The 72,089-nt window shown below is 39.4% G+C and overlaps 1 protein-coding gene and 1 pseudogene across 2 annotated transcripts; both read left to right on the forward strand.

Moving 5' to 3' along the window:
• The first annotated feature begins 3,129 nt into the window (after positions 1 to 3,129).
• On the forward strand, positions 3,130 to 3,880 carry LOC148013791 (tubulin alpha-1 chain pseudogene; annotated as a pseudogene).
• A 9,661-nt stretch (positions 3,881 to 13,541) lies between these two features.
• Positions 13,542 to 53,504, forward strand: LOC148013792 (Haloacid dehalogenase-like hydrolase (HAD) superfamily protein). Of its 2 annotated transcripts, none has more exons than XM_087667834.1 (4): positions 13,542 to 13,766; positions 13,850 to 14,042; positions 52,115 to 52,231; positions 52,896 to 53,504. In XM_087667834.1, exons 1-4 carry the CDS (start codon positions 13,633 to 13,635, stop codon positions 53,001 to 53,003), a joined length of 552 nt encoding a protein of 183 aa, XP_087523960.1. In that variant the 5' UTR covers positions 13,542 to 13,632; the 3' UTR covers positions 53,004 to 53,504. The 2 variants fall into 2 exon arrangements, with proteins under 2 accessions (XP_087523960.1, XP_087523962.1); XM_087667836.1 differs by having other exon boundaries at positions 13,871 to 14,042; positions 52,896 to 53,495.
• The last annotated feature ends 18,585 nt before the right edge of the window (positions 53,505 to 72,089 follow it).

Consider the following 72,089-nt stretch of genomic DNA (forward strand, 5'->3'; position numbering starts at 1 on the left):
TCCATCTCAATTGTAGCTTTAGGTCTATACCAAAACTCATATTCATTAAACGTCATATCCTTGCTTATGTAGACCTCTCTAGAGACATGATCATAGCATTTTATAACCCTTCTTCTCATCTGACAGCCAACAAAAATACATGAAATATAGCATACACAACCAAACACCATGAAATATGCAACTATAGGTGTTCTTCCATACATATTCTCATACAATGACATGTGATGAGTTGATGATGTAGGTGCCCTATTCATAATATGAATTGTAGTACATACTATCTCAGCCCAATAAGTCAATGGCATGTGCATTTGATTCATCATAGCTCTTGCAACTTTCGCAATGATCCTTATTTTTTCTCTCTACAACACCATTCTGTTGTGATGCATATGTACATGTAACTTGCCTCTTAATCCTATGATCTCTCAAGTAGTCAGAGATTTCATTTAACATATATTCACCTCCATTATCTGATCTCGAGCACTTTATGTAACTCTTAAACTATTTTTCTACCATAGCCTTGAACTCCAAAAACATCTCAAAAGCCTCACTTTTATGTTGCACAAAATAACCTGTGTCATCACATTGAAATCATCAATTAGAGTAAAGTAAAGCTTGCATCTCTCACTCAAAGAAACATTCTAGCATGGTCCCCATATATCCTAATATGCCATTTCCAATGAATAAGTGCTAATTCTCTCCCTCTTTAGAAATGGGAGTCTAGATTGCTTGCCAAACTAGCATGCCTCACATACATGATCATAGTTGATATAGCTAACCTGCAGAAGCCCACGAACAACCTATCTAGAATACATATGTTTTAGCCTTTGCAAGTTACCACACCCAATTCTCCTATGCCATAACTCAACATCCTTATATTGTCCATGTCCAATCTCAACTTTTTATGATAGGAGTACCTGCATCCAAGCAATCAATTTGTATTTCTTTTGATCGTGAGCAATCAACCTACTAGTTTTTCCAATTCTAAACTCCTCAATGAGGAAACCATATCTATTGAACCTTAATTGCAACCCTTGATCCCAATTTAAGTCAAAAGCTTGGTGATAGTAAGCACATACACAACATCACTAAGCTTATTCTCTATCCCATATTTAGTCACCAAATGAATGCTGCCAATGTGAGTTCTCTTATGTAATCTACCATCTCCTGTAGCCACATGCTCTTCAATTTGCATTTATTGCTTCCTATCAAATCATTCTAAATGATGTGTCATATGGTTTATAGCTCCTAAATTCAAAAGTGAGTCATCCTCTCTAGGGGGATGTGTGATACTACCAAGAGCATGCTCCATAGCAAGAGATGACCTCTAGGTGATGAACCACCTTTAAAACCATAGCCAACACCACTATATCCACCTACATACTGCCCAAATTGGGACCTTCCTTGACCCCCAAACATAGCATTTTTCTTATGATAGCATTCCCTCTCAAAGTGACCAAACTACCCACAACAATGACATGCACCATCTATTTGTGGACTAGAACATCCTCTAACTCTAGAGTAGGATATCCCCCTACCTCTAGGCATAAAGTTGTCACAACCAAAAGAGCTATGATCACATGCAAATCAATCTCCATGACCATATAAAGATCGTCTAGCTCTGGATGATCTACCACAACCTCTTTGATGGTAGAACACACTATCTTGTTTAGCATTTTTCCCACTGCTAGATGCATTAATGCCCAACTTAATTTCTTCCATAAGCAACAAAGTAACCAACTCCTCAAAGTTAGGCATAGAATTGCCTCTCATAGAGATTGAAGTGTCAAGGTACTTGTATGCACGTCCAAGTCCATTTTAAGTAGTAGAAACTAAATCATCATCATCCATAGGTGCATTTATCCAAGCAAGATCCTCCACAATCTGCTTTATCTATGCAGCATAATCACTAATGCTTTGATTCCCATGCCATCCACCATGCAATCTCTGCTCTAGTTGTATCTTCCTTGCCTCTGTGCTTTATCTATGCAGCATAATCACTAATGCTTTGATTCCCATGCCATCCACCATGCAATCTCTGCTCTAGTTGTATCTTCCTTGCCTCTGTGCTTTATCTATGCAGCATAATCACTAATGCTTTGATTCCCATGCCATCCACCATGCAATCTCTGCTCTAGTTGTATCTTCCTTGCCTCTGTGCAAGTGTGTCATGAAGGAAAAATACAACATTAATATTTGCACCTTGGATTAATTCCAGCCTTTGTAAATTTAGCTTTAGCCTATATGTACATGTGTGAACAGCCCTTAAGTTTGAAAGAGGGTTAGAATAAAAGGGACTAGAGGCCAAAGGCAAGACATCTTTTGATCATTCAATAATCTTGGCTTTACCATTTTCTTGGAGTTAGCTTCTTTCTAGCCTATGAAGCACTCAGCCATGGCCGTCATGTATTCTTGAATCCCCAACCATTAATACATGATGAGGATGTCTTGGTGCAATAGATTTGTTAATTCTTTGTTGTAGTTTAGTTAATTTTTTCAATTTCAGTTAGATTTCATTCCATGGTTGATTGCTTCCATTACATTGGTATCAGAGCAGTAGCTTAGATCCTTGCAGAAGTCATTTTCAAGTACTAGATTCAGTTTCCTACGCTAGAGAGAGCAAACCATAGTTAGGAATTTGAGTGACAGGACTTGACAGGACATGAAGATTTCAAACCGGAGTTATATGTGAAGGTCTGCTACAAACAAGGATGAAGATGGTGATTCTTGGCATTACCAAGGGAAGAAATGGAAGGCTCCAGCCAAAATAGCAGGACGTGATCAAGATTGAGCCAAAATTTGGGGTAAGTGTACAAACAAATGGTTGCAGGACATTTTAACCGTGGTTACTTTTGAGAAGAAAGGGTTTCTTCTTCCCTTTCCTCATTTCTTCAAGCTTTCCACAAGAATCCATGGCCAAGACCACATCAGATCTTCTTCTTCTCACTTCTATCATGAGAATGGGTTGGATGACCTCTTTCCCTGCCTCAAGAGCTTCAAGAGGAGTAGCTTATGTAGCTACTTGGCACCATTGCTGATTTCCAGGACGTGAGTATGCACTCACACTGTTTGCACCATCTGAACATACTCCTATACTGTGGGAGAAATTCAGGGTGATGATCCTCTTGATGCATTGCTATTGATTCCGGCCTTGGCTCCTTGCTCCTGGAACGCTTGTCTGTAGACTACGGCAAGAAATCAAAGCTAAGGTTTACTGTGTACCTTTCCCCTCAAGTGTCTACTTCCGTTGTGGAGCCCTGCAACAGCGTCTTGTCCACTCACTCTCTTCTCGAGCATACTGATGTGTCTGTGTTGCTTGACAATGAAGCCATATACGACATTGCAGACGCTCCTTGGACATTGAGCGTCCTATCTACACTAATTTGAATCGACTCGTATCTCAGGTTATTTCCTTCCTTACGGCCTCGCTTCGCTTTGACGGTGCCTTGAACGTAGACGTTACCGAGTTTCAGTCGAACTTGGTTCCTTATCTGAGAATTCATTTCATGCTTTCGTCTTATGTGCCCGTCATTTCGGCTGAGGAAGCCTATCATGAGCAGCTCTTTGTTGCGGAGATCACCAACAGTGCCTTTGAGCCCGCGTCTATGATGGCCAAGTGTGACCCGAGGCATGGAAAGTATATGGCCTGCTGTCTCATAGAGGCGATGTTGTGCCCAGGGATGTAAATGCAGCTGTGGCCACTATCAAGACCAAGAGGACCATTCAGTTTGTGGACTGGTGCCCTACCGGGTTCAAGTGCGGCATCAACTATCAGCCTCCCACTGTCGTGCCTGGAGGTGACCTTGCCAAGGTACAGAGAGCCGTGTGCATGAGCACAAAGATCATCATCCGTGCCACCAGGACTCGAATTTGCAGATCGTAATCCCTGAAATTGTCTGTCATTCCTGCCAAGCACAAGGCTGCCCCAACTTGAACTCCTCTATTTTGCATTAAATAAGGGTTATAGGCTCAGTCTGCATTGAAGAGGACAAGCTCTATGTTAATGGCCACCATCACTTCTCCTATTCTGGTGGATGATGGACTGAAGGTATATGCAGTCACAGATCAGTAACAAACTGCTAGTTCAAATCAGATTTGAAGGCTTATGGCGTATGTCGCGTCTCTGAAGGTATATGCAGTCACAGATCAGTGACAAACTGCTAGTCCAAATCAGATTTGAAGGCTCCACTCTCCTCTTGCACCTCAGCCCAACAACTCCCTTCAAGTTCCTCTACCCCCCGAGCGCTTCTGATTTGATCACCTCATCACTGCGAGCTGCTGTGTTAGAGGCTTCACTATTTCTCTCTTTAGCAAGGAGACGTGTGGTGAACCAGTGCTGGCTCGAACTGTAGAGAGTGCCAATTTGTGAGACTCCTTGCGAAGCTCATTGAGGGAAGGAAGATTTCACATGATGGAATCAAGATGAAATTCTGAATCCTATAGGAATGAAGATTTCACATGACCAAATTAGGATGGAATCCTGAATCCTACAGGATGGAAGATTTCACAGAATGGAATCCTAAACGAGATAGGGAAAATTTCTGATCTAATAACACATTAGTTGGTTTAATATCTCCATGGATGACAGGAGGGTCGCATTCTAGATGCAGCACTTCTTGCAAACTTCTGTTCTGCACATGCAGTCATAGACGTCAGGATTGCAGAAGCAACAACCTCTCAGATGTCATGATGGCGAGCCTCAGACTTTGAGGTCTTAACAGTGCTCCAACAACAAGCTCTGAGTAGTCAACTGGTCTTCCATCCACATACACCAGTAGATATATTGGGCGAGATTTACAAGCATCCTTCCGATACAAAGTTAATCAAAGCCTTTGCAACAACATCTCTGTTGGAGATGAATATCAGATTGGATGGGTTGGAATTAGAAGCAAGAGTTAGGTTCCCAGTAATGTCATCAAGAAGTTGAGCTTGATGAAGCACTGCCAAAAGTGATGAGGCTAGTACAGTGGCAATCAAGATGAGGAATTCTATGTTGCAGAAATTTCAAGAGTGCTCCTGTACCATGAGTTTCTTGAATTGAGCCAAGGAAGAATGCAGACACTGTGATAAAGATGCAGGCATGATAGTTGCTTGGCAGGCTCACCAAGTGCAACCACTTCTTTGCAGATGACACACAATGCTGAGCCATCCTCAAGATTGAGTTGTTGTATAAGAATGGAGGGAAGGCACTCCACAGCTGACTTAACTGCTGGGGGAGCTCACCTCCGAGAGTTTTCAATATCAATCTGTTGAAGCAGCTCTTCAAAACCTTGAGCATCCACATAATCCCCTGGATTTCCCACATGATTGTCCACATCAGAACCTTCCATGTGAAATTCTGAGTCATAGTTCTCTAAATCTCTTCGAATCACTTGCAGGCGCCGCTGGAGAGTCTGATGGAGAAAATTTCTGGCACGGGACCTATTGTTCTCAAAGCTGAGCCAATCCTGATTGTTGTTGCTGACCAGAGCACTTAGCTTGACTGATTGACTGATGGCAACCTACTGAAGGCCAGAGAAATTTGAGACTGCAGCTGTTGGTGCTGCTGGTGCTGCTTAATCAGCTGTGGTTGCAACTATTGTAACACAGTTTCTGTTACCTACTGCTGCACCATTTGATAATGATGATGTTGCTGCTGCTGAAGAAAAGCCAATGAGTTTGGGTGGTATTGCTAAGCCACTTGCTTGTGAAGATGTTGAGGTACAGGCATAGAAAGATCCAAATGTCCATCAGATGGCTCCTGCACTATGCTTTGCAATCTCCTGCAGCACTTCATGGCAGTGTCTATGTCTACATTCAGCTATGACTCCAGCTTGCTGGCCAGGGATATCACTCTCCAGTTTGCTGAAAGTATCTTGATGATCGTGGTCACGCGGTTGCCAATTTCAAAAGATCTGGCATACCACTGAATGTATTGGTATGCAATGCTATAGGATGTTAAAGCATTTTATTACAAGATTGGGTTTGAGTAGTTCATCAAGGAAGCTCGAGTAATTGGGTATCTTCTTACCTTTGATTCTACTTGGCATGATTCAGTTCATTGGGTACTTTGAAGCTTGCAACCAACTCAAGCTATATTGGAGTTTGTTTCTTGGTTAGCTCCATTTTGAAGCAACTATTGGAGTTCTCAATGCTTATGGGTTTTGCTTGATCAAGTGGTTGAGAGTATGTAGTAAGGATCAGTTGGGCTATTTGTAGAGAAATTCTTGGATGTATCAAGGATGTATTTGCAGGGTTTGTGCATGTCTAATCAGTGTTCTTACTGATCTTAAGTGCCTTACAACTTTCCCTAGATGAAAGGTAATGATTACGAGGCAAAATAGGGTCATTACAGTGCCAAAACAGGGTGCAGTCCAAACAGGGACAGATTTGGAAAAGTTGCTACAAAAATTAGTAGCATCATTCTAACGACAAAGGAACAACTGGAATGATACTAGACATCATAAGCTTCGAGTGGAGCCATTAAACGTCTCATTTGGATACATATTTCTCAAGTTAGAGCCTATTTTGTTCCAATAGTTCACTAGCAGTTTACTATGGACAGACCTAGAGAATCATTTCCAGAATGGGGTGTAGGTACAAAATAATGCAAACCAGGATTCCTAATTGAAGGTAGACATCGTGGGCTTCGAGTGAAGCTATCAAACACCTCATTCCGATCAGAATTTCTCAAGTTATGGTTAAAACAATGCAACTAGGTACTTGAGACAGGGTGCTGTCTATTGTGGACAGACATAACAAATCATTTCCAGAATGGGGTATTGGAATATTTTAATGTGAACCAAGATTTTTAAATAGTACTAGACATCGTGGGTTTCGAGCAGAGCCATCAAGCACCTCATTTGGATCAGTATTCTTCAAGATATGGCCAAAACAGTGTATAGGGATAATCACAACAACATGGTTACAGTGAACAGTTTGGTCAGAAATGTAAGGGAAATGAAGTTGAAAGTTAAAGAGCTTGTATCCATCATTGATAGGAGCATTGCAGAAGTGTCAAATGTTCAACATGATGCTTATACATATGGTATATCTCATGAAAGAGACAATGGCACTAATGCTTATGGATGTGTTTCCCATGATGCTCCAGTTCATGGATATAGTGACTATGGATCTTATGTTTTTTTTTCTTCAAATGGGCAAAGTCTTAGAAGTTCTTTAGGGCAATATGGATGCCATACCTCATGCCAAGATGATCAAGGTGATCCTTATCCAAATGGTTTTGGTCAAAAACAAGGTGGTTTTGTCTATGGCAGATTTGATCATGAGAGTAATCTTACAAATGCTCATGGCCAGCAGCTTGATGCATTTGGGCAGCAGCAAGGATATTTTGGAGGGACGTATGCATATGAAGATCATGCTTCATCTTTGGAACCTACTCCAAAATACTTTGGACAGCATGCTGATGATCATTCCTATGGGGATGCCTATGTTTATGGGCAGCATTGCAGTGTTAAATGTAGTTGTCCTGAATGCTTCCAGGAGCAATCTTATAGGAATGAATATCATGTATCTTGTTTCCAACAACATCTAGTTGATGATGGGCAGCATGAACCATGTAATGCAGGAATTCATTATGGTCAGTCTATGGATACTAATGCAAGAATATATACAATGCAAACCGAAGAGGTTAACATCATAGAGAAAAATGAAGAAGCTGATGAAGAAGACAACACTCAAGATGAAGATGACAATGAAGAAGATATACAAGAGAATGATCAAATAGAAGACCAAGAGCAGGAATTTCAGAATGCAGATAGTGAAGAAGATGAAGATCAAAATGAAGAAGAGAGTTTAATCGATAATGAAGAACATGAGGATGCAAAGATATGTGATGAGGGTTCACAAGGAGAGTTAGTTGCAGAAATGGATGAGAATGCATATCCATATGATGATGAGCTACCTTGGGATAATCATGTTGATGAGATACATAAAACCACCCTTGGTCATGATTCTTATGATTCCATGGTTGATCTACATCAGCCCATAGTTGATCAAGGACTACAACTACCTGATGGCGTTTCTTCGGATTCTCATGTAGATGATTTTGAATATGGTGCTGATATGTCATATGATTTGAATGCATCATTTCCCTATGATCCAGGCATTCATGATGGCAATCATGAGTTCTTGGGTGGTTTCCCATTTGACCCGGGAGGTATAGATTATCATGCATGATTCTTGGATAGGTACCCATGATTATGACTATTATTTTGAGGGATTTCCTTTTGATCCCGGGGGTACTTGATATCTTTATTTGGAGTATTGCCTACAAGGTAGTAACTCATAAATGCGTGCTACAAATTTAATGATTTTCCTATGGTTACTACATATGGAAAAGTGCATTCCAAAGACAAGGTAGCTTACAGTCCAAAATTTCTGTCATAAAATAAATTGACTTATCTCAGTCAATTTGCAAGATTTATGATTGGGGAAGGTACTATATGATGTCTACTTCATTATGACATCTCATATGCTAAAACCGACATGTACTTCAAAAGTTATGGCCATTCTCCTACAACAGCCCTGTTTGGACAGCAGCCAGTTTTCTCACAGTTTGGCATGCAAAAGGTTTTCTTTTCATGGACAGTGCTTTCTTATCACTTGGAAGATGAATGGGCATGATTACTATCATCGTTAACTTGGATTTAGTCCATTACTTTTTGGTTTTGAGGACAAAACCATCTTCAGGAAGGGATGGTTTGTCATGAAGGAAAAATACAACATTAATATTTGCACCTTGGATTAATTCCAGCCTTTGTAAATTTAGCTTTAGCCTATATGTACATGTGTGAATAGCCCTTAAGTTTGAAAGAGGGTTAGAATAAAAGGGACTAGAGGCCAAAGGCAAGACATCTTTTGATCATTCAATAATCTTGGCTTTACCATTTTCTTGGAGTTAGCTTCTTTCTAGCCTATGAAGCACTCAGCCATGGCCGTCATGTATTCTTGAATCCCCAACCATTAATACATGATGAGGATGTCTTGGTGCAATAGATTTGTTAATTCTTTGTTGTAGTTTAGTTAATTTTTTCAATTTCAGTTAGATTTCATTCCATGGTTGATTGCTTCCATTACATAGTGCCATACATTTCTCAATGTTATCTTAAGCATCTTTACATGTACTAGCCTTCAAGATGTGGGAGATCAATGTCTTTGAAATGCATATAGATTTCCAATGTAAAAACTTACTATTTTTACATATCCAATCTTTGTGGGCCTTCTTTTATTCCTTTGTGGGCTCTTTAGGAAGTTTAGGTCCTACATCTTCACCTATAATGAGGTCCCATAGACATCTCCCCATAAATTTCTTTTTCCATGCGATACAACCACACATTGTAGGTGTCCTTAGTCAACTTATCACCAAGAATTTGAGTAATTTATGTTATTTCTATTATAAAAACAGGTACAATTTCAAAAAAACCAATAACGTGTAATGCCTCAAACTATTATTTAACCATGTGAATAAGTTTGAGCACAACTGCTTAAATTAGAGATAAAAGATACCTTTAAAAATATATATGAACCGAGTTCTAATGATATGGTTATCATACGTGTGTCCAGCTTTTGTCACATACATCCATACATCATGCCCATATATCATACATCAACTATCTAGCAAGAAATATTGAAAACGGGGCACTCAAAACGATGCCCATAGGGCTAAGAAAGCATCAAAGTATGGGTCTAAAAGTGATCATTTTTTCCTAAATTTATGTAATTTTTAATTCAAAAAAAGGTCCAGACAACCTCAATCCATAGTAATTTTTATGATATTTTTTGCCCTTCAAGTTGTCACCCAAAAGTTGCATAGAAACAGTCTTATTGTCCTTGAAAAAGCTAGTTCTGTCCATCACAATATCAATACATATGTGAACCAATTCACAAAAATAACTAGTTACATGAGCTCTAATGTGAAAGAAACTTTCAAAAATAAATAGTTCGATAGGACTCTTGTGTGAACACCCAAGAGAGTAAACCGGTTCAATGCTTTTTCTCAATGTAAAAGTGGATTTTTCTTAGGGGGGAGGGGAGGGGAGGGGGGGACTTAATTAGCATTTAGTCTAAGGCTTTAATTAAAAGCTTAAAGCCAATATTATCAGCATGTAGCCATCAATGATAGGGTGCAAATTCGATATGCCTCATGCATGAATTTATGGGGCAATTAATTCTGCACCGATCATCCTAATCGATTGAGTAGAGAGCTTCAAGCTCTATCATCATAATGAGCAATGATCTTCATAAAAAAAAGTCCTCTCTTTCTCTTATTTGTCATAGACTTCAAGCCCCCCCTACTTCACAAACAAGCATGTTTTTTACAAGCAAGCCCCAAGCTTCAACTACCCCTGAGCTTTCGGCATCCAATCACGAATCGAATTTGTAACCCAAAATTATCAAAGCCTTGCTATCATACATTAATTTGCAACCTTCCATGGCTTCCAAAATGCATTCAATCTAGCAACAATACCCCAAAATCCAAGCTCCAATGGCTCTTCAAATTCATGTATCTGCTTTGGGTGGATTAGACGAGGATTGTACCTGATTTAATGACGAGCCTCAAGCTTTGAATCCAATGTAGATGTTGATTTGTTGTACTTCTCACTCTAATATTTCGTTCCTACACTTTGATACCACTTGAATAGATTCGATTTAGTTGTGCAATGGAAGGGAGATGGCACAAGATATGGAGGCTCAATCCATCTTCTTCATCTTCATTCTTCTCTTTCTTTCATCGTCAATAGCTTACACACCAAGTATCTTACTAAAGTGATAAAATGACCTCAGAATATGCTAGTGTCCATGCAAGAAAACAACTTCGACAGTATTGTGAGTTTCATTGAATGGCTTCTCTCTCCGAGTCGCTCTCTTGGCAATGGTCGAAATTGCTTGGATGATAGCAGGTGTGTTGCAATTCCCTCACACATGATTTTTTCACGGTGTTTCAATGGATGATTTTGCAATTTCCCATTTGAGTGGCTTTTGTAATGACAACTTGGTGCCAATCCACAAGGTGCATTAGTTTTTACATGTTTCACACATTATTTTAACAATTTGGTTGTTCATCCTTTCAATTGTTTTGTTGAAGTTATGTTCACAGCTTTTGCCTATTTCTTTTGTTTTGGTAGTTACTATTTCTGGAGGTATTCTTAAGAGATACCATTTCTATGATTTTGCTCTTGTAGTGTAAGTGCCTTTATAGTGCTAGAAAAAGGGTCCATAGCTGCAAAACAAAGCAAAGTGGGAGGACAACAAGCACATCCTTTTAACTTGAAGTGTCCAAGACTTGTCAATGCAATTACAAGTTATCCTACTACTTGCAATATTTATAAGATTGATGCAAATTGGAATGATTGTTTCTTTGTGTTAGAAATGCCCATAAGTACTTGGCCAATAATATTACATGGCTACATAATATTGCACAAGAAATGAAGAGTACACATCTTGCCATTCATAGTGTCATTAATGAGTCACATGTGGAGCTAAAAGAGGTGCAATGGAGGCTATGTATGGAACATGGCACTTGGTGGATAGTGTTGCTAAGCAAATTCGGCCTTCTTTTGGAGCAACAGATAGTCGAAGCAATTTTGACTACAAGGAGACTTGCAATATGTTTTTTTCCATATTTGCAGAACAAGTGTTGTTAATGCACAAAGAGTTGTCATCTCTAAGGATGTCTATCATAATGTTCGAGGGTTTATTGACACAAATGGGCCGAGGTCTCCATTCCACTTGAACCATAATATAGGCTTCCTCAAACGTACTTCTTTAATTTATCTTATATTATGCTTACTACTGAAATCATGAATTTATATATTTTTGATTTGTGTGACTTCATTGGTACATTCTACATGCGTAAAGTATGTCCTTCAACATTGAAATGTCCTCTATTTACCATCAAGTCTTTCTTTCTTTAGTTATTGATTTCAAGAAGTGCTTTCGTGATGAACGTTGAGATGGTTCATGTATTTTTCCTTGAAAATGTATTAGTTATGTGCATTTCCTGAATGTGGCTTAAAATTGCTTTCGATAACATTGAGGTTTTAATGCATACAAGTAAATGGATGATTCTTACTTTCTTAAATTAAAAGTTCTCATGCTTTCTTCTACATTCCTTAACGTGTTCAATATCCTTCCTTCTTCAATTGCTACTTTATATGTCTATCCCCACCCATGCATAGTATCCCACTTCAAAAACCCAACTGTGCTTGCATGAGTAGTTCATTTCAATGTTGAAAGATCCAATTATGCACAAAAGCCTTGCTCATGTTTTGGAATGATTGTCTACCCTACCATACTTGGACTCTTCCACTCTAGCTTTTGTTGAGATCCAATATGGGGGATATGTCCAATGCTTTTATGTGATGGCCCCTTTGGAATCCTTTATAATTAAAAAAAAACTAATTCTTTGTGTATCCCTCAATATTGGAAGCATCATGAATTTTTGGATTTTTCATGTTTAATTGGGTGCATCAAATTACATTGACGTTATTGTGACCAATGGAATAGAGATTCGCTCATCTGCATCTAATTTAGGTGATTGGAGCTAGATTGTATATTGAATTTCAAATTGTTTTTTTGGGGAGGCTTTTATTGATGAGTGACTTAAGTGTCGTTTGCAAGTGAAAGAAAGTTCTATGCTAGCAACCATTTGTGCAAAAGAAACATTCAAGCTTTGCCATTGCACAATGTCACAGATACTCCCTTGCTATCTAGTAAAGCTAATTTGCAAAAGAGAAAACTTTTTTAGATCAATTTTATTGCTTTGTATGTTTGGTATAAGACTTGATGCTCCCAATTTGATTATGGCTGTAATATTCTAGCACAGATTATGATTCTTATTATTCCACTCCATCTATGTTGCCTAGTAAAGATATCATCGATTCTTATGCAGTGTGTTCTTTCATGTGTTTTGAAAAAGTGTTTGCAATGTTTTCTTTCATATATGTTTGGTGTTATCAGTGTGAACATTTTGCTTTGTCATCCTTTGAAAGTTGTAAAAATGCTTAGAGCACATTCAAATATTACGATATTTTATTGGCTTATATTACTTATGATGTGTGTAGTGCATTATGGGGTTCTTTCTTTTTGTATAAAAAGGGAAGTAACCACGTTGTGGGATAATGCAGTTGCTTCTCATTGCTCCCAAGAATGTGACATTGTCGTGAACCACATGAAGCACGAGTAGCAGGCATCGCCTAGTTTTCCTTGTTGGGATTCTAGGGATACATACAACATAGGATTGTCTCAAGTGACATGTTTGGTATATTATTCAACAAGAGATAACTAGCGCTCTGCGCGTGCACTTGTGCAAGCCCTACCCAAGGAGCAACATGGAAGCGAGGAAGGCTAGATATCGTGCTTGGTGCCAGGAGTTAGGACGAGGTAAAAAGGTGTTTGTTTCAGCATCGCTCTTAGGTGCACGTGTCCAGTGTTTTATCCATGGAAATTTAATTAATTAATCAATTGATCAATTAATTAATTAATCAATTAATTATTATTCACCACATCTATGTTGGGCCTAAGAATGATTCGTTGCATGTAAGGCCATACAAGACTCGAGAGGCACAGCGAGCGAGAGAGAGAGAGAGAGAGACTGTGCGCGCGCGCGCGCTCGTCTGTGTGGCCTCTGTCTGGATGAGGCGCGGTTTCGGCTTCATGGCATCAGAGGAGGACGTGAAATCGGAGGTGCTTGGCGTTCTCGGGGCAGCTCCAGTCCTTCCTCGTCTCGTGGTCTTCGACCTCGACTACACCCTCTGGCCATTCTACTGGTAGGTCTTTTGCTTATCAGCCAAAGCTCGTCTGCTCTTTCTTGATAACAGGGTGGCCGATTTGTCTGTGACAATTCCTTCAGTCTTCATTCGTTTCTCTCCAGCGAATGCCGTTCCAAGAGCGACAGCCCTCGTCTCTATCCTCACTCAAGGGCCATCCTCAATGCCCTTAGAGAGAAGGAGGTCAAGATGGCGATCGCTTCCAGGACCCCCACGCCTGACATAGCCTGCGCTTTCCTCAACAAGCTTGGCCTCACTTCTTTCTTTGTACACATGGTAAGTGGAGACCTCTCCCTGTGAAGTTTCTTCGAGCTTTTCCAAATTCAAAGCGTATTCTACGTGCCAATGTATGGAGGCCCGAATAACATCCACTTGCAGCTTGAATATTACGTACAGTGTCGTGCCCTTGCGGGTGTGGTGCAGTCACTCCTATCTTCCGATATAGATGGTGTGTGAACACTTCGTCCATGTGCCTAAGTTCTTTTCACTCGGTTATCCTTGTGAAATTACATGGGTTGTAGCATCACGACTCACTAACTCAAGAATCCTTCTAACGTTTCGGATCAATGACCCTTTATGGAATCTCAGAGGGAAGCATTACATACGTTGGTACATAAAGCAATAGAAAAACTTTGAAATTTGTAATCAATCTTGCCTCAAGTGTGCGGGATATGCCAATAATCTTTACATCACCAACCCAAGGCTCTAACACAATAAGCCAAAGCATGGTAGGAAGTGAATCCTTTGATGATATTTCTTAGTGTAAAGCAAGGTCTTGCATAAAGGTAATTAGAGATCCCTACTAAAGCTTAAGCTAAAGGATTTCCTATTCTTGATTGGATTAGGCCCATATGTTTGCTCAATCTCGGCCCTTGGAGGTAATCCTCAATTCCTAATTGGTTCAGGGCTTGCCTAAAGGTAACTATAGATTCTCTTTGGTAAGTTTTTGCATCCTAAAACTTACAAGACATCTATATTTTTGATTGAGTCTTGCCTAATGACTTTGTGTCTACTAAAGCTTTACCTACCCTACATGTTACATCTTTGGTTGTCCATAATAAGTGTTAGGAGATATATTAGTTCATGGTTGATTCCGCGCATGTGACTTAGTGGGCTAGGGCATCATGATATAATATTTTCATGATTATTTAGGCATTTTATTTGGTCATTTATGATGTGGTTTTGGCATTTTTCATCTAGGCGGTTAGCATTTAACGTTGGCCGATGTGTTATATTCTTTGGCATTATTTTGCCCTAAATTAGGCGCTCCTCCATAGTTATTATCATTCATCTGTCATCTACAGGTTCTAGGTGGAGAGAGGAGCGGATGCTAGTGCCGTCACATTCAGTGACTCACATTGGTTCTGTACTGTCTCATGTCTTGGTATATGGATTCCATTTCTTGAGCCGTCTATGAGTTCTTTTCTTTTGCAGTGTTCTTCTATTTTCTTTGTCTTGTGTTCATCAATCTATTTCAGCATATGTATACACTTCCATTGGTGCATCCACTTTTGACATGCTATCAGACTGTAGGATCTATGCTGCTATTGATGTTGTTATGCTGGTTATAAGTTTGGTTTCCCTCTTCTGGTTAGGCGACCTGCTATTGCTTGTTATCTAGGCTGTTTGTGGTCCATTGCAGCATGCGTTTTGTGTGTGGTTCATTGCAGCACGCGTTTTGTGTCCAAGGCCCTACGTTTAGCTTGTAACAACTTCTTGCTTTGTAATCGTCAATTTGCTACATTTATTGCTCAATTCAGCTTGCATTTGGGCTTTCTAGCCTTGACTATTGAACATGTTATTTTTGCTGTTTTTGGCATCTTTTGGATATATTTTCAACTTCTCACAGTAGTCACCCTTCTTTTTTGATGAGCTTTTGGTTTCTATTGCGTGTAAACTCTCATTTTGTGTAGTCTTTGTTATTGATTTGGCTATATTCTCTCTTTCTCTACCTTCTATTCTCTATCTTCTCTTTCTATCCTCTCGAGATGGCTCCTCTATGTACTCCTACTGATGATAAGTCACATGGCCTTGGCTATTTAACTTGAAGTGCTATTATGAAAGCTTGGTTTGTGTAGAAGTGGTTATGGTATATTGCTCGTGGAGCTATTCCGCTTCCTTAGCGTCCTTTTCTAGTTTGAGACGATTTTGATGAGGACAACCATAAGGAAAGCTGCGCTTACATGGGACACGAATGATGTACATTCCTATTTTGCTCTTCTTTAATGTATTTCTAAAGAAGTTCTACCAGTGGTTACCTCATGCAACCCATCTTCAAAAGTATGGCTGAAGCTTTAGATATTGTACGAGGCATCTTTCACCATATGTGTAGTGACACTTTATGGATAGTTCTAATAGATGAAGTTTGAGTTGAAAGATACTATTAAGTTCAAACTTCAGTTGTTGGAGCTGGCCATAGAGAGTAACGGCCTGCATGGTGGAAGGAGTCTCGTACATCAATTGTAACTTCAATCATACGTTTGAAGCCGTCGTACAAGAGGTGACCGCTGGTAGGACTTCTTTGGAAATACATCGAAGTAAGGCTGAATAAGCACGGGCATCATCTGAATCCCATGTAAGCACTGCCTCCTCATGGTTGTCTTCATCGAAATCAGATGGAACTAGAAGCGGTTATGGTACGTGGTTAATGGAGCTATGACACGTCCTCGACGTGCAGGTTCATGATGATTTGGTACTTGACAGAGAGCGGGATTGGCTCCTAGTTTGGTACTCACATGAAGGGACACTTTGGTAGACTGGCCAAAGACCGGGAATCCATGGTCACATTGTTAGTAGGATTGTCAGCTCATGTGTGAGTTTGTGTGTACTAGATGGCTGGGCACATTTGTTAGGATTTTAGGCATTTTTATTGTGGGCATTTCGTGTGGTTTTTGGCATTTTATGCTAGTCGGCCAGCATTAAGTGCTGGCCAACCAGTTGCTGGTTATGGCCTATTTTGGGCTTCTTCTTCCCCTTAATCATATGGTCATCACCATTCTTCAGGTGGACTTTCTTTGGAGAGAGGAGTTGGTGCCAGTGTCCATGCAACGAGTGACTCATTGTTGTATGTGATTGTCTTGTGTTTGGTATATGGATTTCGTTTACCGAGCACATCTCTAAGTTCTTTTCTTGTATAGTGTTCTTTTGTTTTCTCTCTTCTATCTTGTGTTTAGGAGTTTATTTCAACACTCGTCTATGCTTCCATTGCTACACCGCTTTTGACATGTCACATGGTATCAGATTGCAAGATCTAGGTACTTGCTGTGTGGTTTTTTGCTAATTACACTCTTGCTGATTTGGCGACTGCTGCCTACTGCCATCATCCTGTCTACTTCTCCTCCTCTCCAGACAACTCCTTTGTGCACTTGCTGTGATGAAAGCTTGGTTTGTGTAGAAGCGGATTTGGTACATTGTATACGGAGCCGTTCCTTGGCCTCAACGTCCTTTTCCTCATTTTTGAAGGTTTTTGACGAGGACAATCATGAGGAAGCTGTGCTTATGTGGGATTTGGATGATGCAGTGCGTATTTTGTAGCATTGCTTCGATGTATGTCTAAAGAAGTTCTATTGGTGGTTACCTCTTGTAGGACATCTTGAGAAATATGGTCAAAGCTTCAAATGTTGTACGAGGCACCCTCCACCATGTGTGTAGTGGGACTTTATGGACAGCTTCAACAAATGAAGTTTGAGTTGAAGGATATTATTAAGTCATTTTCACTTTGTGTTACATAGGTATAGGACTAACTTCAATACATGTAGTTTATTCTTCCGGAGGCACATCTAGTAGGAAGGGTACTCTACAAGCTTTCCCCAGAGTTTGATGGAGTAGCGAATGCTTTGTAGGTGCAAATATAATCTACCTTTGTGAGCTTTACACATATGTCCTTAATGCTGCTTGAGCATGAGGTTTCTTTGCGTTTATGGGTGAGGCTTTTGTCTCATTATGGAGGTTTCAATGGGCCTTTATAGCTTTAGGGAGGGGTGACAAGAAGAAGAAGTTGAAGGCCCAGTGCTATCATTGTGGTAAGAAGGGATATTGCAGAAGGATTGCAAGGAGTTGGCAGCCTCATAGAACAAGAAGAAGCGGGATGTAGATTCCTTAGTTAAGTCATTCTCTTTCTGAGACTTCGATTCCGATCCTTTGGCCATGGGCTCCTCCTCCTCAGTCATATAGTATCAGCTCTAGCTAGTTTGTTGAGCAGGAGCACTTCTTTGTATTTAAGGTTTTTTTGAAGTAATATAATTAACCACACTTTATTTGCAAAAAAAAAAGAGTGCTAGATGATGATTCTTAGCCATCAAGTGGTTGTTTGCAACATTGGTTTTTGTTGTTGATCCTTATGTTTTGTTGATTTGCATGTGTTTTAATCTAATTTGTTGTTATTTTTCTTAGGACAATTGGCATTTTGCTTCTATAGTTGTTGATTTTGCTATTATGTAATCATTTTTACTTTCCTTTTTGCAAATCTTATCCGTGTTTTTAGTTGATTTTACTTTTTCAACTTGATTTGGACATATTTAGAGAACGATCATATGTGTTGGTTGTCATGCTTCTGCCATTGCATTGTCTTTACATTTTTCTCTGTCCGTCTTTTGAAATGTACTGCTTGAATTGTTGAATTTGTGGTATTGGGTTGTGTTTTTGCAAGTGCATGCCTCTCAAACCTCTTGCCTTCTTTCATTTTCGTTGCACTTCGTCTCAATGGCTCCTCCATGTTGCTTTACTGATGACAAGTGCAAGGAACCCAATTATCTTACTTGGAGTATTGTCATGAAAGCTTGATTTGTGTAGAAGCACCAAAGGTATGTTGTTTCAAGAGCTAGCTCATGTCCCCAAATGCCCTCTTTTATATTGGGACGAAGATGACTATGATGAAGAATATATATTCGTGCATACTTTGCTTTTATTCGATGCATCTCTAAAGTAGTTCTTTTAGCAGTTACGTCCTACAAGATGCCTTTAGAAGTGTGGGAGAAGTTACAACTTATGTATAAACGAGGCTTTGTCAACCATGTGAGCTATGACCCTTTAAGGTTTACTTTAAACTATTAGGTTGGAGGCGACTGGTATGATTCCAACTGAAGGTGGGGAATCCATGGTCATGAATGCCTTTGTAGGGCATCAATTTCATGTATTGAGATATGGCTATTTCTACTCTTTGTGGTGAGGGGTGGGTATGATCCACATCGACATTAGTGTCTTTTTGAAGCACCTTGGTGGTGGCTTGATCGCCCAATGCTTGGGTATCCATGGTCCCATTTGATAGTCATTGTTGTGTGTACTATGAAGAGTCATTATCATTGTATAGTGTAATTAGACACCTATGATCTGAGAGAGGGTGTTCACAAAGCACTGAGAGAGGGTGTTCACAAAGCACATGTCCTGGGTGTCTACGAGTTTGTACATGAATATGCATTGCTACTTTATGCGAGAGTCATTTTAGGTCGATTAACTTGATTTTTGGTGCTTGTTTATGGTTAGTGACTAGTCATTTTATGTGGTATTATTTTAGTCTATTTATTAGTAGTCTCTAATCCTTAGTCACCTATTGATTCAAGCATTCATTAGATACACATCCTTTAGCATGAATCCTTGGAGAGAGGGAGATTGGTGCAGACTATCAATCTCACAGTTTGTGCTATTTTATTGTTCTTGAGCCTTGGTATATGGATTCTATTTCTTGAGTATATTCTTTGAGTTCTTGAGTTCTTGTAGTTCATTGTAGTTTATGTTGGAGCTATATATAGCTCACCCTATCTAGACTAGGTCTCGCCTATATATATGTAGATTGTGATCAATATGAAATAGTCTTTGGAAGTGTACATGGTGTGTCTCCTCTCTCTCTCGCGCCTTTACATATCTTTTTTCTCTACATCTCAACATTTGATATCATGCTGAAATGTAGAGAGAGAAGATATATAGAGATGCGATAAAGAGAGAAGAGACACACCATGTACACTCACAAAGACTACATCATATTGATCACAATATATATATATATATATGTGAGATCTAGCCTAGATAGGGTGAGCTATATATAGCTCCAACACTACTATTGTACTGTAACTTATATATAGCTTCAAACAGTGTGATCACCTTTGGTCCTTTAGTGGGTGCACAATTTAATACATGATTCGCACATTGAAGGCCGTCTAGCCAAAAGTTATGAGGCAGCCCCTTGCTTTTCAGCACACAATGAGCCATCTCCATCAGTGTCCAAATTTTCCTTTCAGCAATTCCATTTTGTTGAGGTATCATCTTATAGTAGCTTGATGCGTAATGCCATTGTCAAGCAAATATATCTCAAAAGCACGAGACATGTACTCCCCCCCTCCATCTATGCGAAGCGACTGCATTTTCAAGCTAGTTTTAGCCTCAAACTTTGCAATAAGATGTTTAAAATGCATAAATACATCAGATTTTGCTTTCAGCCCTTACACCTATATATATCGAGAGTAGTCATTAATAAAGGTGACAATATAAATATGATCCCCCAAGTGCACGTGTCCTCATGGGACCACAAATATCTGAGTGAGTAAGCTGCATTTTCTGGACAGCACTCACTACACCATTCTTCTTGAAAGAAAACTTGTGCATTTTGCCCAAAAAACATCCCTCGCATGCATGAGGAGATGGGGTCTCCTATGGAGGCAATGTATCTACCATCTGACACCTCTAAAGGGTTATCAGACTACCAAAGCTCATTTGTCCATAGCAGGCATGCCACAACTCCGCATTTTGCATTGTGGGTGAAAGACTATGTTTTAGCAATATTAAATGCAGAATCAGCCATGGAAGAATCAAAACAACATGTAAAAAAGACATAGTCCTCCTCCACAAAGTAAACCAAGATATGACTCAAGAAGAGAGTTTAGTGTGATGTTTACCGATTTTGTATCTTGGATGACCTCATTAACATCGAGTAGCTACTCACGCAAATCTTGTATGTGTGTGAGGTGATCTGTTATACTATCACCCTTATCCATGTTTACATTAGCTAGCTCTTTGTGGAGATAGGATATCCTTGTTTCATTGCATGTTGCAAACATGCGCTCAAGTACATCCTAAGCAGGCTTTGAGGTCCTACAAGGTCGAATGTGCGGAATAATAGCCCTTGTAAGTTTTCACTGATAAGGCAATCAAAGATAGTGCATGTGCATCCTTCAAGTCCCACCTTTGCACATCCTTCGTAGGAGGGGAAGGAGGGGCAACAGTAGCAGCAACATGTCCTTCAGCATTACATTGAGGTGTTGGAGGTGCAAGACTTCTTGGTCATTGCAGATTACTAGTGACATAGTCCCACAAGTCCTTCATCATTAGAAGGTTGTGCACCATGAAGCTCCACAACGGGTAGTTTGTGCCATCAAGGTTGTTCTCTTGAGTAAGGACACCAAGGATGTTGGTTTGATTATTATGCCCTTGATGTGCCATATTGTCAATGATGCATAAAAATTAGCAGCCAAATGCTTCAATGTTGAAGTATAGAATGTACTCTTTCAAGTATCAAAAATCCTCACGGGATTAGGATCAAAGTACCAAATTGTCATAAATCTTGCCAAATGTGTCCAATGTCATACAAATCAGCATTTAGCTTGCAAATGATAGCAATGCATTGTTGTACCACACTTGCCTTGAAATGTGTGTCCTAAAATGTAGTTTACTGCAATTTAATGCCAAGTCTCATCAAATTTTACTTTATTTTCCTAAACTTTGTTGCTAAATTTGACTGCCACAGCAAATTAATGTTGCTGTACCATTTGTCATCTACCTTGAAATGCATGTTGGGAAAAAGCTCTAAATTTCTTAGCAAAATTTCAAAGAAATTGAAGAAATTTATATCATATAGTCCGAATTTCTAGAGAAATGTTGCCTTGGGATCCATGACGACAGTAACTAGTAGTTGTAATGCACCTCATAATGTGTGCGGGAGCTAAAAATTGAAATGTTTCAAATCTCTCGTACCAATGTTGAAGAACTTGTGTAATGTTGGTAATTTTAGTGGAGATTTACGCGTGGTAACTTGAATCAGGCATAAGCCTCAAATTTCCTCAAAGAAATTTCGAGAAAGTTTAAAAATTGGAAAAGTCGACAAAAAATCCCCAAATTTCTTTGCATGGAGTATGAGAAATTGGAAATTTTTTCAAAATTGGGTATGAGATGAGCAAGATGAATGAGAAATTGAAATTTTTTTTGAAAACCCCAAAATTTGAAAAATTAGGGTTTTTGCATTTTTTCTCAGATCTGCAGAAAATGGCAGGTAGGGCTAAGAAAATGGTGAGCAAGGTTGAGAAAATGGCAAGTAGGGCTAAGAAAATGATGAGCAAGGCTGAGAAAATGGCAAATAGGGCTTAGAATATCACAAGTAAAGCTGAGAGAGGCTATGTGTGTGGGGTTGTGTATGGGATTGCGTGCAGGTTGAAAATGGTTGTAGCAACTCCTCTTAAATAGCAACCTCTCTTCCAAAATAGTAGCTCTTCTCTCCAAAACACTAGCTTCTCTTTCTTTGTCGGCTCAGTAGACTTCGCATGGGTGGCACCGACTAAGCGGTGGGGAGATAAAACCCGTGTGTCTAGCGTTGATACTAAATGTTGAAGATGGAGGAAGAGAGAGTGTGAACACAAGACTGTGAGCAAGAGTGACACTCAAAAGATGTAAGTGCTAGAATAATATAATGAAAGTACGATAGGTCTTAAGTAAGTTAGACCTATCCATAACTCAGTTAGAGTTAATTTATCTCTAAAACTAACTCTGGAAGTAGTGACACAACTTTTTAATGTAGTTGTGTTCACACTACAAACCATTTAACCAAACAATTGGGCACTGTCCATAGAATTGGCCAATTCTAACAATGGAGAAGAGTCCTTGTATGTCAAAGTGTGTTGAAACCTACAAAGAATAAACTTATGAATGATTTGCTAAGTGTGGAGGTTGGCTATAAATAGCCAAAATTAGCCAAAATTGGCTGATCTACTCTTGAAGGCCATGAATTTATTGGCTGGATGCACAACATGAATAAAACAATCAAGAAAAATATTGTTGCCATCGTAAATGTTGGGTGCCACATCTTGGCCAATGTGAACGCTGTCCAGAGCCATTGTAAAAAGAAATGCACACTCTCATAGAGTGTAAATACCCCAAACAATGTAGTATACTCAATAGTTATAATATTTGTTTGTTTTTAAGACTTAATATTTGAGAAATGGAGAGAAGAAATACTTTAAGCTGAATACAACAATTTATAGCCATGGAAATGTAAAAGTAATGGAGACAAGATTGAGGATTGAAGACGGGTAACAATCCCCTTTTTTGAAATGAATTTATTCTTGCTCAATTAGGATGAGCTCAGTTACAATTAAATAGAGAGTGAGGAGAAATAGTCCTCACTCTCATAAGATCATGAAAAGATATATACACACATGCATCACTAACTATGCAATAAAAACAAGAGATCTCTTTACAAGATGTGAGAGGTTTGTTGTCCTATGAAACAATAGTGAAAGAAGACAGAATTTGTGGATATTTGATGGTGGAGTGGAGTATGACGATGTAGATGGATAGGGCTGACTTTAGGCTATCTTTAGTTGTTGTACAAGATTTTAAAGCCAAGAAAATTGATGTAGAATGAAGAAAAACGAATTGTCTTTATAGGGGAAAGGGGAGAGCTAGTGCAAAAAGAAAAAGTGGAGTAGCACAAGATAAGCATCCACAGCCACATATCATGAGGTGTAAGAAGTGGTAGGACACTTGGAAGCTTGTGTGACAAGTGTCCTAATGCTCTCTCTTCTCTATGACCTTTCTTTTTGGGGCGAGTATTGTCAAGAATAGAAACAATTAAATTTAGCGAGTCTTGCCAGACCGCAAAACTTACTATTTTTAGAATATCAACTCTATTTTTAGAGACTACCATTTTTAGACAAATTTGAAGCTCCTAAAATTTAGGGATCTCCTAAAATTCAGGGATTTTCTAAAATTTAGGGACCCCCTAATATGGATGTCATGTGAAAGCTCTTTAGGAGTACATTACAAAAACAATGTTGAAATCTTTATATGAGTTTTCGATACAAAGATAGTTGCAGTTTAAACTTTTAGTCTACACATGCACAAAGTACAAATATTTCATAATCACAAAGATACTTGGATTTTAAAATTTTAGTCTACATATGCAAAACAGGGAAAAGGGGGGGCACCACTTTTTTCAGTGCCTCCCAAATTCACATTTTTAATCATTTTTTTACTATATTTCGGGTTTATCATGACCTATGACCACTCATAAAAAACAGTCGACTCTAATGCATGTTCCTTTATATCTAGCTAACAAAGGAAACAAATTTAATAAACAATTAAATTTACAAAATTATAAAAGGATATAAATTCTTTTTCTCTTGTGTTATAATATTGTGTTTCGAGCTTCCTGAAATGAAAAGATTTTGGTACTAGAATGTGGTTTGGGTGGATAGGGTTTTCCCAATTTTGTAACGACTGGCTTATTCCACCTCATTGTGTATTGATTTTGCATGTTTTTTTTGCTCTTCACCCTCTTTCTTAGTTAATCACTCTCCTTAGCTGATGTTTGCTTTCCCCCTTTCACATCTATTGCTGTCTATAGCCGTGAAACCCTACATTTCTTATCCTTCAACTACCCAATCCTTTTCTTTCTTATCTACACTATTTACAGTTGTTTTACCTCAGATTTGCAGCTGTTTTTTACTGTTTTCAGTGAGCAATCTCTCTCCTCTCTTTGTCCTTTGTTGTTCACACTAGTTTGAGCTAGGTTCTCCACTTTTGCTACTGGTTTCTTCTATTTTCAGCAAGGTACAACCATGGTGAAGGACACATTTTGGAGCCATACATGTATCATTAGCAATTATGGAGCTTGTGGTGGCTCAAAAGTAGTGGAAATGCAACTATTGCCATGTCATACACACGTGGAGCGTTACATGAGTAAAGGATCATTTTGCTTGTGTTAGTGGTAAGGATATTGATAATTGCCTTGATGTGTCTAATGATGTGTTTGCTGGTTTAGAGCATCGGAGGTGGCAATGCCTTGTGGTCAATGTTGAAAATGAGGATGATACTCTATGACAAAGTGCACATTCTATGGTTCCATTTTCTACAGTAGGTAATAGTGCCCCAAATAGGGGTAGTGTGCGTATAGATGTTGGTGCTTTGGCTGGTACCAAGATCTCTATGGATGTATATGCAGAGATAACTTAGTATAGCAACCAAAAACATAAAAAATGTTTAGGTACAAAATGTTAGAAATGTATTTTGTAAGTTCCTTTCAAGAGGGTAAAATAAGTAACACGGGTTTTTAAATATAGGGATTTTAATAATTTTGACTAGGGAAAGAGGTCCTAAACCTCTATGGAACTCTCTCTCAAACAAAGAATGGCCAATTGAGCTTGAGTGATAATAGTCAATTGAGAATAATACGTTACATTATGATTCATGTATATCATACAAAGAAAATTGAAATAAATATGTAAATAGTCTATCTATAATATCGATTGAGCCAAGTTGCAACATCATGATTCTCATTTCGAAACAAACTGACAAAATGTCAAAATTGAGAGAATGAATCATAATATATCATAAATAACTCATAAATAAGACTAAAGTCGTATAATAATCAACTCTCAAGAAAAGAATAGATACTAGATTGACAAAGTCCAATAACAAGACAAAATCACAAAAAAGTTATCCATAAGCTTGAGCACTCATGAGTCATTACACATCATCATCACCAAGCTTAACATTGTTGAATAGTTTTTGTCAAAAAAACCATGCTTTGGGTTCCAATATTTGTTACTCTCAGAAACATTTCTTACTTTAAGAAACTCTGTGTAAGTTTGAAACTGAAAGAAACGCGTTTCTTAGCTGCGATGCAACTTAGGCAAGTGGAGATGTATCTATTGAGGGTCTAGATGCTTCATGGACTCCTTTGCCATATCCTAAGGGTGGATAGGGTGGTAGTATATACCATTGGGACAATAAGGGGGTTGTTGGAAAGGGCAAATATTACATTAGTCTTTTAATCTATAGGCATATCATGGTTGTCATTTTGAAGATTGGCATAGGAAATATAGTATAGGTTATTACTGACCATGACAATAATTATGTGCCTATGGGTGCTTTGTTAGAGAGAGAGAGCTCTCTAAGAGCATGTGGACTTTTTGTGCGTCATATTATTTTGATCTACTCATGAAGGAGATAACTATTTTAAGAGACATAATCATGGTAAAATTGTCACAAAGAGACTTAGATTGCATGCTATATTTAGGGTAAACAGTGATTTGAAACTTTTGAAGCCATTAGTTACATGTTTTGCTTATATGTTTACTATTGTGGAGAGGTTGTTAGAGTCTATTAGGATCTTATGAGGACGGTTGTCTCTAGAGAGTGGATTGTATGGGATGTAAGGCATTAGCCAAAAGCTTTGATATTTGTCAAAAATGTCATGGATAAGGCTTGTCGGGAGAATGCAACTATGTAAGTGAGACTCTGATTTATACAATGTTGAGGATAATTGACCTGGAGGATAGCACTCTAGACCTCTTGTACAAGTATATGGATAAGATTGGAGAGGTGTTAGACAAAAACATATTTTTTTTCTTGAGATAAGTAAGTGTATCAGTGGCTATTTATTTTAATCTCTCATTTTTAATCATATATATGATTTTTTATGGTTCATAATTTATATCAATATGTGGTTTGATTTTCATAAATGCTATAGGATGTAGGACATTCGTGTGGTGTGGAATAAGAGATGTGATTGGTTCCATAAACCAATCCATGCTGTTGCACATTGTTTGTATCTTCTTTGGCGTAGCGAGGATCAATATATAAGTAAGGAAATTGAAGGAGGACTGTAAGATTAGCTTTATAAGTGGGCTGATAGAGATGTTTCTATCGTTATGTGACTTGAGGATGATCTCCTCAAGTTTTGTAATCATATTTTTTAATTTATATATTCCACTATAGAGTTACGCGAGACACAGTTTCAATCTGTATCTTAGTGGAAAAAAATGATAATTGTGCTTTGACTTTGGTAAGTAAACAATGAACATCAATAAATATGTTGAATTTCTTTTTGGTCTTTGTTTTAGGGTTTGAATTTAGCTAATAATTCTTGAAACCTAAATTTTAATTCTAATTTTTAATTGTATTGAAATTTGACAGAAAATGGTGGCTATCTGTATGCTTTTACACGATTATGGTAGTGGTCTTACTGAGAGAAATTGAACCATACGTGCTTTGTTTTACACTAAAAAGAGAAATAAGATGAAGACTGTCTAGCTTGAGAGATTGGTTTTTTGTCATTGTAACTTGCACTTGATTAAGAATTCAAGTTATACACTTGAGTCAAAGTATGTAAATGCAGACAAGATTGATATAGAGAAGACAAAGGACATTTTTTACTATTTGAGAGGAGATAGATATCTATAATATGCTTTATGAGGAGATGTCTATACTTGTGCATGGGACACGGTCTAGCCGTGCATATCCTAGAGCTAGAGGAGCTCGACTTCGATGTGCAGTTACTTCTATGTCTATGTCTCTAGTGGTGGATGATAATCATGATGATCTCTCCTCTTTTTGTAGTAGTACTAGTGCTTCTACTAGTATCCTTGAGGAGAACGAGATAGAAGACATACCTTTGAATGATACTCATTAGATGGTAGATCATGATTCATAGACTTGTACTTTATAGACTTCTTAGTTGATCATGTTCATGGTTCATTGATATTTGAATGAGATATTGTGATCACTTGACATTGACACACGATATATCTCGAACAATGGGAATGTTTTTCACATTGTTTATATTAATATTCTCTATATTTATCTACTTTGGCTCAAGTGTATAATTTGAATTCTTAATAAAGTACAAGTTACAATGACAAAAAAACAATTTATCAAGCTAGGTAGTTTTTATTTTGTTTCTCTTTTTAGTGTGAAACAAAGTCCATATGGTCTAATTTCTCTTAGCAAGACTACTATCACAATCTTGTGAGAGAATATAGATAGCCATCATTTTTTGCCAAATTCCAATAGAGTTAGAAATTAGAATTAAAATTTAGGATTTAAGAAGTATTAGCTAAATTCAAACCCTAAAACAAAGAATAAGAAGAAATTCAACATACTTATTTATGTTCATTGTTTACTTACTAAAGTTAGAGCACAATTAAAATACTTCTCGTACCAAGGCAAATGTTGAAGCTGTCTCACATAACTCTACAGTGGGGAGTACAAATAAAAGAGTGTGATTACGAAGCTTGGGGAGATCATACTCAAGTTTCATAATGATCGGAACATCTCTATCAACCCACTTATTAAAGTAATCTTGCAGTCCCCCTTCAAGCCCTTTACTTGTATACTGATCCTTGCTATGCAAAAGGAGATACAAGTGTTGGGAATAAAGAGTCCTCGCGCCTTTTATATGTGCTCGGGTGTGAACACACCCTTAGCACACTTGTACATTCATATATATATATCTCCAAAAACCTAAAGAAGTACACTCGTCATTGTATCCACAAATCGTGTTCACTCTTCTCACTACTCTACGTTTTCTCTCTTACTCTCTGCTGCAAGCAATGTGTGTCGATCCTCATGCGTTAAAGCTCAATAAATTGGTATCAAAGTGGCAAGGAGTGCACGCTTCTCGAGACGAAGCAGATGACAGGTGTTGCAAGAGTCCCAGGTGGGTTCGACGAGTAGTAGTCAACAGGTGCAGGAGAGTCGTAGGCAAGCTCGTGTGTAGGAGAGGCAATCGACAAGTGCAAAAGAGGCAGTCGATTGGTTCAGGCTGCCGACGAGACGGCAGTTGACGATACGCAACTAGCGTGGCGACTGCACGGCGAGTAAGTCAACGAGCTGATGACATTGCTCCAGTCGGACGGAGCAGGCCACAACTGCGTTGACGAACGAGTAGGAGCTACACGACGGGCGTCTGCGTCATGCGACTTCACGAGCGCCGATGGCGAGACCACGGTGCGCCATGGAGAATAAGCGATAATCAGCCTGTGACGTGCATGGGGTCAACGGAAAACCCCTCCCCCCCCCTTCCTCCCTTTGCTGGTCACATATTTCAAAAATCAGGTTTTTTTTAAAGGAAAAAGAAAATATCCTTTATCCCCTTTTCCATTTCACTAGGTTTCACGTGTGGAGGCACAGCTTCTAGATCTGTGCATTCTTGGTCTGAAAATTTGGGGCTTTTCTCGGATTTGGGGACCTTAATGCAGAACTGGACAATTTAACTGAGAAATTGCAAGAGCGGTGCACATTTGCTCGGGAATTTTGGGGCTTTTCACATTTGAGTGAAATTATTTTCAATTTCACTGAAATTTATGCACACTGAACCCTAGAAATTTGGGGATTTGTCCAGATTTGGTGCGAGTAAGACACAACAGTGATATCTGTCTCAGAAATTGTAGGGATTTGTGACATTTTGCCTCCAACATTTGGGTTTTTTTTTCCATGTACATGCAAGAATTGGGCTGAAATTTACTCAATTTTTGGACATTGATGCACATTGGATCCCATGCAATTCGGGGCTTTTGCTGTTTGGGCAAAATTTGTGCTCCATTTGGTTATCTTATGTACATGCAGGTTTAATTCCATGCAATTTGGATATCTAGCACTTGAAAAAAATTGGAGGTTTTGTTGAAATTGCTCTATTTTGGCAAAATTGGCTTGTTCTATGCATGTCAGAGACAATGCTGATGTATGGTGTTAAGAATTGCGTGGTGGGGGGGACTTGCTCGAGATGATGCACCGAACACACACAGAATGCACAAGGAGAAGCTCACTCAAGAGACAAGAAGAGAGATGGAGGCCAAAACGTTTTCTTGCTGGTTTCTTCTTCTTCTTCCACACACTTTACAATGTACACAAAGTATAGATAAGATACAACATAAAGGAAAGTGGCCTACTAAGTCAAACAATGCATAACCGATTACACTAGTCGACTAGCGCTATAACTATGCCAACTGTAGATAGGTGTAACAACCTGAATATAACAAGTAACGAGTCAGTGGCCATGTGAGAGTCATAATGACCACTGACGTGCTAAGTGTAGACGTGTGAACCTATCTAACCAGGCGGTCCATCATCAATGTCCGCATGTGTTGAGCTTGTTATCTCAACACTCCCCCTCAAGCTCAACTGCATCTCTGCAACTCCAAGTAAGCTTCGAAACTTTTGAAGCTTCTCTGTATCCAATGCCTTCGTGAAGATGTCAGCTATCTGATCCTGTGTGCTGACATACACCAAGTCAATCTCACGTGCTAGTACCTTCTCTCTCACAAAGTGGTAGTGTACCTCAATCTGTTTTGTTCTGGCATGGAACACAGGGTTCCTAGCCAACTGTATATTGCTTATGTTGTCACAATAAATGATAAATGGACCTTCCATCTGCACATCCAAATCAGCCATTAACTTTTGTAGCCATACTATCTTACATGCTGCAATAGCAGCACCTTTATACTCAGCCTCTGTACTTGACAAGGCAACTGTAGATTGCTTTTTGCTGCTCCAAGCAACTGCTGCACCTACCAAGAGAGAACATGTATCCGCTGGTAGATCTTCTATTAGACATACTACCATTCCAATCTGCATCTGTGTATCCAAACACCTATACATCTGTACCTGCCTTATAGAAAAGTCCATAATGTAATGTGGACTTTACATATCTCAATATGCGTTTGACTGCATCCAAATGTGGCTTTCTAGGTACTTGCATAAACTGACTCACAAAACCAACAGCGTAGCTCAAGTCTGGCCTTGTAATGGTCTTGTAGATCAAACTCCCCACTATCCTCCTGAACATAGTAGGGTTTTCTATCTCATCCCCAACATCAACACTCAACTTTACATTCTGCTCCAACGGGACTGAAAGTGGTTTGCATGCTGTCATACCATACTTGGACAACATATCCAAGCCATACTGTCTTTGGGACAGTCATATATCATCATCACATCTGATCACCTCAATGCCAAGGAAGTACCTTAGCTCACCTAAATCCTTCATCTCAAACTTCTTCTTCAAAATGTCCTTGACTTCAGCAATCCCACTATCACTATCACCTGTAATAATCAAGTTATCCACATAGATGACTATGATGACCAAACCTGCATCTCCCTTTCTCACATAAAGTGAGTGATCAGCATCAGAAACATAAAAGCCAATATTGACAAGATAGTCTCTGATCTTGTCAGACCATGCTCTAGGTGCTTGCTTGAGCCCATAGAGCGCCTTCTTCAACCTGCATACATACGTGGGATGCTCTAAATCTTCATAACCTGCTGGCTGATCCGTATATACTTCTTCCTGCAAATCACCATGCAAGAAAGCATTCTTCACATCCATTTGCTGCAACCTTCAACCTTTGGCTGCTGCCAAAGCAATCACACATCTGATAGTTGCCATCCTAGCAACTGGACTGAAGGTTTTATCATAATCTATGCCATATGTCTGGGCATAGCCTTTTGCAACCAGCCTAGCTTTGTACCTACTAATAGAACCATCTGCATTGTGCTTAATCTTATAAATCCACTTACATCCAATAGCTTTCTTGCCCTTCGGCAATGATACTAGATCCCAAGTCTTATTGGCCTCTAATGCAACCATCTCCTCATCCATTGCTGCATCCCAATGAGCATGACCAACAGCATTCTCAAAACAAGTGGGCTCAATATCCTCAACTAGTTTCACCATATAAGCATAATGGTGAGCTGCATAACCTTCAAAACCAAATCTTTTAACAGGGTATTTGACCCTGCTAGATTTGCGTACCACCAGATCACTCAATGGAGCCTTTACATTATTATGAGCTCTTTATACACCTGGTGTCCTCACTAAAGGAATGCCAAGCTCATCATCCAAGCTCTTTTGAGCCACTGGAGTCTCCATCAAGAACTGCATCAATGCCTTTTGACACTTTATTCTTTCCTTTGTCTTTACCTGTAGTGCTACTAGATGCACTTGAAGATGCAGAGCTACTTCTTAGTCTACCAAACCAAGGACTACCAGATGACGTCTTTGGTCCACTAAGAGTCCGTGATTCTTGCTTTTTAGCCTGCACATGAGTGTCATGATCATTATCATTATCTAATGCATCACTACTTGATGCATACCAACTGCTCATTTCATCAAAGATGGCATCCTTGCTCACTCTGAACTTACATGTGACAGGGTTATAACAGTGATACCCTTTTTGCTCTAAAGAGTATCCAATAAAGACACACTTTTTAGCCTTTGGATCCAGTTTCTTCCGCAACTCATCTGGCACATGAACATACGCAATGTAGCCAAACACTTTCAAGTGTGATATATCAGGCTCCTTGCCAGTAAAACATTCTTCAGGAGTCATACCATGAACTGTAGCTGTGGGAGTTCTGTTTATAATATAAACAGCAGTATGAACAGTCTCAGATAAAAAATGCTTAGGCATATTCTTTTCAGCCATCAAGGCGCGTGCAACTTCTGCAATATGTCTGTTTTTTCTTTCTGCAATCCCATTTTGCTGTGGGGTATACTTGCATGTGAACTGTCTGTAACGTGTCCACTAGTATCATCCAGGACACGTCTTAGCAGTCCATCGGAAAGGATGTCTAGAAAACTCCGCCCGGCACTCCCATGGAATGTTACGGGTTTTGTGATCTAGGTCTTCCCGCGTCTGCCACGTAGCGGAAGTATCCTGGCCGTTCCCACTTAGGATCCATCGGAATTAGGATTTTCCTGATGGGTCATTAGCTAATAGCAACTAGCGTCAGATCCGAGCGAACTACTTTACGCAGAAACGCCAGGTCTGAAGCGGATTCACGCTGCACTTGGTTCAAGGAGAATGGGAAACGAGAGGGATGCAAAGCTCAATCTCTCTGCCATAAGGCATAGTCCCATTCCGTTCCCTTAAAATAGCGTAAATCGGGTAAGACGTAACTCTAGGTTATCGCTCTCGTTATTCGTTTTGATGATCAGCCCGCTGTTCTTCGAGATTTTTGAGAAAAGTTCCCGGCTAACCAGGACCACCCAACCGTAGGACGGACCCATGGCCCATCCTCCGCACTTTTCTCGGTTTGTTTTAGTTATGTAATTATCTAACACATTATTTTGACATATAACAATCAGCTTCTTTAATTAATCCCGTTAAGCACTGGTTCCTTCTCGTAATCTTATCACGTGACATAGAAAAACAATATCAAGCAAGTTCTTTTTTTTACATTTTATCATTTTATCTTAGAAATACAAGGAGTTCCGCCCGTAGGCTTGTCCATAATCCGCCCGAAGGCTATCTAGTGATCCTCAGGGATCACTATTCCAAGCTTCCGCCCGTAAACTAGTATGCGGGCCTCGAGATCCAATCCCGAGTCACGTTAGCCTCTTGTGTAGGACCCGGAAGGCGAGGGATTTACGGCCAGAGCCCCCCCTGGCACCCAAGCGTCCTCCTGCTCCAAGTAGAACTCAACGGAGAGACCTCTTGTGGCGGGTTCGGTCCACGTTCCCGGCGCGGTCAACACCTCCCTTGGTTAGGGTCAGGCAGGCAGTCGGGGGTAACTGAAGCTGCCTCTCCCTTCAGGCCTTCAACCTGAAGCATTAGATATCTTTTCATCCTTTAGTTCTTTGAGCAAACAATGCAAACAGTGCTTTCTAAACTGTTACAAGCACAATCAATTTCAGTGGTCGTTTATTTGGCCAATTGCTAAGGAGTGAATCTTTCTCTCCGAATGCATCCAGCACTTGATCCGGGATCAATTGCGACTTGGCAAGATCCCCAAGGGTTTGTTTGTTAACCCTATATCCTTGGGTTAGGGCCATACCCTGTTAACCCAACTTAACCAATACCTTAGGTTTTATTAACAGTAAATCCTGGCAACCATATCGCTCCAATTTATTGATTGATCCTTTGCTTCCAAGCAAATACCTAACTTCCCTTATCTTGGCAAATTTTCCCAAGAAAGGTGATATAACAGGATGACTACTCATTCTCTTGCAAGTTTAACTTGCACAAGAACCTGCCAACCTCATTCTAAGGAATGGCAAAACTCTCTTGTGAACAAACCACAAGTCCATGCGACGTTGCAACTTGTGGCAAAAGTGTCGCATCTATTCCATGGGATCATTTCACTCATTAAACGGCATTTTCTGGTCACGGAATTATCTCTAGATAAGAAGCAGGGTTTAGGGTGTCTTCTTACCCAACCCATTCCTAATTACACTAGGCCGACAATGTTCGGATCCTAGGGATTCCAACTCAATCCGAGTTTCATCATTTGAACGAGTGATCCTTAGGGTAGAAAACCTTAGATCGTTTTATACAGGAGCGTCCAATTTTCCCTACATTCCATGAATGTGGGTAGGACCTTTGGTTCAAGGGTTTCATCTTGGCAACAAGTGCAAAACTAGGCCGAGTCCTTAACGTGCTAAACCCTAGTTAGGACTTGGGTTATTTATCGTATCAGTTGAGCCATCCTATGTGAATCCCTTGCAGGTTAGGTGATTTAGATAATTCGATCTACTTGTCTTGTGACAAGGACGAACCATCCCTAGAGATGTTAACTTGATCTTAAAGGAGAAAGCTAGTTGTAACATCTCACAATTCACGTAAACATGCAATTCATTGCTTCTACGTACCCCTAAATTTGCAATAACACTAACTTTTCTTTTTAAGATCAAAACGCATGTTAAATTGCAGCATAACTTCCATTGATCCTACTAGGACTTGCATTTAAGAATTATGCCCACAATTCTTTTTCTAAGCTTTTAAGATTTCATGCTTCAATAAACCATGCAGCCTTTCCCTAAATACAACTCTTGATGAATGAAATTTTTCGTATGACGAATGTGCAACATGCACTCCTTTCCTGACTACAACGTAGTGAAATTCATGCAAAAAAAAAACTAGAGTTAATCTATTCCAATTTACAATCACATACCACACGCAAATTCCTAGAATCATTTCCATGCTCTTCTATTTCTTACGAGGTTAATGACTTTCCCTAATGAATCATTCAATGAATATTTGTCTAAAAATGTGGCGTGCGATTAATCTTTCCATGCTTAGTCAAAGGTGCACTTTAATAATTTCAACCTTATGATGATAGACAATAGGTGTTCTAGGCCGTCACTTTGACATGCACGACAAGGCAACATACTATTAAGGACGTTAAATGGATAGACAATTTCTTTATATGGAATATACCAATGATCTAATTTCATGTCATGAACTAATTCTAATCATTGTTCGAATAGTCGATTTATTTTCAGTTGCATTTAACTTGACTAGGTGATTTTGAGCATGCATAGGTGCTTCCTAATCCATGAAGTTATCGTGATTAATGCAACGCTTTTGCATGGAATCAAAATTAGTAAAAACCTGGACTTGTGGGCTTGGGGAGATATCCACGTGAATATTAGGAGAAGAACCTCCCGCAGGCGCACCTTGTGACTTTTTAGGGGCCATCGTAGGCGTAATTACGGACTTCCGATTTCCCTTTACCCTTATCCGATCGGTGAATTTACTTGCCTTGGTACGCAGCCTCAAGATCTTGCCCTTCTCCCTTGTACGCAGGAGATCACTTCCGAAGTGTGGATCCTTGAGAATACCGGCTTGCGGAATTTGGCCTTATGGGAGGCCTTGTGGGGTTGGAGCTTGGTTTGTGGAAATGGGGCTCCTACAAAGTTCTTGGAAATGGGGATTTTATGAATGGAGTTTCAAAAATTGAGGCCTTACGAGGGTGTTTGCGGAAAGGGCTCTTGCGAATGGGCCTTGCAAGAATGGAGGCTTTAAGAGCTTCTTCTTCTTCTTTTAAAATCCCGGGGGCTAGGAATGGACTTATGGGGGCCTTGCGGGAATGGGGGTTAAGGAAGCCCCCTTAGAAGCTTCTGGCTAAGGACTGATTCGACGTGGAAGAGGGAGGGGGTAATAATGAAATGCAAAAAGGAGACGGCGAACTAGGAATTGGCAGCTGGTGGCGACATGAATTACGGCCAATGGCGGCACGCACGGCGGAGCTGGTGGTTGGATTGGGCGGCGACCTCCACGGCTGGGCGGCGTTAACAATAGCTTCCCTCTCTCTCTTCACGACCTCAGCACGGCATCCTCTGCTTCCCCCCTTCACGACTGCCTAGCGTCTCCACTCATCCTCTGCCTCTCACGGTAGCAGCAGCGTCTTCTCTTGCTCCACGGCCAACCTCAGCAGTCTGACCTTTCTCCTCTCTCCTCTTCAACACTCCCCTTCTCAGCTGGTGTCGATGTGGGCCTCCCCCAACTCACGGCAGCTCAAGCACCTCGTCCCCTCCCTCTCGACGGCCAGCATCAACCCTCGCACTCCACGACAGCAACCAACAGTAGCGTCAGAGTTCTCGACTCTTCCCTTTTTCCCCCTCCAAAGCTCCCATAGCCATGATTTTTATAGGGAGAGGGAGAGGTAGCTCCCTCCCCCACGTGGCATCGGGCATGCTTCGTTCGTCTCATGGCATCCAGCAAGCAGCTTGGTGGCCATTACTATTCCCTTCTCCTCCAGCACAATAGTCGGCTGGAGGAGAGAGGGATAATCAATAAATTTTTTTGTCATTATCCTAACCTTTTAGCCTCCTAAGAGGAGATTCGTATGCAGAATGCGTGGTTTAGATTCGTGAATGTTATACTGTCTCTTTATCCCATGAGACCTCAGAAAATCACTGAACTCATTCGAGAGGTACTCTCTCCCTCCATCTGACCTCAAGCACTTTACTTTCAAGCCTGTTTCTCTTTCAACTGCAGCCTTAAAAGTTCTAAAGTGCTCAAACGCTTTACTCTTTTCCTTCATAAAATATACCCACAGCTTTTTAGAGCAATCATCAATGAATGTGACAAAGTATGAACTGCCTCCAAGAGATACATTTTGTGAAGGCTCCCAAATGTCTGTATACACAACATCAAGGATATTTCTGCTTACATCTCTGTCATGTGAAAAGGGTTGTCTTGCCTGCTTACCAAACTGACATGCTTCGCATACCTTATGAAATTCTGCAACTCTAAATGTAGGCAAACCTGTAACCAACCCTTTGGACTGCATTAATTTCAGCCTTTGTACATTTGCATGTCCAATGCGTTTGTGTCAAATTTCAATGTTTGCAACAACACATTTTCCTTTAGCATACATAGCAGCATTCATAGTAGGAATTCCAGCATCCAGAGTAAAGATACGTCCAACTCTACTTCCCTTTGCAACTAACCTGCACTTATCATTGAAGTCTTTTACAAAGCAGCCCTTTGCATTAAATCTGACTTGCAGCCCTTGCTTTACCATCTGACCGACTGACACCAAGTTCTTTGTAATAGATGGCACATGTAATACATCTGAAAGACTCTTTGTCTTACCATCATGCAAGGACAAGGGAACTTTTCCAATGTGTGAAATTGGGTGGCATGAATCATCACCTGTCTGCACATAACCTGCATTTTGCAAATCCTGCATCTCTCCAAACCATTCTGCATGGCTGGTCATATAATTGGATGCACCTGAATCAACATATCAAACATCATCATGTGTTCCCTTTCCTGTAACAGCATTTAACATATGTTGCATAACAAACAGACGTTCATTTTTATCTTCATTCTGTTGTGAAGATGATGCATAGTTTCCTTGCTGCAACTTACCACTGCGGATATAATCTTTCTTAGCATAACATTGGGCTGCGATATGATCTGTTTTGCCACAGTAGTGGCACACAATACCAGAGTTGTTAAAACCTCTGTTTTGCCATCCACCTCTTCCTCTAAAGCTTCCTTTGCCTCTAAATTTACCACGACCTTCTGAAACGTGTATATCGCCAAATTGCTGATTCAATCTGTTTTGTTGGTTGTCACTACCACGTCTTGTACCACGCCCTCTTAAAGAGAATCTGCCACGTCCCCTTCTTGAACTGGAGTAGAAAGCTTGGACCTGTTCACTACTTTTTTCAGACGTCTTACTCAGCATGTTGATCTCTTCAGTGATCATAAGGGAGACCAACTCATCGAAATCTGGAAATGGCTTTCTAACATATACGGAAGTTACAAAAGACTTCCAAGCCTTTTCATTGTTAAGTCCACCCAAGGTAGACAACACCAAATCATCATTATCGGGCATTGTATCAATCGCTATCAAGGCATCTGCAATGCTCCTTACCTTCAGTGCATACTCATTGATAGACATCTTTCCTTTCTTCAATGTATTCAACTCTTGCTTGAGTTGAATCTTTCGTGGCTTTGTATTTACAGAAAACATACTTTCAAGTATGGTCCAAGCTGCATATGAATTCTTTGCATTTCTAATGTGTCCCAGCATATTATTATCAATTACTACAGACAACCAATACATGACCTTTTTATCTTTTGCATTCCATTCATTCCGTGCCTTTGTCTCTTCTGCAGTTGGAGGATTACTCACCTCCGGCTTCTTTTCTTCACTTGAAATGAACTCGTAGAGGCCTTTTCCAATAAGGAAGTTCGTGACACGGAACTTCCATGAAGGGTAGTTGTTCTTGTCGAGTTTCTCAATGATGGGGCTTCCACTGTTCTCTGCCATTATCACAAAATTAATACCAACAGCAAGCAAATCTTCTGCAACCCTCGACCTGTAGTGTATAGCAATACACCAGACAGTCTTTTTCACTGTTTGCTCAACAATACATGCAATCTGCAACCAGTTTGCAGATAAACCTTGTGTTTACTCGTTGGTAAACACCTTTGAACTTACAGATCTGAAGTCTGTAACCTGTGCACCCACTTTCGGTCAATACAGTCGAAGTCACAATGTACCCTGAAACTGCTGTCTGCAACCTTGCGGCTCTAAAACGGGGCCTGAAACAGCCTCAGATGCCCAAATTAACTGCGGGAAAGCCAAAAGGGCTTATCTGCAAAATACACAGCGCTCTTTGCGCACACCAAATCTCACTGTAATCTGAGATTTTTGCTCTGCCCTGCTTCTGGTGCCTCCACAGGCACTATCTAAGAGAGAGAGTGGAAGAATGGGAGAGCTTATTACCCGAGTCATGCTTGCTTGAATCTTGCTTCTTCTCCTTCGCTTCAGCCTTTGAAATCAGCCTCTCTCAGTGACGCGGCTTTGATACCATGTCAAGAATCGCGTGGTGGGGGGACTTGCTCGAGATGATGCGCCGAACACACACAGAATGCACAAGGAGAAGCTCACTCAAGAGACAAGAAGAGAGATGGAGGCCAAAACGTTTTCTTGCTGGTTTCTTCTTCTTCTTCTATACACTTTACAATGTACACAAAGTATAGATAAGATACAACATAAAGGAAAGTGGCCTACTAAGTCAAACAATGCATAACCGACTACACTAGTCGACTGGCGCTATAACTATGCCAGCTCTGTAGATAGGTGTAACAACCTGAATATAATAAGTAATGAGTCAGTGGCCATGTGAGAGTCATAATGACCACTGACGTGCTAAGTGTAGACGTGTGAACCCATCTAACCAGGCGGTCCATCATCAATGTCCGCATGTGTTGAGCTTGTCATCTCAATATATGGTTGATGTTTCGAGCACAAAAATTTTGGGGCTTTTGACCGTGCATGTCAAATTTTATGCCCGTGGGTACATGTACAACGGAAATTGCACCTAAAATTTGAGACTTCTCATGTGATGTGATGTATTAGCCCTTGGAACAGCTGTGATCAGTTGTGGAATGCTGTAGCACATGGTTTGGTGCTTCTGAAAATTTACTTACAGATCTGAAATTTCAACTTCTACGTGGTCATTTATTACTGGTTGGTACTTGTTTGTACCTTGGTTACTTGTTTGACAATTAGGATCTGAATTTGCTTTTTTTTTTTTTGAGTCACATTTGGGTTGAAAATCATGGCTGGTAGTAGTGACAACAGTAATCTCATGCACATTAAGAAGCTTGAAGGAGCACATAACTTTGCAGTCTGGCAAAAATAGTGCCACAATATCCTGTTGCAGAAGAAGTAAGCAAAGCCGATTAAGACTAAGGGGCAAAACCCATAGACATGGAATAGGAAGGTTGGGATGAGTTAAATGAGCTTGCACGCTCAACCATCGAGCTGTCGATTTTTGATGCCTTGTTGTTTAACGTTGAAGGTTTGGATTCTGCATATGCTATTTGGACTCGACTGGAAGAACTGTGTGTACAGAAGAGTGCTGCAAGCAAAGTGTATTGGTTGAAAAAGCTTATGGATTTGCGTATGAAAGAGGGTACATCAATGTCTACTCACTTGAGTGAGTTTAACTCCATTTTCAGCCAGCTAGTTGCCTTGAAGTTCTTGATTGATGAAGAATTTAAGGCTATGTTTTTGCTTTGGACTCTTCCAGGAGAGTTGGGATACATTCAAGACTGCTATGAGCAATACTAATGCGATTCTTTTGTATGCTGATGTAGAGAGTGCTCTACTCATGGAAGAAATGAATCGGTAGAAGAATGCATCCAATAAGTCTTCCAGTGCTTTGCATACTAGGGACAGATCATAGCAGAAAGGCAAATTTGATAGCAAGGGACATAGTAAATCATGTGGCAAGGATATTGAATCCCATCATTGCGGCAAGAAGGGTCACTTTAAACGTGACTGCTACAAATGGAAAAGAAAAAGGAAAGGGCAAGAAGATAGATGACAGCAAGGAAGAGAAAAAAGAGAGTTAGCCTAAGAAGAGCAGTGTTAAAATTGAAGAGGTAAATGTAGTCACTCATGGCAGTGAGAGTGGGAGTGACGTACTCTTGGCCTCTTCACACTTTAGTGCACATGCTTTACTTGCAGATACAGATGATGACATGTATACTTGGATTCTCGATTCAGGTGCTTCCTTTCATTTCACCCCTCATCATGAGTTGTTCTTTGACTATATAGGGGATCAACATAGCATTGTCCATCTTGGGGACAACTATGTATGTGACATTGCAGGTATTGACAGTATGCAGTTGTAGTTTCAATATGGTTCTGTCTTCACAGTTTAGTATGTACGGCGTGTACCTTAGCTCAAGAAGAGATTGATTAGCATAGGGCAGCTAGATGATGATGGATTTTATACCACCTTTGGTGATGGGAAATAGAAGATCTGTAAGGGATGTAGAGTGATTGCCAGAGGTTGTAAAAGTGATACCTTGTATCCTCTCCATGTATCTAGTATGAGTGATCATGTTGTTTGCTGTGACCGAGTAGCTAAGTGTTTCTTTGTGGCATGGCCGGTTGGGACACATGAGTCAAACTAGAATGAAAGTGCTTTCTCGTTTGGGTTACATGCCTTGTCTTTATTATGTTGATTTTGAGCATTGTGATCATTGTGTTTATGGTAAACATGCACAGACGTCTCGTAAGAAGTTTCTTTCATTGAAATCTTCTCCTCTAGAGTTAGTACATTTTGATGTATGTTAGATGCCAGGATTATCTTTAGGGGAAAAGAAATATTTTGTCACCTTTATCAATGATGCTACATGGAAGGTATGGGTTTACTCTATTCGTAGCAAGGATGAAGTGCTTGGCAAGTTAAAAAATTCTTGGCATTGGTTGAAAATCAGACTGATAAGACACTTAAGTGTCTTCGCTTTGACAATGGTGTGGAATATGTGTCCAAGGCCTTTCAGGCATTTTGTGACAGCAAAGGGATAAAGAGGGAGCTCACTGCCCCTCATAATCCACCCCAAAATGGAGTTGAAGAGCGTATGAATTGGACCATACAGGATAAGGTCCGTACGATGCTGTCTCATGCTGCATTACCCCATGGTTTTTGGGCAGAGGTTGTTATGACAGCCGTACACTTGATTAGTCGGCAAATAGGTCTTTGGAAGGGGGGGGGAGGGGAGTTCCCGAAGAAGCATGGTCGGGCAAGCCACCTTCGTATGTACACTTGAAAGTGTTTGGGTGCGAAGCATTTGTGCACATTTGAAAGAAAAACGCAACAAACTTGAGCCAAAGTCCTGTAAATGCATTTTCCTAGGATATGGTGACGAGGGTGAAATGGGTCCCGAGAAAAGGAAAGTAGTACATAGCAATGATGTTATCTTGTGGGAAGATTGCATGTATGTAAAGATTGAGGAGGTCCGTAGGGTTGTATTCCGAGAAGAAATACCTTTTGGACATCAAAATATGCACGTTGTACAACATCAAATACTTGTTGTAAATGAACTTGCAAATGTAGAAAATAATATTGGAAATGATCAGCCAGCTATTGTCCATGACGATGAGCCACTAGATGTGTAGGAATAGCCAGGACAACAAGCTGTTAATGTTGATTTGTAGGTTGAAATGCCAAGACAGCAAGCTGAAAATGCTCAACAGTTAGCAAACAATGATCATTGGGTTAGGAGCTCGTCTAGGGCTACTTGACAACCTGATAGATTTGTTCTTGGTGCAAACAATGTGACTGATTATGTCATGTTGACAGACTGTGGTGAACTGTCTTGCTTCAAGAAAGCAATGGATAGACAGGATAGTAAGAAATGGTATAAAGCCATGGTGTAAGAGATGGCATCTCTTGAGAAAATTGGCACTTGGGACTTGGTGCAGTTGCCTAAAGGACAGAAAACCCTTCCATGCAAATGGGTTTACAAGATGAAGGTCACTCCTGGTTCCTCACCAAAGTACAAAGCAAGATTGGTTGCGAAGGGGTGTAAGAAGGAACATGGCGTTGACTTTGATGAGATCTTCTCTCCTGTAGTCAAAATGATTGCATTGAGAACCATTTTGGGCTTGGTTACAGCTGAAGATATAGAGCTCATATAGATGGATGTAAAGACTGCATTCTTACATGCTGATCTGCATGAAGACATATATATGCAACAGTCTGAAGGATTTGTGGCAAAAGGGAAAGAGAAGATGGTATGTAAACTCAAAAGGAGTTTGTATGGGCTGAATCAAGCACCAAGAGAATGATATTAAGTTTGATCCATTTATGCAGTCTCAAGGTTTTCATAGAAGTCAAGTGGATCACTGCTTGTATACCAAGAAGGCCGTAGATGGCACCCTGATCATCTTGGTTCTTTACGTTGATGACATGTTGATTGCTAGGAGGGATACTGATGCCTTGGACTCACACTGAAGAAAAGTCTTCATGGCAATCTTGACATGAAGGATCTTAGTGATGCAAATCACATTCTTGGCATGCGGTACTTAGAGATATGTCAAAAGGATTACTCTATCTATCTCAGTAGGAGTATATCTTCAAGGTTTTGCAGTGTTTCAATATGGAGGGGGGGAAAACAATTGGGGTTCCATTGCCTCCATAAGTGAAACTCAGTGCAGAGGACAGCCTTACATCTGATGATGAGAAGGCTGAAATGACCAAGATACCATATGCTTCAGCTGTTGGCAGTTTGATGTATGCTATGGTTGCTACATGTTCTAACATTGCCTTTGCAGTGGGAGTGATTAAGCGGATACATGGAAAACCCTAGTAAAAAGCATTGGGAAGCAGTGAAAGGTATTATGAGATATCTCAAAGGCACAAAGGATTTGTGCATCTTCTTTGGAAAGTAGAAGGCATCTGTCATTGGCTTTACGGATGCAAACTATGTTGGTCATGCGGATTGCAGAAAGTCCACTTCTGGGTATGTGTTTACCTTCATAGGAGGAGCAGTCTCTTGGATCTCCAAGCTACAAAAATGCGTTGCATTGTCTACTACAGAGGTAAAGTATATGGCTGCCACTGAGGCATGCAAGGAGGCTTTATGGCTTTCACGTCTAGTGGGAGAGCTTGGCATTACAGAGTTACGTATTCTCCATTGTTATAGTCAGAGTGCTATCATACTAGCACGGAATCTCGTCTTTTATGCAAAGACGAAGCACATACAAGTAAAGTATCACTTCATTAGAGATATACTTGACAGCAAGAGCATTATTGAGCTTGTGAAAGTACATACAAATGATAATCCTGCAGACCTTCTCATGAAGGGTCTTCCAACAGAGCGGTTTGCTCATGCTACTAGTAAGCATTGCGTGTCTCGATCCTCGTGCCTCGGAGCTCAATAGCAAGCAATGTGTTATAGCATGGATTGGTTTGTGGAACTAATTCCATCTTTTGTTCCACACTACATGAATGTCGTGCATTTTATAGCATTTATGAAAGTTAATTCATATATTGATTTAAATTATAAACTATGAAAGATTATATATATGATTAAAAAAGGGAAATTAGAATGAATGGTCATTGATATATTTACTTATTTCAAGAGAAGATGTTTTTGTCTAACACCTCTTCAATCTTATTCATAAACTCATAGAGGAGGTCTAGAGTATTGCCCTTCACGTCAATTATCCTCAACATTGTAATACAGTTGCATTCTCTCGACAAGCCTTATCTGTGACATTTCTGACAAATGTCAAAGTCTTTGGCTAATGCCTTAAATTCCATACAGCCCACTCTCTAGAAACATTTGTCCGCATGAGGTCCTGATGGACTCTAACAAACCTTTCCACAACAATAGAAATGCAAGTAAAACATGTGGCTAATGGCTTCAAAAGATCCAAATCACTGTTTAATCTAAATATAGCATGCAATTTAGGCTTCCTTGTCACAAATTTTACTATGCTTATGCCTCTCTTCAAGAGGTCATCTGTCCATCCAACCTTTTCCAAATCCTCCATGAGTAGATCCAAACAATGTGACGCACATGAAGTCCACATGCTCTTAGAGAACTCTCTCTATCAAAGCATCCATAGTCGTATAATTACTGCCATTGTCAGTAATAACCTACACTATATTTTCTACACCAATCTTGAAAGTGGCAGTCACGATGTGCCTATAGATGTAATCATTGTCCCTGCTATCGATGCATCTATGGAACACAAGAACATGGTTCCTTTGCAAGAGGACATCAAGATGCTATATACGTTCCTCCTTCTCACATCTGTCCATTTATCCATAAGATAGTGTAGCCATATTCTTGCTAAGTAGTCTTCAAATGCTACATTTTTAGCTCTACAACTTGTTTCTCTCTAACAAGCTCACATGTACGCAAAGTCTCATAAGTGGGCTCCTTTCACTCGCATCTAATCTGGCGATGGCCTTAATGGTCCTTTTCCACCTCCTCGTGTGTACAAGATGGAAATGTATGACGCACTATATAAAGAATCTCATAATCTCATGAGCAGCCCCTACCTTTTCTTGCTTTTGAATCGCTGCTGTAATATTTGTCCTTTCCAATGATCCCCTTGTTGCCCCAAAGGTACATACATATGCTAACAAGCTACTACTACCTTGTGCACCCCTAGGATGTGGCAAGGGAGTGTGTGAAGCATCTGGATCCTCAACATATGCACCTCCACTTGCTTGAGTTGCCTCTATAGTTGCATCCATAGAGATGTTGGCACTAGCCAAAGCACCAACATCTATGTGCACTCTATCCCTCTTTGAGGCATTATCACTTGTGGTAGGAGATGGAAATGTAGGGCATGTAATTTGTTGTGGAGTATCATCCTTATCTGCCACACTAACCACAAGGCATTGGCGCCTCCAATGCTCTAAACTAGCAAACACATCATTACCTTCACCATAGCTGTTCCTTGCTGGAAATAGAGGAAACCAGCAGCAAAGTTGGGAAAAACCAGCTCGAACCTGTGTGGACAGCAAAGAACGAAGAGAGGAGAGGGGTTGCTTGCTGGAAATACTAAAAAACAGCTCCAAAATTGAGGGAGAAGTGCTGCAAATAGTGTGGGTTGGAAACAAAAGTATTGTAGATGTGAAAGGGCGGAAGCAAACAATAGGTAGGGAGAGTGATCAGTTGAGAAAGAGGGTGGAGAGCAGACGAAACATGCCAAAAATTGAGCACAAATAAATGAAATGACCGGCCCATCAGGAAACCATAGGTTTTGCCCTTGCCTGCCCAAAACGGCTATTCCGAACACATTTTGGAGGACTGAAACGTTTCCTTTTCAAGCAGCTTGGAATCCTGTTTCGTGCAACTATGGATCCAAGGATGGTAGAAGAAGTGCCAAGGCCGATGAAGTTTGTCGATAAATAAGCTTTTTACTATCTTGGAAACCCCCTTTGAAACACAAGGGGCTAGGGAATTTAGAACTGCGTCATTGATATCTGTTACACTAATCATGTTCCTCTGAAGTTTTGGTGTGAACACTTCCTTGTCCATAAGCACTTTTTACCTGTGTGAACACTATTACTAGGTGTGGTACTTAGTACCTTAGGGATTGTACTTTCAATTATCATTCTCACATAGTGGATGTGACATTCCAGCACTCTCTTGGTGTTCACTTGTTCACCATGAGTGTGCTTGCTACTGAATCCTAACCTAACAGTGGTATCGGAGTCATGACTTCTTCATTGTTGCTATTCAGCTCATTAGCCATCACCACTACCATAGCTGCCATTGAGTTGCAGCTCAGCGGCAAGTTCAACGTCTATTCCTCAGCCACACGCTTGGCTATGCCCAGTGTGTTTGTCAACTTTGAAGGTGTTTGCTCTCACGTAGGACATGCCTGTAGTCACAGCAGAATTATCTTTCAGTCTTGCCAGTCCAGTGACAAATCTGCATCAAATCTGCAGTCCAACGACAACAGTGCCACATTCTTCACCTGACAGCTCGTGCATTGACAGCCATAGTGTGGAACTGGGTGCGCCTATCTTGACAGCCTGTGAATTGATAGCTGCAGCCTAGAACTGTGTGCACCGACCCGTTTGCACCTTTCCTTGCCACATCATATTGTGCTTGACACCCCATCCGTCATGTTGACAGCCCGTGCACATGTTTTGACTTTTGTTAGTCAAATTTAGCTTGACTGTGAATATTATTAAAATATTCATGGCCCCCCAAGCCTTAATCAGCATTAGCCCCATGAATAAACTCCTTTTTATCCACAACCCTTCAAGCGGTCACAAAATTTTGGGATTTTTGCAGCAAACTTCAATTTTCACTCAATTTCGTAAATTTTTTTTGGGGGCTTTTGTTCAAAACCCCCAGATTTCACAAAATTTGGGGATTCTATGCTCTGTGTACAAAAATTGTTCAATTTCATGCCAAAATTTTGGGGCTTTTCACATTTGAGCCCGAATTTCACCAATTTTCAGCAAATAAAATTGGGGGTTTTTGTGAAATTTGTCCAAATCCATTGACATTAAGGCCAACTACATGTAGTATAGTGATATTCCTGGACATTGGAGCCTTTTCAGCTGTGAAATTTTCCTTGCCATCATCAATTGTGTGAAAAATTGCAAGTTTTTGGGCCATTTCTTTGCTTTCTCATATTGCTGCACCTACATGTACACATTTTGCAGTAGTTGTTGTGAAAAATCAGTATGCAGCAAGCAATGGCAGGTCAAAATGATATGCTAAATATGTTTGGGAACTTCGATAATTTGGATGGCACTAATTATTCGATGTGGGCATCACAAAATACTATAGGTTCATCTAGCTCATCCATTGTCACTAGTGGATCTTGTGCTCTAGCCCCTATTGCACCTGCCATTGTGAATCAATTAAAATGGGATGGGTGTGATGACCAAGCTCATGCTTTGATTATACTCTCATACAAAAGAAAGATTATCTTACATATTTGGTCAGTCATAATGGCCAAGGATGCTTGGGATAAGCTTACTTCGTTGTATCAGGTGTACAAGGCTCCTATAGCCTATTTGCATAAATAGCTTGAGATGGAGCATATGATATAGGGTGATTCAGTGGATGCATACATTACATGTGTCGGACATTACAGAGCAACTTGTAAATGTTGATGAAATAATTCCTAGTGCCTCTCTTGTTTCTCTAGTCTCAACTGGCCCACTTGACACTTATCAGAGTTTCATCGATACACTTCGCTTACTTTCAAAAGAAGATGATGTATACGCATTTGATGGGTTGATGTCATTGTTATTGTATGAAGAGTAATCATAGGTGAATCACTTTAACATAAGTATAGAAATAAAGCTCATTGCCATTGATGATGTGTGGGCTCGCAAAGCATTGGCTACTCCATCAAGCTTTGGAGGGAGGTTGTAGAGCATAGTCTCCACATGATGAGCCTCTAGAAGGGCGAACTGCATGTGACGAAGCTTATCATGTACTTAGGTAACGCGAAGTAGGAATGATTGAATAGTATCCTTCCGTCCGAACTGTATCTACTAGAGCTGGTCATAGAGAGTAATTGCATGCATAGTGGAGGGATCCTCATACAATATCTGAAGCTTCACCCATATCGCTGAAGCTATCCTGTAGGAGGTGATTGTCGGAAGAAACTCTTGCATCTAAGAAGAGCAAAATAGGCACATGCATCGTTAGAATCCCATGTAAGCACAACTTTCACAACTTCCTCGTAGTTGTTTTCGTCGAAATCAATTGGAAGAGGAGTGGGGTGCTTAGGGTGCTCAATAGCTCCAAAACAACATACCATAACTACTACACAAACCATGCTTTCATTACAACACTTCATCTTAGATAATTAGGGATTAGAGGTTGGAGGAAGATGAGTATGGTGAGATTGTGTGCGGTCGTTGATGAAGAGAATAGAGCTAGCGTAGTGGCAATGGCTTGGGGCAGTAGCTGGCCAAGATGTGGCACTCAATGGCAATGGCTGCGGGTGAATGATTGCAAGCGATGGTGAGGGTGATGAAAGAAAGCTGCTCTGATACCACTATTGGCCCAAGTGTGGAGTGATTGTGCCATTAATTTAATGGAAAATGAATGAGAATGAAATAATTAATTGATGCACAACAATACTTGATAACGAATGAGAAGTAATGAATTAATGAGTGAGAGAGTACAACACTCTAGGGGATCACACTAAATAATGTCACACTTGTGCAAAATGAGGCACGAAGTGTCTTTAAATATTAAAATATGAAACCCTAACGGCTTAACCGTCATAGGAAACCCTAAAATAAACCCTAATCCTAGTGTCACTTAGTGCTAGGACACTAGGGGCAACAACTGCATGTAATGACAATTTAAATGCCCAGGGAGCCCAGATCACGTATCAAAGGGCATCAATGCGTAGCCCTCGAGATGGCCTACATGGTTGAAGTCTAGTTTGTTGGGGCACATACCTTGTACAATCATATATAGCTGCTGTAAATATAAGATTTGAGGATCTCTTCTGCATTTGGGGTTCTCTTTTCTTTCTCTTGATTATTGCAATTAGGACCAAGTGTCTAACTCTCTCCTTGTTTTGCAATTAAGACCAAGCATCTAACAGCCTCCCATCTTTGAGTGTATCTATCATTCATTCATGATCCTTTTGATTGTGATGCTGATTTTCGGATGATGGTGTAAAGAGGTACTTGAACAAAGAAGAAAAACTCAAAGTGTATGATAGTAACACAATGAAAACAGTAGAACTCAAAGGTGAAGATTAGCTCAAAGATAGTGAAAGTGAATGAATAGACACATTATGGTAACATGAATACAATGAAGCTCGAACCTCTGTCTTAGCAAGACTAGGGCAGAGATGAGTTGGAAGAGGACTCTCTTGCAGGTTTGAGAGAGTGTTGTACTTGAATGGATCCTGAAACACAGCAGGCAGCCTCTAGAAGTGATCAGCTATTGTAAACATAGATAATAGAGTCTGGATGGGCTGAAACAGGCAGTAGGCAGCAGTGCAGCCTGGACAGTACTGATACCATAGGGCTGCAACACAAAAACACTGATTTTCTGCAAAATGCAACTGTCCCAGGCAGGGCAACAACCCCTAGATGATGTCTGAGGGTGCGGCACCTGCAGGCTGCAAATGCAGCAGTTGACTGGTCACTGCACTAACAGCTGGATGTACACTCCAGGTAGGCTGAGCGGCAGCTGCACAGGCTGGAAAAGGTGTCTATGATGAACAGCAGCTTTAATTTTCCACCAGGAATCAGGGCGACAGCAGCAAACAAGGCGCCTCAGTTCTAGATGGCTGGACAACAGTCCACAAACTGAGATATCTGCCATATGGGATGTGGACAGTGTGGGAAATAGGCACTAGCTGATGATGGGACGTGGACAGTGTGGGAAAACAAGCTAGCTGATGGAGGGTGATTACAAGAAAAACAAGCTAGCTAATTGAAACCAGCCTTCCTTCTTGGAATGGATGGTGATAACCTGATTTAAGAGCTAATTACAGCAATAAATAAATGCACATAAAATGAAATACACACTTTACCATAACATTCTTGGACAGTAGGCTCCCTGTTGGCCCCAAAACTGGCGCCCCTTGTGGTATTTCTTTAGCTTTCATTCAATTGGAAGGAGTACAACTTGAGATTCTTCAATCTTCTCCTGCTAACCAATTGCTCTTGCTGTCATAAATGACCAGCAAGCCTTTTGGGTCATTTGCCCCTTGATTCACCTAGGACTTCTTCTCCAATTTGACCCTTGGCTGGCCAAATGTTGCCCCAAATCAGTTTGGGATGGGCTGGCTCTTGAAATCCCTTGATAATCTTCAATTATCAGCTGTTGATTTTAGTCCCTTGAGCTTTCAATCTCTGGCACGGATCCCAAGGTGGTTGCTAAACCCTAATTTCCAATAGAAATTAGGGTTTACTGCAGAAATTACAGATCAGCCCACCAAAAATGGCTGAAATCTCCTCCAAATGGCTGAGCATAGACTGAAGGAGATGAGAGAATGCTGTAAAGAGAGAAAATTTTGAGATTTGTCACGAAGAACTGATCAAAATCAGTTGTTGCCCTGCTGTACCAGCCCCAAACGGACACACCAACAACAATAGGAGCATTAGAGACTGTGATCTTCAGGAGAAAGTGCATCAGCAGCAATCGCCAGCTTCCCAAGGTCAAGATTATGCAATCCGCATCACCAAAATGGTCTCCAATGGCTGGGAAATGGCCCCAAAAGTTAGCAGCAATTGTCCAACACCTCTTCCCAATAGCTCTAAAATGAAAAAAAAGGAGATTTTCCTCTCCCTTCAGCCCTATTTAACCTTTCACCCACTTGCATGGGAAAGTTTTGCAAAGTGGCAGCTTTCTTAATCCATTTTTAGCAACTTCCAGCCATTTAATTAATTTTCAAAATTAATTAATTCTGAAAATTAATTCAGCCCTTAATCCATGCCAAGAAAATTGACCTTGCCTATCCAAAAATAATTGGCTAGGCCATTTGCAACCCAAAGTGGTCCCATGCATTAATTGACCCTTGGACAAGCATTAATCCATTAATTAATGTCTAGTCCCTAGTGTCACCATTGACACTTAATGGCCAATTAATGGTCCTAGGGGCAAATTGATACCAAAATTCACCTAGAATCTAACAAATGTAACTTGTTACAACTTTTGCCTTTGACACCCATCTTTTTCACAGGGTCCTTCAGCCTTCAAGTGTGAAAAAGTAGCTTGCACCTCACATATGCAACACATGTGCATCTTTTAATTGCACATTTGATTAATCCTTTAATCAAATGTCAATTAAACATAAGCAAAGCATCAAAATTTCACGTCCTGGTGACACTAATGGCTATGCAGCCCACCTATTTATGGATGAGGAACCAGCCGAAGTTTTTGTTTTTGCTTATGGGGCACAGAAACTTGTAGCATTTTGAGTTTTGGGCCTGTTTAAAATGAGCCAATTAGGGTTTAAATGTAAATGCACCTTGTTTTTGGTGAATGACTTACTTGGTTCCCTAGTGCAGAGGGAGGCATTGCATCTTACCTGATTTCTCTTTCTTCTAGGTTTTCGTTTGAGGATTTTTGATCTTGCAGGGGGTGTTATTTGAATTTCTGTGGGAGGCAACCACATCTTTCTTCAGCATGATCAAATTTTTGCAAGCTTTGGAGTTTTGTCTGTCAGCACGAAACTTCTTCAGGAATCAGTCACTTGTAGGACCAGTTTACCACCATTTACTTTGAAAGCTGGGACGACATGCCCTAGTTTGAATGCTTGATCCAGTTATCTTGGCACAGTTGTTTGTGATGACCCATTTCCAAGGCCCTATTTCTCTTTTTCAGGTGTGGGCATTTTGCCTTTGGGAATTCTTAGGTTTGGACTAATTTCTCCATTGCCACATCATCAGATTGACCATATTTTTCCGGATCAGGTCGGCTGAGTCTCTGCTCCCATTGGGCTTGCATAATTCTAACTAAAAATCCTTCTGTGTATCAAAGTGTAATGTATGAGACCTATTCATGACTGGTTTATGCCTGTAATTTGCTAAAACTGGACACACAAGGGTCAGGTTGTACAAGATACATTGATCTAGGAATTTATTCATACTGACTTCTGTTACACATGATTTAGATGGTGGCAGTATCCTAAAATCAATAATCAAATGGCATGTAATTAGTCACTCTGGCTCACTCTTTGATTGATATGAAGTTTTGTAGTGGACACCTAACCCAACTCATTTTCAAGTTTTATATGGCTTAAAATTTAATATTGACTCGGATGCTAATGCTTCCAACTTTTTCACAATGCAGGAGATATTTCCAAGCTGGACGCACAAAACTGAACACTTGAAGAATATTCAGCAGAAAACAAACATTCCTTACACATCTATGCTATTTTTTGATGATGAAGATCGGAACATAGAAGCTGTAAGATGTGTTCACTGCCTCAAGTCTGCACAATATCTGTACAAAAGTTCACAGTTGAGATTTCAGTAGTGACAAAGATCACTGTGAAGGACCAAAATAGTAGAAAAGTATGCAGTAATGTTTCTTCAGCAGAAGCTGAGTGATTTTGCAATTTTCAGATTGACAGAAATAATGGGTAACTGAAAATTGAACACTTCAAAGACCATTCAGCAGTAAACACATTCTGTAAAGTTCTCGTCTACTGCACAATGTTTATACAAAAAGTTCATGATCATAAGATTTTAGTAAAACAGATGCCTTTCCCTTTCTAATAGATTTTATATGTACATACTCCTTAACCAAGCATGCTAGCCATGTTTTTCCTCTAGAAGATGTGTGTGTCTAGGCTATGATGTGGCTGTTGTTGGCTGGCCTGAGGGTTCCTGATGGTCACTCCTGCAAACTCTAAACCGAACATTTCAGAAGCGAGTGTTCTTTTGATGTCATATTTGTACTTCCCTCAACCCTAGCATGTTTCCAGATAAGAACAGTGTGCTGGCAGTGTATTTGTGTTTTGTAGTGATACTATTAAGATAAAGCCTTGACACATTCATAAATTGTTGTCCACTCAAGCAACAACCATGATGAGAAGGATTTTAATTTTTTAGCTGATTTGAATTCGCAGGTTTCAAGGATGGGTGTAACCAGTATTCTTGTGGATGACGGTGTGAACATTGAAGCTGTAAAGGAAGGTCTTACAAAACACGGCCGGTCTTCATCAAAACAGAGATGACTGTCTTGCTAAAAACCAAATAAACATAGGCCTCCTTGAGGAGAGGGACTTCGATTTACTGCAGTATGTGATTATTGTTATACTGCACATTTGCAGATGCTATTCTTTGTTTGTGACTTGACCACACTACAATGTTACTGTAAATTGGATGGTCCATCTCATTGCAAGTATCTGGAGGCCTCTATAGACTGGGATGGGTGCGACCTGTATCCTTGTCGATGATAGTATGAACATGGTCCATCATGCTGCATCTATCTTCAGGCCTATCAGTAAGGCTGAGATATGTTGGAAATTATTTCGACTGCATACCATTAATTGTATTCTTCAAACCATAACGATTGCATATTACCAAAGTACATTTCTGATCATCCATGACTTAAGCAGAAGAAACTGCTGGAAGTATTTCCACAATGCTGTATGAGATTTTCTGGGCAAGCAAAGGATTTATCTATGAGATCAAAACTAAGAAAAAAGTATTAGCAGCATAACTAAAAAAATCTCTCAAATACTCACAAGAACAGCCATTACCAACCACGTCTCACCCACCTCATTGCAATCGAAAGACAACATGCTTGCCACAGCCATTGGTCCCATCAAAGCTATCTTAACCACAATATAAATTTATATTTGTGATTGCCTGAAATTGTATAAAAAGGATGTGTTGGAAATGTGAAATTTAAGTAGTAGTGAAAAGCTACATGTATTGTTGAGTGCTCACAAAATGGAAAATATGTGATAAAAAGTAATATCATGTCTGGTTATATTTTAAGGGGTGTGCAAGGAAAAGATGTTACCATGGCTTGTGCTATGGTCCAACAAAAGTTGTTGCTGATGGCCAAATAAATTTTTTGCGACTTTCTAGATTTTAGAGTTCATTTTTAAGCCACCTTGGAGTTCATTTTTAAGCCGAGTTCATTTTTAAGCCGCTTAAGATAAGCAATACCTTTTTTCAGCATTCCAAAATCCTTTCTAGGTTGTTCTTTTGTCTTTTTTTTGGGGCAGGGGGTGGGAGTTTGGGAGAGGAAAGCTGATGCAATTTGGTGTTTGGTTGCTACCATATGATGTGAGACATTTCAAATTTTATGCTGTTTTTGTGCAAGCTTAGTATTGGGTCATTGAAGAGGGTTTTTTGCAGTTTGGTGTCTGGTTTCTACCGTATGATCCGAGATATTCAAATTTTATGGTGTTTCCATGCAACCTTAGTATTGCGTGATTGAAAAGGGTTTTTCTAAATATCAATATTCTCTTGAAATTTTGTGTACTTCACCTACCTTCCAAGAGCCTTCCATATTGCCTTCAACGCCATATTTTTTCTTGCAAATCTCAGGGGAGAATCCTTTCACTTAGCCATCTTAGTTGGTAGCTTATTTGGAGCCACTCGAAGTGGTGTTTCATGAAAATCCCATAGGTTGAATCCAAGGAATCTAAAGATCTTGCCATGCTTGATGACTTTGAATCCATAGTGCTCTAGCCATTGCTTCTCTTGTTTGAATCGAAGGTACACTAGCTTGGCCTCTTGTTGATTGATCTTTGAACTTGAAAGAGTAGCACATTCATTGTACTTGTTTAGGTCATCAATTGATTACCACATTGCCTTTACAATGTTGTGTCGTTGTTAGCAAACAAGAGGCTTTGATAAGTTGAAAAATACTTGTCTTGCTACCATCACCCATCTTGAGGTTACTTGACTTTAGTAAGGATTTTGAAGTCATTACACATGCCAACATCCTTGTAATAGGATGCATCTTGACACGAAAAGTTCTGTCTTGTAGCTTCTCACGCTATCTCAAACCTTATAAGAATAATTATGCTACTCATGACCTATAATTATTTTTAGTCATTCGTATTTTAAAGCTATGGTAATATTACTTGGTTAGTAGAAGATTTACCTTGGTAACTCATCATAATAGTCTTAAATGGAGATTCACCCAACTAGAGACCTCAACATGAGGCAAAGAAAGCGGATTGACATTCTAAAAGAATTTAACTTTAAGACAGTATTGCGGAAGCAACATGAATGTAATCACCGATGCTCTTAACAAGGCGACCTTTCTAAACTTCTTGTTGATTGAGGAGTCTTGTATGCACACATCTCTTACACACTTAATTTCTACATGTAGTAATCCAATCTTGGAAGCAACGATTGTAGAGATCCCTATAGACTTAGAGTACCGAAGGACAAGGGAATTGGTTTTGGAGAACTCCTAGTAGGGATAGGGAAAAGTCCAAGGACTAGCACCTTGAAGGAAAATACCTATACATATAAGATAAATTGCCCATCCTTAAATTGGGAACTCAAGAAGAAGATTCTATGAGAAGCACATGATAGCTTTATTATTGGATGTCTAGGTTATGCCAATATAGTTGAGGAAAGCGACTATTGTCTAGTAAATAATGAAAGGAGATATGCTCAAATATGTAGTTCAGACTTTAGTGCTTAAGTTGTCAAAGAACCAACGTTGAATGGGTCAAGTTGCTAGTATAACTACACCCTCTTGACATCCCTCACATGAAATGGGAGCATATTAGTATGGATTTTGTTGTTAGCCTTCCCACTTCATAAGGAGGTTATGATTCCATATTAGTTGTACTGAATATGCTAAAGTTTCCCACATTATCTCCATTAGGAAAATACTCAAGGTCTTTGATATAGACATGATGTTCATCAATGAGATTTTTCAAATGCATGGGCTATTGAACAGAGTTGTTAATGATAGAGATACTCTCCATTTCTAAACTTTGAACATGACTCTTTTCAACTATTGCTACCTAGCTATATTTTAGTATGGCCTATCACTCTCAAATGAATAGCCAAATAAAGACATCCTCAAGATGTATTGTAGTTGTGAACTTAAGAGGTAGATTAAAGGCCTCCCCTTTACTGGAGTTTGCATACAATGCTTCCAACCATTAATATACAAGAATAACACATTTCCAAGCTTTGTATGGACGAGATTGCATATTCACATTGATATTTTCTAATCTCACTCTTAAGGCTAAAGCTTACAAGAAAATGCATGAAAATTATAATGATTTAATAAGACATTAAGGCTCTTTCAGACAAATAGAAGGCTTATGTGGACTTGAAGATGTTGGAACTAACCTTCAAGGAAGGAGATATGGTCTTCTTCAGAGTTAGACACAAGAATAGAGTCAAAAAAACTAAGGCTAAGATGTTGTAGGCCATTTTACATTAATAAGATCTTGGGTAGATGTGCTTATAAGCTGTAAGTTGATGTCCATATCCCAAAGTTGATGACGTGTTTTATGTAAGCTTGCTTAGGTCTTATGTACCCAAAGCATTTTATGCACATGATTATAATGCACCCACCTTTCTACCTATGTTGTTATGTTCCAAGTTTCGTTACACATGAAGAAGGTTCTAGATTGATAATGCATAGGGATTTTGAAAATCTTTTTTTAAAATTGATATTGGTAGAAATTCTTGATGCTAAACTATATAAAATCTTTCACATAAGCCATTCCATTAGTCTATGGTGATATGGTGAATGTGAACTTTTGCTTGATTCCAAGCATAGAGCAGGCTATTACACAACCTTTGAAACAAAACTTCTCCCTTCATTTGATAAAATTGAGTCAAGATATCCATGCCTTGCAACTACTGCTCTTAATAAAATCTCACCGTAACACTTGTAGTAGCTTTTGATACCATCCTTGCCTCACACCACTTTGCTAAATAATCTATGACAATGAGGATGAACTTGTTTCCATTCTTTGATTTTGGCAATGGGTCCACTCAAGCAATGAGTTCAGAGGGATGAGTAACTCTAATGGGTTCTTAACCCTTGTATCTTCTTGGAAGGATGTTTTACTGTTAAACATTTTGCACAAGATTGTAATACATTATGTAATGTGTATCTCAAATTTGGCCAATAGTATCTCTACCTCTGACTAGGACCAAATGTTCATAAGTGTCCAAATAAAGGATGAGCATGAAAATATTCAACATATTGCTTTTGTAAACTTTCAGAAACATATAGTTGCATTTGGTCTTTTGTCATAAAACAAACAAGGTTATCCTTGATTATAATTTTTTTTGTTGCTTGTGGATCCTTGTTTGTCCTTATTTGAGCTTTTGATTGAGATATCTTGTCATTTGTCTGTTGTAATTGAGCTAACTTATGATGATCAATGAACAAAGCTTGTACATTTTGGATCTCCACATGTGCTCTTCAAAAGAAAAATTTCCTCCATTATCTTTGACTTTCACATATCTAAGTTCAAAATATAACCTTGAAGTGCCATAATTTCTAATTAAAGCAACAATGGGCTGATGATTTATTTCCACCACCAACTTTGCACATAAGCATGTAGTTTCTAAATTGCCCAAACTACTACTAAACATTCCTTCTCGATTGTTGAATAATTCATTTCTAACTTAGTTAGACTTTTGCTAACAACATAGATAGGTATATATTTGTCTATTTCATCCACTTAAAATAGTAGAACAACTCAAATTCTTGAGTTTGATGCATTTCTCTGTAACAACAATGGTTTCGTTAAATTTGGATAGTGCAACATTATAGTTTGTTGTACAAGATTTTTAAATCTTTTAAATGCCTCATCATAGTCTTTGGCTAGTGATGTTTAATTCCCATTTTTAACAAATTCCATAAAGGAGTAGTTACATCAGCCAAAGTTGGAACAAATATTCCTAAAATTTTTTAATATACATAGAAATCTTTGAAGTTGTTTCATATTTATTGGAATGGGGAAAGATTCCAAAGCCAATGCTTTGTCTTGATCCATTGAAATACCTCCACTTGAAATTTTAAACCCTAAAAATTTCAATTCTTCTTATGCCCACAACATTTTTTCAATTGTAACCTCAAATTGAAGTTGCTTAAGCATTGGAGGACCCTTTGTAAAGGTGCAACATGTCCTTCTCTTGTTTTGGTATGAATTATATTGTCGTCAATGTAAATGACCAAAACACCTTCATTGATTATATTTGCAAAGATAAAATTTACCAATCTTAGAAAAGTACTAGCAACATCTGACAATCCAAAAGGCATAACAACAAATTCAAATACACCTCTTTTTTTTTTCCTAAAAGTTATTTTAGGTATTTCCTTTTCTTCAATAGCTCTGTAAAAGGATTAAGGACCAAGGTCTTGGGCCTTTTGCAAATGCTATTTGGATTGCCTAGAGAATTGAGGGCAATGTTTTCAATGAAAAATGAAAGTGACAGTTTCAACATGATTCTAAAAATATTGATGTAACCCCAATGCATATCAATCTCCAAAATGCTCAAAGAACGCTTGCTAAAAATGCCAAGGGCGTATGAAATGATTCAACTATAATGCATATGGTCACATATAAAAAATTTGCTAGAAGCCATAGAGGGAAAAGGAATACAATGAAGAAAGTGCAAAATGCTCAACTAGAAAAGTTGTCGTTGCCAAAAAACAACTGGGAGAATGGACACAAGAGGTGTGCCATTCGTATCTTCAAGCCTCACCATCAACCTCTTTGAAAAGGATTATAGGTGGAATAAATGTGAAGGTTAATGGTCTAGATAAAGAAGTGTTATTAGGCCATTCGTATCTTCAAGCCTCAATATTGATCTCTCAGAAAAAGATTCTAAGTAGAATAAATGTCAAGATTAATAATCTAGATATTGAAGCATTGGTGGATTCTAGAAGTTCTTTTTCATCTATTAGTTCTCACCTAGCGAATTCAATTAAATCTTATAGGCAGCATGCTTGAGATTTTGATAATTATTTGTGACAACAAGCATGTATATAGCACATCCCAAGTTGTCAATGTGCCCCTTGGAGTAAGAGGAGTTTTTCAACATTTACGTTATATTCTCCCACATCAAGGGCTATCATTGGCTAATCAAACAAGGGGCCCATTTAAATTTCAAAGATATGACATTGGATTCGTCTACAAGATGGAAAATCCCTTTTTACAATTCAGTACTTGGGAGAATTTTCAAAATTGGAAAATGCGGAGTTAGCAAAGATGGTTCTACAGGAAAATCAATGACAATAAGTTTTGTAAAATTTACTTAAACAATTCGACAATTTGGTATGTGAAGATTAAGTGTTGTCCATTACATCAATTGTTGTAAAAAATGAGATCCAAATTCGAGATCACAGACCTATTAAGTTTACACAATGATAACAATCTTCGAAGGAAAAGGAAATAATAAATAAAGTAGTTGATGATATGTTACAAAGAGGAATTATACAGCATTCTAAGAGTCCTTAGGCATCAAAGCTTTAGTTGGTTAAGAAAGATGATGGAGAGTATAGATTTGGTGTAGATTTTCAGCATTTAAATAATATTCCTACACATGATGTTTACCTAGTCCCAAGATTGGATGACCTTTGGGAGCAACTTGGGGGATCTCAGTATTGTACCTCTTTGGGTCTAATGTCATAGAAAAAATAACTTCATGTCCTTTTTCATACACACATCAATCCTTATCAATATTTGTTTCAATTGTACAACAAATTGAGAAACTAACTCATGTTCTTTTGTTCACAATCATTAAGTTGTTGCATGGAACTTTTTGCATCATTGTCATTAGAAAAATCATGTACTATAGTAGTAGTAGTAGTAGTAGTAGTAGAGAGAGAGAGAGAGAGAGAGAGAGAGAGAGAGAGAGAGAGAGAGAGAGAGAGAGAGAGAGAGAGAGAGAGAGAGAGAGAGAGAGAGAGAGAGAGAGAGAGAGAGAGAGAGAGAGAGAGAGAGAGAGAGAGAGAGAGAGAGAGAGAGAGAGAGTGTGTGTGTGTGACAGAGAGGAGAGAGAGAGAGAGAGAGAGAGAGAGAGAGAGAGAGAGAGAGAGAGAGAGAGAGAGAGAGAGAGAGAGAGAGAGAGAGAGAGAGAGAGAGAGAGAGAGAGAGAGAGAGAGAGAGAGAGAGAGAGAGAGAGAGAGAGAGAGAGAGAGAGAGAGAGAGAGAGAGAGAGAGAGAGAGAGAGTATGTGTGTGTGTGTTTTAGGGACTGACGAGAGGTTGCTACAAATGGCACTGCTAAAACCTTTTAATAATTAGAAGTTTTTGGGGATACCACATGATGGCAACCCCAAAACCTTCTATTTTTTCCCTCTCTGGTCTTTGGTCTTCGGTCTCTCCTTTCTTTTCCCCTCTTCGTCTTCCGTTACTTCTTCCTCTCTCTCTCTCTCTCTCTCTCTCTCTCTCTCTCTGTGTATCTCTCTGAACACACACACACACACACACACACACACACACATGTATGTATGTATGTATATATGTATGTATGTATTGTCAAGATTGTGGGAGAGAAGGAAGGAGTCTCACTTGTAGCTTTCTCACTTACACAATGGGGGAATACACACACAGGTGGAGGCTGAAAATAGTTTTTCTCTTCTTAGTTGTGTAAGCCAAAAGAACTCTCATACAAAGAAATAGAAGAACCCTATATATGGGTCTCAAACCAAACTCAACTAACTAAGGTGGCATACTAACTGAACCACGAACTAGAGTAGATAAGGATAGTTGTCATCTAGCTATTATTCATGGGCGGTGTACCAACCGCATTTGCAACTAACAAGTCGGTGACATAAATGCACAACGGTCACCCTGGCATATCACCGGTGGAGCTCGATATCTCAACACTCCCCCTCGAGCTCAATCCCAATTCCTGCACACCAAGCAGGTCTCTGAACTTGTGCAGCTTCTCTGCACCCAATGCCTTCGTGAATATGTCAACTACATAATCCTCTGTGCTGACATAAACTAGATCAATAAGACCTAGTAAAACCCTCTCCCGCACATAGTGATAATGCACCTCAATGTGCTTTGTTCTAGTATGATATACTGGGTTATTTTCCAAGTGTATACTACTCATGTTGTTACAATAAATGACAACTGGCCCATCTGTAGGGTGATGCATATCATAAAGTAGCTTATGCAACCAAGCTACCTCACATGTAGCCATTGTTGCACCCCTGTACTTAGCCTCTGTACTCGACAAGGCAACTGTAGGCTGTTTCTTGCTGCTCCAAGTGACTGCAGCACTTCCAAAAGAGAACACATATCCACTGGTACATCGTCTATCAGAAATACTACCAGCCCAATCAGCATCAGTGTATCCTTGCAACTGTATCTGAATCCCAGTCTCATAAAATAGTCCATACTGCAATGTGGACTTCACATATCTAAGTATGCGTCTAGCCGCATCTAAATGCGGTTTCCTTGGAGCTTGCATAAATTGACTTACCAATCCAATAGCATAGCTCAAATCTGGCCTGGTAATAGTCATATAAATCAAACTTCCTACTATGCGCCTATACATAGTAGGGTCTTCTAGAAGCTCACCTGCATCTGCGCTCAGCTTCACATTCTGCTCCAAAGGAACTGAAATAGGCTTACAGCCTGTCATCCCATATTTGGACAGCATGCCCAATCCATATTGTCTTTCCGCAAGAGCCATATCCCACTTGATGATCTTATCACCTCAATGCCCAAGAAATAACGTAGCTCTCCCAAATCCTTCATCTCAAACTTCTACTTCAATAGCATTTTCACATGAAGGATATCTTCATCACTATCACTTGTGATAATCAAATCATCAACATAAATGACAAGCAACATAATACATTTCTGTGTTTTTCTCACATAAAGTGAGAAATCTGCCTTGGAAATCTGAAAGCCAATAGTGACAAGATACTGTCCTATCTTGTCAGACCATGCTCTAGGTACTTGTTTCAAGCCATACAAGGCTTTCTTCAACCTGCAAACAAACTCAGGATGAACAGTATGCACATAACCTGGTGGCTGCTCCATATAGACCTCTTATTGCAAATCATCATGCAAGAAGGTATTCTTTACATCCATCTGATGTAAAGACCATCCCTTTGATGCAGCCATAGCAATGAACTGCTCTTATGGTTGCCATCCTTGCAACCGGACTGAATGTTTCTTCATAATCAATGCCATATGTTTGTGCATACCCCTTGACTACTAATCTTGCCTTGTATCTATTCACAGAACCATCTGCATTATGCTTCACCTTATAAACCCACTTATAACCAATTGCATTCTTATCTTTAGGCAAAGGTATCAATTCCCATGTAGCATTTGCTTCCAAAGCATCCATTTTTTCATCCATGCCTTTCTCCCATTTTTCTTTTCCCATGGCTTGCTCAAAAGAAGTGGGTTCTGGTTCCTGTATCACTTTGACTATATAGGCATAGTGAATGGCTGTAAATCCATCATATTTCAGCCTATCCACAGGATACCTAGCTCTGGTAGACCTATGCAAAGTAGACTCACTTCCAGGTGCTCTCAAAACATCCATGGTCTTCCTTACTCCAGGTGTAACAATAGAAGGAATACCCAACTCATCATCAATGCTGTGTTCTGAGCCACTGGATTCACTATCCACATAAGAGTGACCTGCATTCACATCAAACATGGGCTGATCTACCTTCTCTTTTCCTTTTCGTGATACCTGCATACCACTATCTGCATTGCTTTGAGAAGATTCTCCTGATCTCAATCTGCCTGTCCATGGTGAAGAATGTGAACCACTGCTAGAGGACACTCCAGGTCCACTAATATCTTGTGACTGCTGCTGTGAATTCTGTGCAGCATTACCATTTTGTGCATCTACATTATCAATCACATTTACTGGTTTATACCAGCTACTCATCTCATAAAAAAAAACATCTCTGCTCACTGTAAACTTACGAGTAGAAGGATTATAGCATCTATACCATTTCTGCTTGCAGAGAGTAATCAATAAAGATGCACTTCTCAGCTTTTGGATCCAACTTGGATCTCAACTCATCTGGCACATGAACATAGGCAATGCAACAAAAAAATTTCAAATGAGAAATATCTGGTTTCCTACCAGTATACCTCTCCTCTGGAGTCATGCCATGTATTGCTGCAATGGGAGTCCTGTTCATTATGTAGACTGCTGTAGCAACTGCCTCAGCCCAGTAAAAATTTGGTAGGCCTTTTTCATTGAGCATGGCATGAGATACCTCTCCAATATGCCTGTTTTTTCTTTCTGCAATTCCATTTTGCTATGGGATATGACTACATGAATATTGTTGCTTTATGCCATGCTCTTGCAAGAACCTTCAAACTCATTTGAGAGGTACTCTCCCCCTCCATCTGACCTTAGGCATTTTATTTGCAGGCCTATTTCTTTTTCAACCATAGCTTTAAGAGTTTTGAAATGCCCAAAAACTTCACTTTTCTTTTTCATAAAATACACCCAAACTTTTCTGCTATAGTCATAAATAAAAGTGACAAAATAATGACAGCTTCCAATAGATGTAGCTTTAGTAGTCCACACATCAGAGTGGATTGATTCCAATGGCTTCTTACTCTCTTGAACATGTCTAAGAAATGGTTTCCTTGTCTGTTTTCCAAATTGACAGGCTTCACATACCTTATGCATTTCTGCAACCTTGAATTTAGGCAATCCTGCAACAATATTTTGGGCTTGTATTGATTTAAGTCGCTGTACATTAACATGACCAATGCGTTTATGCCAGATATCAATATCTGCAACTACATCGGTCCCATGTGCAAACATTGCTGCACTCAATTCAGACATGTCTGTATCCAACGTAAACATTCTGCCCTTCTTCTTTCCTTTTGCTATCAAGCGACCTTTATTTTTCATATCCTCAACAAAGCATCCATGAGGATTAAATCTGACCTGCAAGCCCTGCTCAACCATTTGACCAACAGAAACCAGATTCTTGGTGATATTCGGGACATGAAATACATCCGACAGGTATTTCTTTTTCCCATCCTGTATAGACAAGGGAATTTTTCCAATCTGCACAATAGGATGTGCAATATCATCACCAGTCTCCACAAATCCTGGTTTTTCCATTTTCCTTGCATCCTCCATCCATTCTCCATGACCTGTCATGTGGTTTGATGCACCTGGGTCAATATACCACATATCGTTGATTTCTTCTGCACTTGTCACAGAATTGTTCATGTGCTGCACCATAAACAAATGCTCATTTCTGTCATCACCCTGTCTACTAGAAGATGCATAATTCCCTTGTTGCAATTTTCCATTCATGATGTCATTCTGCTTTTTATAGCAGTCTTTAGCCATATGACCCATTTTACCACAGTAGTAGCATTCAACATTGCTGTTTGCATTTTGGCCTATTTGCCATCCACCACGACCTCTTTGGCTCCCCTTGCCTCTAGAGTTACCACGTCCTCCTCCATAGGACTGGTTTTCTTGAGTTTACTGCATATTCTGATTTCTACCATGGCCTCCAGATCGGCCTCCTCTACCTCTGCCTCTACCTCTTCCAGCATTTGAGTAAAAGATAGTTTCTTTTGAAGTTCCTCCTGAAGAAGATGCACCACCATTTCTCTGCTCCTCAGAAATTAGAAGAGCAATCAACTCCTCAAAATCAGGAAATCTTTTCATGGACGGAAATGGATGTTCGGAACTGTGCATAATCCTTTCCTAGACCATTCAAGGTCACGTAAACTAAATCATCATCTTCCACTGGCGACCCAATGGAAGCAAGTGCATCTGCAATCTTCTTCACCTTCATGTGGTAGTCATTGATGCTCATACTTTCCCTTTGCACATTGTGCAACTCTTGCTTGAGCTGCATTTTCCTGGCTTGTGTATTTGTGCTATACATTTTTGACAAAGTATCCCATGCCTCCTTTGGCGTACTTGCATCCTAGATATGCACAATCATAGAGTCTGAAATACTGATAGACAACTAGTACATAACTTTTCTGGCTCTCTCATGCCATCCTTTAAATGGCTGCATTTGCTGTTGATTGGGAACATAAGGAAGAATTGGTTCTTTTTCATTTCTTGCAACAAATTCCCAATATGCTTGTCCCATAAGGAAATTTGTTATTCTAAACTTCCATGCTTAGAAGTTGTTCTTGTCAAGCTTTTCAGTGAGAATCTGTAAAAGAGAATCAGACACCATTACAGAACACTGCAAAAAATTCTGTCACTGTAAAAAACACAGCTTCAGCCTCACAAGGGCAAATCTGCAAAACTGACGAAAGTGGTATTTGACCACACAGTCACTTCCTAGTGACGATTTTGCATCAACAGGCAACAAGGATGATTCTGTAACTCCCAATGTCTCTGCGCACAGGCATACGATGCAATTTCTATGGTAACTTTTTACCGACCTGTAGAATAGTGGTCGCACAACATAAAACATGGCCTTTTCTTGAGTGCGTGCAAAAAACTTCCGCCTCCAAAACAGGCCCCGAAATGGCCTCAAATAAAAAAAATAGAGCAACCATGGATTAAAGCCCTTTCCCGTAGCATATACTGCCCTCTTGCTACACCGCGAAGGGCATCTCAATCTGAGACAATGCACTCTTGCACTTTTCGGCTGTGCTACCTGTAGAGACTTGCTCCCAAAACAGAAAAATGAAAGCAATATTGGTCCTCTTACCAGAACACCACGAAAACTTGGTTTGCTTTCTTGAGCTCTTTACCACGAACAAGGCTCTGATACCATGCCAAGATTGTGGGAGAGAAGTAAGGAGTTTCACTTGTAGCTTTCTCACTTACACAATGGGGGAATACACACACAGGTGGAGGCTGAAAATAATTTTTCTCTTCTTAGTTGTGTAAGCCAAAAGAACTCTCATACAAAGAAATAGAATAACCCTATATATGGGTCTCAAACCAATATATGGGTCTCAAACCAAACTCAACTAACTAAGGTGGCATACTAACTGAACCACGAACTAGAGTAGATAAGGATAGCTATCATCTAGCTATTATTCATGGGCGGTGTACCAACCGTATCTGCAACTAACAAGTCGGTGACATAAATGCACAACAGTTACCCTGGCATATCACGAGTGGAGCTCGATATCTCAACATGTATGTATGTATATGTTGTTGTACCGCTACACGCACACAATGTGAAATACTCTAGAGTGCATCGTCATTCAGCTTTCTTATTGATCTAGAGAGTCAATGCTATATTAGTCATTAGTGTTAGTATCTGTAGTGTCGACGGTTAAAAAATACTAGATTTTTGGACAAGTATAGCCTATTTTTGATATTTTAGACATAATTTCTTGTAAATATCTAAAAGCTGTAGACAACTTCTAGAATAGGATAACATGTAAAAAAAAGCAAGTGGCTTTCAACCATTTTGGGCGGATTTTTTTACATGCAATGCATGTCTGACTCTTAAAGGTGATGCTGTGGATGTCAAAGGCATGCATGATTTGAGATTGAATTTGATAGAAATCTATGCAAAGGTCAAAAAGTTGGATGTTAAGGTAGAAGAGAAGGCTCAAGGATAACAACCCAAAGACCGTACAAAGAAAGATAGAAGAGGAGATGCATTTGGTGTGACAGTTTACATCATGAAAAGTGAGACTATACAACCTATCGTGAAGCGGAAGAAAAAATGTTAGTCTTTTGGAAAGATGGAAGAAACTAGTCTTTTAATAGAGCCAAATTTTGGAAATGATGGCATGTAGAAGAGGTTGGAAGAGATGGCTACAAGGACAACATTTGTTGCCATAGATGTAGCCACATATGGGTTGAGAATTGAAAGGACTGATGAAGCTCGTAAAGGAGGCATGGTTGAAGCAAAATCTTGTGTTTGAATGCAAGCATTATATTGCATAGAAAAGGGAAAAAGAGCAAAGTTTGAATTGACTGATGCAAGTCAGAGTATACGAGGGAGAACATGATTGAGTGCACCAGTGGATTCATTTTCAGCCTATGCTTATTTAGCTGAGGTTCATAATCAAGAAGCTCTTGTGGAAGAAAAGAGAAGAAGAGATGAGGACATTGCTGGTTCCTCTTCATGCCCATCTAAACGCATAACACGAAGTAAAATGGAGTAGAAGAAAGAGGCTGAAAAAGCCATACCTGAGCATGTTATGGAGGATGCATCTCAGGAGAAGAAACAAGAAGGGAAGAAAAGGGCAAGTAGCCCGATTATAAGTTACAACATGATCTTGAGACTACCACAAACCTTAAAAAAGTCTTGGAAGATCACATACTTGATAGTAGAGTGGAATTCATACTTGGTGAAGTTCTTGGAATCATAAAGTGTGAATTTCATGATGAAATCATTGATATGCTGAAACAAAAAAGACAGTTTGATGGTGAAGTTTTGCAAGCATTGATGCAGGTTGACAAAGACAGAGAAACAACTTCAGAGGGAATATGACCATGCATGCAATGCTGATTTGGAGCAGAGGTTGATGTTGAAAATGAGCTAAATGGGAGTGTAGATAGCAAGCTTGTGGTTGAAAATGTTATTATGGGCAACACTAAGCATATAGAGAAGGCTATGTATAATGGGGAAATACTAAGCATAGAGAGAAGGCTATGTATAATGGGGAGGATGTCCATCAACAAGTACATGAAGAAGAAGTTGCTCATTTTATTCCAAGCAGTCATTATTCATGAAAGCATTGGGCTTGTGATACAACAGAGACAATTGTTAAAGTGGGAGAAAGAGAGATGCCTTGCATAGCTCTCTTGGATCATGGTTCTAAAATCAATGTTATGGCAAGTAGCTTGTATGAGAATGGAGGTTGACTGATTGATGTAGATCTAGGATGGCCCATGCGAGTAGCAAACAATTCATCAAGGGATCTTTATGCAGCTTGTTTGAATGTACCCCCATGACTATTGGAGATGTTAGGGATGAATATCACTTTTTTGTGCATGATTCATGTAGTTATTCAGTGATTTTGGGGTAGCCGTATATTTTGGAATCAAGACTGGAAACAAAAGCCTTGGATGATGGTTCTTCCTATGCTCGGGTTCGGAGTAAAGAAAATACAATAGTGTTACATTTTCTTACTATTTGTGTGAATCATCCCCGCAATTGGGATAGGATGCAGGATAATCCTATGCCACCTAATGCATGAGAGTTTAAGGGTTTTTAGAAAGCATTGCTATAAGTGGAGGCTATGGCAGTGCCTCTAGGAAGATAATTATGCCTCCAAGAAAGGGGGAAACAGCGTTTGTGTCTAGATTGCAGGAATGGACAACATGTAGTCTTGGCACTTTTAAGAATATTTTAGCCATGTGTAGGGCTGAAATATGTAGGATGGGCTGAAAAAGAGTTGAAGACATATGGTTTGATGGCTGCAACAAATGAAGGTATTTTAGGGTTGTTTTTAGGGTTGGTTGATGTTAATACAATGGCTGAAATTTTTGCAGTGATTAATGCTAAAAATAGGGCAAAAAAAGAGGTTATTTATATTGACACTTTCGAGATGTATGAAGTCATTCAAGAGTTTGCTTAGCATGAATGTTATGGGTTGCAATATGGGTTGCAAAACAAGGCTGAAGCAAGGGTGGATACAAAGTACAAAACAATTGCAAAGAAAATTAAGCTTGTGGCTTTGCCTTTACCACACCTGAAAGTGATGGGTTGACTGAAAAAGTGTCTCAACAGCCTAGTTTACGGGATCCACATTGAGTAGGACATAAATTTACAACTGAAACTTTACAAAAGCTGAAAATTGGTGATACACTCTTTCTTTTACATGCAGAAAGAGCTTGTTTCTTGCAGATGTTGCAAGGCATGGGAAAGCCTTTGCATTTCAGCCAGATGAAATTGGATGTGTTGATTCAACCATAGTTGCACCAATGGTGATCTTTATAGTATCTCATGTGCCATGGAATTTAAAGCCGATTCTAGTACCTCAGGTATTTGCCTAAACTGGTGGAGCTTTTGAACAAGAAGATCAGGATGTGGATTTAGGAGCCCTCTTCAGCTCTATATTTGAATCAATGGTTTATTGTTCCAAAGAAGAATGGTTCTTTGAGGTTTATTTAGGATTTACAACCAGTTAATAAGGTCACCGTAAGGAATGTTGGATCAGGCCCGATAGTGGATGAATTCGTAGAAGCATTTGTAGGCAAGGCAATTTACTCTATGGGAGATTTATATTTAGGATATGATCAGTTCTAGCTTGCATTGGAAAGCCGAGATATCACTACCATGAAGATATCGCTTGGATTGGTTAGGATGTGTACGCTTCCATAGGGAGCAACCAATTCATTGGTGCATATGATGAATGCTATGCATAAAGATTTGAGGGAGTATATTCCTTAGTTGACCTTACCCTTTCTTGATGATGTGCCGATCAAAGGATGTGATATTTATGAGAAGAATGAAGAGTTGAATGAGCATGGATGTAGAAGATTTATGGCTAATCATATTGTTGATTGTGACAGGGTTTTGAGCCATCTTGAAAAAGTGCATTTGACTCTATCAGGAGAAAAGTTGATTTTTGGAGTGGAGGAAGTATTAGTTGTTGGGCACATGTGTGGACCATATGGGAGAAAGTTCTCACTAGTAAAGATTGATGCCATAAGCAGGATGTGGGAGACATGTTCACATGTATCCGAGGTGAGAAGAAATCTACATATAGAATTATTCTAATGCATTGTCCTCTAGAATGGGGTTCTATTCTCAACTATTCAAATCTCCCATTGGAAGCGAATCTAGAATGCAAAGTGAGAAAACAAACTTAAGATATATGTATCAAAGCATTCGGGAAGCCTAAGCACATCAAAAATACATCTGAGAGCATAAGTATCCAATTAATCTTCAATGCACATAAGTCAATTATCACTAAAGTTCAAAGCAGTTGAAAAAAGCCCAAGCATTAGGACCAATTTTGAGGCCAAAATGGCTTAGTAAGGATTTTGATTAATTCTTATCCAAATTAGATAAAAATAGAGAGAGAAGGATAGCTTATTAATTACTATTTTTTCTTTAATTTTAGGACCAAATCAACATTAAATAGTATTGGCAACATTTATTTTCTCTCTCTTTCTTCTGTTTATGTTTAATAACCTCATTTCCAAAGACTTTGGCTAAGAGCTTGATAGTGACACCACATCTCCCAAGACATTTGAATTAAGATGTCTAGATACCCTTTTTTCAAGTTTTAGCTACATTTTGTTTTTGGATTAAAACTTTTCTAATGCTTTCTCTTTTCTAGGCTCTCTTTGTGTTCCACACATTCTTTTGTTGCTTTGTTTACTATTTTCTTTCCTTCCTTCCCTCGTTTATCATTCTCCTTTTGTGTGTTTATCCATGCAATTGGAAGAAGCTTGAGAAATCATTTTACATGCCCTATTGAAAGAAGAAAGAGACTTGGCAAAGATAATTGCAATGCAAAAATTTTAAGGGTTTTAAAAGTCATTTTCATGGTGAAGGACCTTTCTTGGGAAGTCACTTGTAACCATTTCTGTCAATGCTATTAATCTTACACTCTCTTTTACTTTTGAAAAACATGGATGAAGCTCTAATGAGAAAGAGGAGTCATGTTCATATTAGTGTGGAAGGATAACAATCTACATGGAAAGGAAAGAATCATAAGGTGCTTTGCGATGAACTTGAGGTTGTAAGGTTGAGAGATGAAGGTAAGAAGTACATTGATCTATAGGTAAATGGAGGCTTATATCCAATAGATCCACTAATAGGTCAACCACCTAGATTTCAGACTTTTCATGGCACAATTAGATTTATTAGGGATGGAAAGGATGGCATGTTGGGGTATTGCAATTTTTTGGGGTCTCAACATGTAAGTGAGATTCACAATTTGAGGGAATTACTTTAGCATAACCATTCTTCTTGGCAAACAAAATATGGACAACGAGCAAATAGATTGGTTGAGGTAGAAATAGAGTTAGAAACAATGAAGGAGAAAATGGAGAAGCTCAAGGAGGAAATAAAATCATAGAAGGATCAAGTAGCAAAATTGAAAAGCTCATTAACATCAAATGGTAAGAAAAAGACATTTCAAAAACCTTGATAATTTGGTATTGAAGATTGGAGGTTTCAAGCAAAGAATAAAAAAGAACATAACAAACATGGACTTCAAGAATTTTCATTTCATGAAGCAAATAGCATGAAAAAGATGATGTTCTCAATTTTCTACGGAACATAGCTTCAATCTCTCTATGGAAAGATGTGTGGATGGAGCTGAGCAAGGATTTTTAAAACATAGTTGAGACAGGGGAAGTTTTGGAAGCATGTGACAATAATTCTATAAGTAGACAATGGTATAGAACAATTAACAAGGTGGTAGTGAAAAATCTTCGTCAACATCACCGAAGTGGTTTGGTTTTTTCTAGACCATATATGATTGTAGAAGAGAGGCAAAAGAAAAATTAGGCAATCATAGGGCTCTTAGGTGTCCACAAGCATATTACATATTCAATGCATTTTACAAAGGAAAGAAAAAAGATATGTTGATTTTTTAGTATAATGAATTCAACAATGTATGGGTGGACATAAAGAGTGTACAAGTTGCAAGGGTACATGCTTATGCTATGACTATATAGAATACAAAGGGAAAATTTGCATTTGTCTTGAAACTAGATGAGGAATAAATATCAAAACACCAAAAGATGGAATGTATAAGTATTGCACTCATGAGCAGGGCTCTATAACATACAACATATTTGTCATCACAGGGAAAGGTTAAAAGCATTCAATCAGAAAACAATATATGGTTGATAGATGCAATGGTTTAGGTACCCAACGAGAGCCATGAGACCCTCAAATGACTTTTTAGCCACATAGATAACCCAAGTATCATAGAGCCACAAGAAAAAGGAGAGCTACTTGAGGTAGAAGGCATTGGGTCATTTGAAGTAGAGTGGCATTTGAGTATTGACTAAAAAGCCTTAAAATGCATTTTTGGGATCTCTAGTGGAGCAACAACACCACATCTATGCTTGTATTGGTCTGACACAAGAAGCATAGATTTTTCCCCAAGACAAATAGTCGAGCTAGGGCTTTAAACAATATAGGAAGGAGTTTACAAAGTAGTGCAACAAATGAATTGCAATATAGAAATTGGGAGGCTATCCATCAAATTCCATTAGAAAGAGCACATATTTGTACATTGCATGTAGAGCTCTAGATTCTTGATAAGTTTTTAAGGTTGCATTCAGATTACGCCTACTCTATCAAGCCTACATCACTTTCAAATGTCTGCATCAAGAAATGTGAAGAACTCCTATCAAAATGATATACAACAATCTAGAAAATTAGGCGATGCCTTAGCCTCTATATCAATGGGAGGGGCAAAGGCTACAAGATTTCTC

The sequence above is a fragment of the Lygodium microphyllum genome, chromosome 26 (assembly GCF_053477565.2).
Source record: "Lygodium microphyllum isolate KBCC chromosome 26, Lygodium_microphyllum_v1.1.10, whole genome shotgun sequence".
In the NCBI taxonomy this organism is placed as follows: Eukaryota; Viridiplantae; Streptophyta; class Polypodiopsida; order Schizaeales; family Lygodiaceae; genus Lygodium; species Lygodium microphyllum.

What these genes read in the sequence shown, in the direction of transcription:
- LOC148013792 (XM_087667834.1), top strand. Translation starts at nt 13,633, where the DNA reads ATGAGGCGCGGTTTCGGCTTCATGGCATCAGAGGAGGACGTGAAATCG. An exon ending in ACCCTCTGGCCATTCTACTG is followed by an intron (nt 13,767 to 13,849) that starts GTAGGTCTTTTG and finishes CAATTCCTTCAG; the next exon opens with TCTTCATTCGTTTCTCTCCA. An exon ending in AAGATCGGAACATAGAAGCT is followed by an intron (nt 52,232 to 52,895) that starts GTAAGATGTGTT and finishes TTGAATTCGCAG; the next exon opens with GTTTCAAGGATGGGTGTAAC.